The 72,089-nt window shown below is 37.9% G+C and overlaps 1 protein-coding gene across 2 annotated transcripts; it reads left to right on the top strand.

Moving 5' to 3' along the window:
- The first annotated feature begins 10,111 nt into the window (after positions 1–10,111).
- Trpa1 (transient receptor potential cation channel subfamily A member 1) lies at positions 10,112–53,800 on the top strand. 2 transcript variants are annotated; one of them, XM_027398821.2, is made up of 27 exons: positions 10,112–10,222; positions 15,292–15,451; positions 17,171–17,346; positions 20,563–20,670; positions 22,119–22,227; positions 22,376–22,521; positions 23,362–23,498; positions 26,245–26,293; positions 28,110–28,209; positions 28,789–28,889; positions 29,836–30,005; positions 30,089–30,253; positions 31,927–32,041; positions 35,547–35,713; positions 37,514–37,607; positions 38,504–38,563; positions 39,502–39,600; positions 40,562–40,632; positions 41,168–41,330; positions 42,602–42,691; positions 44,387–44,556; positions 46,325–46,454; positions 46,848–47,030; positions 48,488–48,556; positions 51,242–51,352; positions 52,870–52,967; positions 53,602–53,800. In XM_027398821.2, exons 1-27 carry the CDS (start codon positions 10,112–10,114, stop codon positions 53,798–53,800), a joined length of 3,351 nt encoding a protein of 1,116 aa, XP_027254622.1. The 2 variants fall into 2 exon arrangements, with proteins under 2 accessions (XP_027254622.1, XP_035294898.1); XM_035439007.1 differs by lacking the exon at positions 42,602–42,691.
- The last annotated feature ends 18,289 nt before the right edge of the window (positions 53,801–72,089 follow it).

The following is a 72,089-nucleotide window of genomic DNA, read 5'->3' on the forward strand; positions in this document are numbered from 1 at the left end:
ATACAAAGGCAGCCATATAAAATATTTCTCCAGACCCTACTATTCATCAGAAACAGGATACAGTTTTTAACTATATAGATGCCAAGATAATGCAGCTGGATAAAGATAGTGGACTGAACACAGAGGACCATCATAGTTCTCATCTCAAAACCTGTGACAATCCTGTAAAGCAAATTTTTTTATGAGCCTGCAAATCTAAACCAGAGTAGGAAAAAAGATTAATGTCTAGAGCCATCAACAATCAGGAAATGTTTTAAAATTATAGAAAGATAGATGACATATAAGCTAATATTCATGAAGTTATTAGATTCGGGAAAACCCAAGTTAAACCCAGACCAAAGATAACTGTGTTGAGGAGATAAGGAGGAGGGCACGGCCACAAAGCCAATGGCTTCAAGTGTTTGTTAGAAATTCTTACTGGGGAGATCTAGTTAGAGCTGAAGGGTCAACACTACTCTCTTCCATGATGTGCATGCAGCAATGTGGGAATGCTATTTGCCTGTAGTCAACTGCAACCTGCAACAAGTCAGTGCTCCAGGGTTGATAAAGACAGGATGGAGACTGTGCCTAGATGGGAAGCTTCTGCACACTGAACAGCCTCAGCATTACATAGGTCTTCCTCTTGTACAAGCCAGAAACTGCCCTAGTAATAGATGAGGGAAGAGAATAGCACTAAAAGGCACCTAAATAAGCAGGTGGATTATTCAGCATCTGAAGGAAGCTAGTACATTACAACCAGTACTCTCTCTCTCTCTCTCTCTCTCTCTCTCTCTCTCTCTCTCTCTCTCTCTCTCTGTGTGTGTGTGTGTGTGTGTGTGTGTGTGTGTGTGTGTGTGTGTGTGTGTGAGAGAGAGAGAGAGAGAGAGAGAGAGAGAGAGAGAGAGAATAAAACATTTTCAAATGTGAGAACATACTACATTTTCAGACACTGGATAAAAGTCTTAAAATAAATGTCTTCATGAAATTAAAAGACAGATATTTGTTAGATGAAGATAACTAGAAAACTGTCAGCTAGATGGTCAAATTAAAACATCTTCCTATAATACAATAAAAAGACAAAGATGTTTAAAATATCTGTGATGGTAATCTTTAAATGCAAAGAAAATTCGCTAAGAAATTTTAGAAATCCAGGATAAAACTTCAAATTGAAAACTCTCTGAGAAGCATCAGCAGGGAAAAGGTCTTTAAGGAATAGCTGAATTCCAGAAAAGTCAAATCACAGCTAAATGGACTGCAATGTAAACCTGCTGCACCAGGTAGTCTAAAATGCCCAGTTTAATTCAGAAAATTTGAGATAAAAATGCAACAAAATGCAAATTAAACTCACCAAGAGAAAACCGTGAATAAAGAAACAGTTTATAAGAGTGTAGACGTTAGGTTTGGCAGTCAACATTTCAAATTAACAAATATGAAATTTTTAGAGGATTGAAGGAAATGTATCTATAAAGTAAATGAAAATACGGTACAGTGTCAAAACATGTGGTTTCAATAGAGAAAAGGAGAGTAGAACAAAATTGAAAAATAATATTTTTGGAGTTGAAAAAATGTTCTAAGTTATATTTTTGCTAGTAGACTCAATGGACAGCAAGATGGAAGGAGAATCCATGAACCAGGAGACAGCTCAATGACAATCATTTAAACAAGACAGAGCTGTTAAAAGTTGATTGACAGAGACTCGTGGGACAACATAAGTTTGCTAACACATGTCACAGATATGCTAGAAAGGAAAGAAAAGAGAGAAGGGGAAGAAGGAACCATGGTTGAAAAATTCAAATTTGATCTAGCAATATTATTCTGCAAACTCTTAAGACATCATTAACATGGCTCAGGAAAACACAGATATCATAACTTTAGCATGTTATTGATAGCCAACTTATTGAAAAGGAAAGACATGTTTTAAATACAAAATAAAAAATACAAATTCAAAAAACCCCATTAATTGTAAGACAGAACAATAGAATATTTTAGCATTTCTTTAGAAACACCATTGCCCAGAAGGCAGCAAAGAAAAGAAAAGAAAAAGTCACCTAACCTGTCAAATAAAACCTTGATATCAAACAAACAAATAATGCACATAAGAAATCCAAAGAGGATGAGACATTTTCACAACCATAGTGAGAATTCCAGTAACTGAGCACAGTAGTAGAAAATGACTAGTGTAGAAAACCTCAACACTATTAGTCATCTGCACCTGAATAATGTGTTCAGAGCCCTATAAAAACAACAGCAGAACATACATTCAATTCAAATACATACTGACTAATCTCCAGGATAGACCACAAGCTCACCATAAAACAAAAATTTTAAAGTGACTTTTAAGTTTATGTCAATTTAAATTACATTAAGTATATTCTCTGAACAAAATGATATTAGATTGGAAATTAACAACAGAAAGAAGAAAGATTGGGGAAAGCTTACATAGTTGGAAATCAAACAACATGCTTCAAACAGTAATTTATGAGTCAATGAAGAAACCACAAACAAAAGCAGACGAAGCAAGATTTATGACTGCAGTTATGTAATGCTTAGCCACTCACTAGTTTGTAAGTGGTTTTTCTTCTTCCAGAACCTCATGTATGTCAGCAGTGCCCTAATGATGAGCTATACTCACAGACCATATTGTATGACTATATTCTTTTTGTTGTTGTTGTTGTTTCTCTTTTTTGCAGATTTTTTTAAAAAATTTGAATTAGAAACAAAATTGTTTTACATGTCAATCCCAGTTCTCTCTCCCTCCCCTCCTCCCCTACCACCCCCTCCCAACTAAAACCCTACCTATCACATATCCTTTCTGCTCCCCAGGGAGGGTAAGGCCTTCCATAGGGGGTCATCAGAGTCTATCATATTCTTTGGATAGGGCCTAGGCCCACCCCAGTGTGTCTTGGCTCAGGGAATATCCCTCTATGTGAAAAGGGCTTCCAAAGTACACACCTATGCTAGGGATAAGTACTGATCTACTACAGGAGGTCCCGTAGATTTCCAAGGCCTCCTATTCTTATATTGGAAGAAAATCAGAGAGGAAGAACACTAAAAGCAATAAACACAAAATAGGAAAACTGTATAGAGAAAAAGAAATTCAGTAGTCTGTTCTTTGAAAAGATGAATAAAAACCATAGTTAGCTAGAAAAGATAGGATACAAATTATTTTTTAAAGGAATGCAACAAAGGCCATTATTACAGAACTTAGATTCTGAATAATTTTGTGGACAGGTTTATGCCCACAAACAGACAAATTTCTCAAACAATATATATTACCAAAATTTACACAAACATAAGTCAAACAAATTCTATAAAAGTTAAGAACATTGAATTTGTGATTTCATAAATTACTTTTGTTTTTGCTGTGGCCAAATACCAGACAAGCGACAAAGGAAGACAAGTTTATTTTGAGTTGACATAGTATCCTAGTGTGGAAAGTGTATTAGCAGAAGCTTGATATGGGGCTGGTCACGTTGCATCTGAAGTCAGGAAGCTGGAGCAGATAGGAAATGGGGGTGGGCTATGAAACCTCAGGGGGTTACCCTCTTGGTACAGCATGTGAGTCTCATAAAACCTCAAGGCCCATGCCCTGTGACTCACTTCCTTCATCAGGGCTCTGCCTCCCACTACTAATAGACTACTGAAGGGGCTGCTGCCTTCCAAAACATCACCAGGACCAAGTGTTCAAACTCTGGACCCCATTGGAGACATTTTAAGTCGCAATAGTGATAAAATACCTCCTCAGATAGAAAAAAGAGCTGTCCTGGTGAGTTCTGCCACATATTTTAGAAAGCAGTAGAGTAGGTACCTAATACCTACTCTGCATTAGGTATTCTGAGATCCTAAATGGATGCCTCAACAGAGAGTTAGCCCTTTCATCTTAACTAAGCACTTGAATATGTGACAAGTTTTGGCGTTTATGTTGTTATTTCAAAGACTAGCATGAATTTACTTTCCACTCTTTACAATTCATAGATAGGCAAATATTCATAACATAGTTCTTGGCATAGTTCTTGATTTTTTTCTTTCACTAAGTCAAAAACTTCCTTCTTCTTCCCTCCCCTTCCCTCCCTCCCTCCCTCCCTCCTTCCTTCCCTCCCTCTCTTTCTTCTCTTGTTTGCTTAAAGGAAACATTTTTCATATCTCATTTTGGATATCTGAACTGCCAGAATGAGCACTCTCATACCTTACTGTATAATACCCAGGTTTCTTGGACACAAGAGCCAGTTTGTGGTAGATGACCTGGCAACACAGTAGCTACACAGCAGAACAACTTCACAGCAGGGATATACTGGGAAGAGCTCATTCATACCCAGAGTGGGAGGGAACAGGCAGATGTGATATTTGGTTATACTGTACGGAAGAGTACCTGGTTCAGAAATTATGAATTGTTTCTGAAAATTTCTATCATCAGGTGAACATGTATAGATATCCTACCATTAATATATTTAATGGTGAACACTTTCCCTTTAAGATGGGAGGACAAACTACCATATCCATTCTTCATACTTTTTTTTTAAATTTTTAAAATTTAAATTTAAAACAGTCTTATTTTACATACAGATGGAAGTTCCCTTTCCCTCCCGTCCTCCCATCCCCCTCCACCAGCCCCTCCACCGCACCCCCCTTCCACTCCCCAGGGAGGGTGAGGCCTCCCAGGGGATCATTAAAGTCTGTCACATCATTTGTGGCAGAGCCTAGGTGCTTCCCTATGTATCTAGGCTGAGAGAGTCGCCCATGGTAGGGAATGGGCTCCCAAAGTCCATGCACTAGGGATAAATACTGACCCCAACCAACTAAGAATCAAAGAAATAGTAGAGAGGCTACCTTAAATGCCTTTCCTCTATAATGAGAATGATGACTACCTTATATACCATACTATAGCCTTCACACAGTATCGATGGAAACAGAAGCAGAGATCCACAGCTAAACCCTGAACCAAATTCCTGGGATCCAGTTGTAGAAAGGGAGGAGTGATGAGCAAAGGGGTCAAGACTAGGATGGAGAAACCCACAGAAACAGCTGACCTGAACAAGTGGGAGCTCATGAACCTTAGACTGATAGCTGGGAAACCAGCATAGAACTGTTCCAGATCCCCTGAACATGGGTGTCAGTTTAGGAGACCAGGACATTCTTCATACTTCTATTCAAGTGTACCAGAGTGTGTACAGATTAGTCAGAGGTGTAGAAGGATAAAATCATCATAAGACATAATAGTTTGTTTCTGTTTGGTTTTTCTTTTTTATAGACAGGGTCTCACTGTATAATCCAGTCTGGCCTTGAACTCCATGTTCATCCAAGACTGGCCTCAAACTACCAAACCTGCTGTCCCTGCCTCCTGTTCACCTACTAGAACCAAAAGTGTGTGGCACCACTCCTTATGTATGTGCACAACTGTGTGTGCATGTGTAGAAGCTTCTATTATTGGATCTGGAAATGTCTAATTTAGATCATTCAGTGTCTAAGGCAAGTACCCTTACCCTTGCTGGCTCTCAGTTGTCATTTATATTTATAAATTTCCTTGAGCTCTTAAAAGATACTACTAGGATTAATGAACAAGACTTGTATTGTGTAATCAAGACCTATATGAAAATTTCATTTCATTTCTCTGTAATGACTTCAGACCATCTCAAAACAAAAGTGACAAAAATTCCATTCCAAATCATTCAAACTAATAAGTTATTAGGAACACATTAAACAGACATGTTCATGACCAACACATACAACACTAAAACCTGTTGCTGAGAGACTTGAGATGTATTTGTACATTTGGGGAAAATACCAGTCATAGGTCAGAATATTCAATTTTCAAATGTGGCATTTTCATTAATAAGATATGTAAATTCAAACATAATATCTTTAAAAATTCTAGCATGCTTTCTTACAGCAGTTGAGAAGCTGATTGTAGAATTTGTATAGAAACACAAAGGATTTAGAATATTGAAAACTATATGGAAAATGAAGAACAAATCTGGGTGATTCATATCATCCAATTTCAAATTTTACTATTACGAAGCTACAAAATCAAGGCCATGTGATATTGTCTTCAATATAGACTTATTGTATTGGTATAGACAATATAATTGAATAGAAATAAACCCTAAAATTTATGATAAATTAATACTTTAATAATATTTTCCTGGAAATTCTAAGTAAATATAGTTATTTTAACAAATGGTAACAATTGTGCATCCAACTTAAAAGAAAAAACATGGTTGTGTGACATATACTACACTAAAAATTAACTCAAAATGGACCTATGACAGGGCTAAAACTATATACACTTCCAGAAAGAAATATTGCAGACACTTGGAATCAGCATAGGCAAATATTCCTATATATGGCATCCAAAGCACAATCCATTAAAGACTCACTAATTAGAATTTTATCACAATTTTAAAATTTTGGCATTCAGAAGATGTCACTGGGAAAAATAAAAGACATATATTCTGAAAACAAATGACATTTATCTAACAAAAGTCACATCTAGAATAAAGGCTTCTACAACTCAGTAGTAAGAAGGCAATTTAATTTTAAAACAGGGGTAAATTTAATAAGTGTTTATCAAGAAGACAAATGAATGGCTAATAAATGATAGCATAGGAAGCATTATAAACCATTGGGAAAGTGCTAATTAAAGCCAGTGTGATGTCACCATATGCCATGCTACTAACATGACCATAATATAAGTTGATAATGCTAAGTTTTGAGAACATGGAGTAATTGGAATAATTCTATAGTGCTAGGAGCTATGTAAAGTGGTTTAGCCACTTAAGCAACAATCTGTCAACTTCATATGAGACTAAACATATACCATGCAAACAGGTAATATCATTACTATGTGCCTGACCAAGTAAAAGAAAATGTACATCTACAAAAAGATCTGCACATTGATATTCAGAAATAATCAATGACCAATAACTGCCAAACAGATCAAGAAAAATGAGATAGAGCCACACAATAGTATACAACTAAAAATAAGAATGAAGAGCCTGCCCATACTTGGCTCTGTTTGTGAATCCCAAGTCCATTACCCTAAGCAGAATCCTTAGGAAAAAGTCTCCATAGCACATGACTCCATGTGTCTGATGTTTCTAGAAGAGGCACAGCTTTAAAGACAGAAACTAGGGTACAGACAGGTCAAAAGTTGGTTTTACTACCAGTGGGAAGGGGTGCTGACTGCCTTTGGATTTAGGGAATTTTTGTATTGATGGATGTATTCTAAAACTGGAGTCCCAATTGTTAGGTAATTGTATGCATTTATTAAAATACATCAAATAGTACATAAAATACATCAAATAGTAAGTCTACATGAGTAGACTTAACTTTTTTAAAGATGCAATAAAATTTTTCTATTCCTCAGTAGCTTTATTATGCTTAAGGTGGCCAGTTTTACCTTTAATTGTGGGTACTAACAAAATATATTTGAAGTAATGATTAAAAATATAAATATTTTTGTAATTAATTGGCCAAGTCAAGCAACTTTGTTGTAACAAAATAAAGACAACTTTGGGCAATTTTGATTTTTGTTTTAATTTTGTTCATTTTTAACCTGGAATAGACAGAGTTTTCCTGAGACTTTAAGTAAAATCATTTCTTTTCTTAAACATAATTTCATAATAAAGCACACCTTCTAAAAACATCTACAAAGATTTTTTCCCCTTGAATAACTACATTTGTTTTTAAATTATCACTGGTAAAATGATTATATTTATTTACACTCATCAATAATTAAATCAGTTGTAAGTGGCCAGCTAATTGTCTTGTTCTGGCTGCATTATGCATCTTGAAGGTTCAGTATTTTGCAGGAACGGAAGCACCATTTATGAAAAGAGGGTTTTTGTTTTATGTTTTATGGGAGTTTTTTTGTTTTTTGTTTTTGTTATTGTTTTTGGCTATGTAGGAAATAATGTACCAATTAGTAAGAAATGGCCACAGAAATTTCTGATTGAAAAAGGCATGGAGTAGACAAGTCCAGCAGAAGATAAAAAGAGAAATTAATGAACATTTTGATTTCCTAGCAGAAAGAAGGAAAAGATTAATCCTGTCATGCTAAACTTCTGTCTTGCAACATTAAACCAGGGATGGACAAGCTGGGAAGACCCATTCTTTGGAGTACCAAGTCTTCTTTGGGTGTGGGTGTATGTAAATGGGGAGTCCCAGCAGAAGGTGTCATTCTGTAGGAATTTTGTCACCAAGGGATAAAAAGAAAGAGTGACATGGCTTCTGGTGCCCATTCTCCCAGCACCTTTCCATGACCGGAGGGAGCTCTCTGGCTTCACATTTTTCTCTCAAGCTAACAGCCCTCTGATGCTTCCTACAACCCTCCCTCTGCCTCAACAACAACAGCCACACCCACTATGATATATACCCTCTTTTGACTTCTGTCCCACTTTAAGTATTTGGGCAGAGGCAGTTAACCGCAGTCATTCAAAATAACAGAAATTCTTGTTTGTCCAGTGATCCCACCTAGTATGCATAAGCTTTCCTTGGTTAGATTTTCCATATGAACTACCTTAATCACCTACTTCAGATAGAATCCTCCTGGGCTTCCTGATAGTGGCCACTGGTGTGAAGCTGTCAGTGGTGAGGCTCAACACTTTCATCCTCCACCTATTGTCCAGCAATCTCCTCTTGCAGACTGGTAGATACTGTCGTCCCTACACCAGGGGTGAAACTTGTCACATCCTGCTGTAAGAATGAGAAAACTTACAGGGCAGGATTTTCCATGTCTCCTCAATGTCATTAAGCCCATTAGGCTCACCCCTAAATTCAGGAACTCCTGGATCAAACAGACCACAACCCTCTCCTGGGTATAGCCTTGTGTTGTGGCTGGCTCTGCTTCCTGTGGGTTTGGGGATAGGCAGTTGTGATCTGTGTTGGGTGTGAATCAGATGTGCCAGAATCTTAAATAAGCTGTTTGTTAAAGCAAATCCAGTTAGAGCAAAATTCTGTCCTGTGCAAATTCAACTCACTTTGACAAGGTGTTTTCTTGCCTTCTCCCCTTGGCAAACAGCAATTGCAGGACTCCCTGGGTTGTGTCTAATGCAGAGCTAGCCTCTCTGAGGGAGCAGAACACCATTCTTTGTCCACAGTTTACACCTATGCTGTTGATGAGTGAATTCAGGGCAGACCCAGGAAGATAAAGCCCTCAAACAATGCTGCTGGCAAACACGCTCCACTGATCAATAGCAGCTTATAATTAACCTGTCATCTTTATTTACCATTCTTAAACGTCAAAACATCAAATCATAAGGTGGCTATAGTGCTGTTATCTATAGGAAATGAGATCTAAGACGCAAAAGGACTCTGTCTAGTCCCAATTCTAAAATGTAATCACCATATCCCGCCATCTGGGAAGAGAATTTTTGCTGGAAGTCTTACTTCCCAACAAATTCAGGAGCCCTTCCCTCCAGTAGGAGGTGGGTGAGGGTGAGCGAGCCCCAGGAGTTTTGTTATATTGAGTCAATCTCATGTAGTCTAGGCTGACTTGATACTTGCTCTGCATTCCAGGGTGACCTTGGACTTCAGATCTTCCTGCCTCTATCTCCCCAGTACAGAGATTTCAGGATGTGGGATTGTTAGCAGTGCTGCACCATTATGTCTGTTTTTATGTAATACTCGGATAACACCCAGGGCTTCCTTAAGGTTAGGCAAGCACTTCACCCATTGGGCTACATCCCCAGTCGAACTTTGGGGGAATTTTTTTTTTTTCTAAAAGTTCCGGATTATATTTCTCTCTCTCCCCCCACACTTTCTGTACCAGTCCTTCTCTACTCCTCCCTTCCCCTCCACTTCTTTGAGATGTTGTTTTTATTTTTAACAAATTCACTGGATCCGCACCAATTTGGAATCTCACTGTGGTCCTCTAAAGAGGCAAGTCCTGGGCCCACGTGGTTCATTTCTGGATCCCGAGCCCCGCCTGCTGCTTGCTCTACAAGTAGCCCAGCAGCGGGGACAAGGCTTTACAGAAGTTCCCTTCTACCCTGTGGCAGAGCTGGGCTTTGGAGCAGGGATCTCCCCAGCAGATCCCGGGTGCAGGTCCCAAAACTCTGCTCTAGCTCACTGGGCTCTGTCACCAGGTGCCGCCTTGTGGGGAGCAGCTGCACAAGCTGACGTCCAGGTGGAGTCAATGAAGTGCAGCTTGAAGAGAATGCTACGTCCTGAGGAGAGAAAGGAGCTCCAGGGCGTTGTCTATCGTGGCGTAGAGGAAGACATGGACTATTCCAAGGACTCCTTTAAGGTAATGGGGAATCCACTGGTAGTCTGGAGCTTGCTAGAGCAGTGTGGGAATTGGAGGCTGAGGCTTTATTTGCCTGCAGTATTCTGATACATTTGCTACACAAGTTTAGGAAGCAGCGAGCGCTGACAAGACAGGGGATGAGAGTATCAGGTACTGAACACTTTAAGCTTAAGCCTGGGGCGACACTGCCCGATGGTCCTTTGTTTTGCTTACTTGTTTCCTTAATCCTATCTTACCAGGAGATGGATTGATGCCAGAGGAGATATTTCCCTAAAGTATTTATAATATGTAACAATTACAATCTCGGGACTGCATAAATCCAGGATAAACTTGGAGTGTGTGCCGTTCCACTTGGACGTTTAAGCAGATTTTTCCTTGGAACTGAAGTGGAACTGCCACAGCGGAGGATCTGTTAGTCAGATAGCGATGTAACAAGTGTCTGGGGTTAGAGAAGCAGTTTTGTCTAAAAGTGAAACAGAACTCAGCGCTGGCGAATGGTGCCTGGTGAGGACAAACTGAGGCAAGACCAGCAGTGGGTGTGTCTGGATTCTCCGCGGGGGCGGGGTAGGGAGACCTAGTGAGGAAGGAGGACAGTAGTGATGGGGGGCTTTTGAGTTCTCAGTTCTCTGGATATTCTGATCTACAATAAAGCAGCACTCACTGACAAACTGACGCTAATGCTGCCACTCTGCTCTGAAGGGTAGATGTTGGCTGTTGGCTGCCCAGAAAAACCCATTAGAGTTCCTTAGCTTGATAGCAAGAAGGGAGGGACTCTCTTGTCAAGATATTAACTGTGGCTTTTCAATACCCACTGTGAATTCCCCTCCACCACCGTGGAACCATGTTAATAGTGCCTTATGCATTTTTCAGGGGAAAACGAAATGCTTGTGCAAACAAACGTTCACAGAGTTTTCTTAAAATTACAAAAGTATGAGCTCACAGAGATTGCACTTTAATTCACGCATTAAGTAAATTTTACAATACTTCCCAATACAGTACTTGGAAATTTACCTTTTTAATATTAACCGTGTCATAGCATTCCACTGTGGGGAACACATCATAATTTATTTAACTACTTATATACTGATTCGTACTTAGATTGTTTTTGTTTGTTTTGCTGTTTTGTTTAGCTTTGATTTTTTTTTTAAATCTATGCCGTAGATGTGGTTTCTCAGTCTGTCTATTGGTAGCTTTGTCCTAACAGAGGCAAGAGTGTAAGAACAGATTTACTTTAAGTAGACAGTGTCCAACTGCAGTCTCGGTAGACAAAACTGCCAATGTGACTCAGAGGCATCCTACTGCACAGAAACACATACATGAGGACTTCAGATTCAACACTGCTCCCCATCCCACATCCCACTTAACCACTTAACCATATTAACTAAGGCCTCTTGTTTCAGTAGGAAGAACCATATCATGGGTGTTTTTCAGGACTAGGATGCTATCATTGCAATTAATGTGGGGCAGAAAAAAATTTTTAAGATTTCAAAAAAATCCTTCATGTAAGTCAGTTTTCTAGAGATTTGTCTAAGAATTTCTGCTATCCAGCCCTAATAGTTTCTTTATTTTTATCTAGTACCTTTAGTTTCATTAACGCAATCAATTTAACTCAAGTTAACAAAAAATACTTGGGCATTTAAGCATGTTCTAGTTACATATAGTTTCTCACCTTAGGTTTCTTCCCCTTTTGATCTTATTCTGACTAGATATATTGCATTCACGAAGACTAAAACAGATGGGTCTGAAGTCTCTAATTTGAAGGGCTTAATTTAGAAATAACTTTTATAAAAATAATCTATGCTTAGTGTCTTGAATATAGTCATAGAAATTGGAATTGAAGAGCTTAAGAGCTTACTCAAAACAGAAAACTATACTGGATTAATTATTATATGTAACCCACCAGAGGCTTCAATTTATAACCTGGGGAGAAATAGTGAAACCACATTGCAGTTCTGGGATAACACTGAGATTAAAGCGACTCCTTAGTTTGCTTTCCAGATTTGAAAATATGCAACCAAGTAAGGCATTTGCCTAAATTGTTTTCAAAGATATTTCTTAATAAATATCCCGTTACAAAAAAAATGTACTACATGTCAGTAGTACCAACTGGTTTTTTGGGGGGGCGGGGCTGGGGGTGTTGAGACAGGGTTTCTCTGTGTAGCTTTGGAGCCTATCCTGGCACTCGATCTGGAGACCAGGCTGGCCTTGAACTCACAGAGATCCACCTGCCTCTGCCTCCTGAGTGTTGGGATTAAAGGTATGTGCCACCAATGCCCAGCTGGCTTTGTATTATATAGTAATTTATCTATGAGCATCTCAGGTCTGTCGTAAGAACTTTCTTGACAGAGAGAGTTGTAACACAACTTCATGAGTTCCTGTGACATGTTTATAGGCTGTTTTGTCACTGTGAACTCAAAAGCATCTTGTGAACCTCTAAACCCTGAACTTGGTCCTTCCTCTAAAGAGTATGGTATCCCATATTATCATTCAAAGGACTTCAAATTCAAGTGCTAAAATGCATTCAAATGGATCCAGGTGAACAATTTCTTTGGGAAGGCAAGGCATTAAAAGGAGGAAAGCCCCATTTCTTCAAGAACCTCAGTTTAATTATTGGTTATGTGTATATCTGAGAATGGCTGGATGGCTTTGTACTATCCTAATAAGAGCACATGGCATTGTTTTTTTGTTTTTTAGTTGGAAAGTGACACATTTTTGTTCAAGATACTGCCAACATAAAGATGTTTTTGTTGTTGTTTGTTTATTTTAGGTTCTATTATGTGGCAAAAGAAGTAAGACTCAAAGTGGGAAATTTAGATATTTTAGTTTCTCCTGTCTTCACATTTAGCGAATTAATTTTAATATGCTAAATTCATCACTGTTCTGTTTGATAATTTTCTTTGCAATAGTGAAGTGTTGAAGTATTCTTTAAAATAACAAATTATGTTTTGACAGCTAACTTGTGTGACACAGGTGACTAGCCATAGCCACAAAGAGAATTCAAAGCAACTTTCTTGATCTTTTGTTTGGGAACTATTTCTGTTGTTTGAGAAAAATTTATCATGCTATCCATGCAAAGCTACTGCCTTGCATGTAGCACATTTTGGGTTGGGTCTTTGTAATGAAGTAGTTATCAAGAAATAGCTTTGAAAACAACATTTTTTTCCTTCTCTCATATATTATATCCATACCTCAGTTTCCTCTCTCTCCACTCTTCCTTCCTCCAGCTCCACTCTCCCCCAGATCCACTCTTCTTCCTTTGCCCTTCAGAAAATAGCAGTCCTCCCAGGATATCGACAGAACATGGAAAAACAAGTTATAATATGACTAGGCACAAACCCTCATATTAAGACTAGATGAGGCAACCCAGCAGCAGGAAAAGGGTCCCAAGAGCAGGCAAAAGAAGGCGAATGTTTTTACTAGGCAGTATGTTTGAAAATCTTGAAGGTACAATGATAAATAATTTGAATCTTGGTGTTACCCAGAACTGCAATGGACTTCTGTGAATTCTTCCTACTTTGTACATTTAAGCCTCTAGAGAACTAAAACTCAACAAGTAGCCTAGTGTATACAAAAGTCTACAGGGAGCTGAGGTCTACCTCAGCTGGTAGAGTACTCTCCTTGTATGGATGTAGACCTGGGTTTGAATCTGAGCATAAAATAAATTTGAGTGGTTGTACAAGCCTGCAATCCTAGCACTCAAGAAGTAGAAACACAACAATCAGACATTCAAGATAAACCTCAGTAATAGAGAAAATTTGCTGCCAAACCCAGGGACACATGAGACCCTGTCTTAAAAAGCAAGCAAAAATCTTTACGGTCCTCTATGTTCTTCATGAAAGCTCCTTTTTAATATTCCTCTCTGAAAAAAAATTATGCGTATGAACATATCAGGAAAAATGAAGCATACAAATGTGTAACAACATTGAACAAAGTGAACAAAATGAAAGAGGAGGAAAGAACTAGAGTGTTATTCAAACTTTTGTCTTAGAATTCATTTGGATTGGAACCCTGTCCTGGAGAGGGCCTGGTTATGTGAGCCACAGCTACTATGTATTGGAAAGTGGCTAACAGCTAAAAACATACCTGGTGTGGTGGCTCACACTTACAATCTGAATACTGAGTAGGTAGAAGCAAAAGGATCAGGGATGTTAGGTCATACTCAGCCTCACAGCAGGTTCAAGGCCAGCCTCCAGGAAGAAGAGCCTAACTATTTACTTGCAAATGCATCAGTAATTTTAGATGGAAATCTTGTAAAAAGCAATTGGGAAATAGTTAAATATTTCTGTAATCATTGATTTTTTAAAAGTTCTCCATTTTCAATGTAAGGCAGATGTTTAGGACTTTCAAACAGCCAAATAAGAAAATTGCTTGTTGTCATTATGGATATTAAATGGAAATTCTTGAATTTGAGCAGGAATTGCTCATGCTCAGGATCAGGGCAGCCGTTTTAGATCCCTGAATGAGTCCCTTAGGGGACATTGCTTCAGGATGATCCTAGCTTCAGTGTGTAAGGTAGGTATGGGAGAAGACTGACTACAGGCAGGAAGGGCCAAAAAAAAGACACAAAACTTTACACTGCTCGACATAATAATCCTCACATTCATAGACTCCACTTCTTCTTACTACATTTGTCTTGGTCAATTAACTACAAAATAAGGACTTTCAGATCAACATTTTCACACATGTGTTAACTATGCTGTCATCATTTTCAGCCCCATTATTTCTTGATTACTCTTGCTGTAACTGAAATACATTTTACCCAGCAAAGCAAAGCCCTTCTGTATTTTTTAATACATAATTTCTGAGAGCACATTTTGTAAATTTCCTTCAAAACTTTTCTTGAGGCCTTTATTTTTATGACATATGTAAAATTATGGTCAGAAAAATGAAACATGTGTTTAATGTATTTATCAATGCAAAGGCATTTGCCTACTTTATGTCTCCATGTACAGAATGGTATTGCTGTAAGCATCACAGTAGTAAGGCATTAAGACTATTATGTGGCACATTTTATATTTTAAAGTTTTGCATGTGCTTGTTTTAAGCAATGAATTTTTATACTCCTCTAGGTGGACATTGAAGGAGATAGGTATAGATTAGAACACTTCATGAAGCACCGAAGAAAACTAAGCAAATATGAGGATGAAAATATTTCCCCTTTGCATCATGCAGCAGCGGAAGGTCAAGTGGAACTCATGAAGATGATCATCCATGGTTCTTCCTGTGAAGGTAACCAAGTCTTTCAATGCAGGTTCATAAGGTCATCATTCTTTTAGATTTGTGGATAACCAGGAAATTGGTACCTATGACATTGACAGTGCTTATGGGTAGACTGAATATGAAGAGCTCGTGCTGGGAAGCTGGAGTGGACTGTATGAGTTCTACTTTAGGAGTTTAGGTGAACAGCTTGACTCACTTGACCAAACAGGAACAACATCAGTGTGGGAGTGTGAGATTTAGTTACTCTGAGTTTGCATATCCTGGGCATATCCTCTTGGATATATCATACACAATCAGAACTGCTAAAGATGGACCCACCACTCTAGGGCCTTGTCTAAGAAGTAGATGAGATTGAGAACCTTCACGGACATAGTTTAGGAGACCAGGGATTGTTAGTAAGAGGTAGCTAGGGGAACTGACAAAAAGAGATTGATGGCAGAGGTAGAGTAGACAAGAGAGTGGTGGGACACAGGCAGAAGGGAAGTCATTGGAATGATAGGTAGATCAGTTGCTACAAAGACATCAACTAGAAAGGAGGTCACAAGAAAGTCCCGCTTTTGAAAGCCCCTGTGAGTATAGAAAAATGAATCATGAAAAGTGGATAAACTAAGTTGCATGTGGGAGAATGAAGCTGTTTAATTGTTTGATGCTGAATAGAATATTTTGTCTTGCTTAAGCAGAATGGGGGGGTAATGTATGTGGGGGGTGGTGGGTTGAGAATTAAAAACTTAGATGAATGAAAGTAGAGAAAGGAAATTTTCAAAGAGAGAGAAACAGGAAACGGCTGCCTCATGGTTCCCACTACAGTTGATGGTTACCAAGTCCCATTAATGAGCAAGTACTTTTCCTTTTCTTCAGACTTGGTGATATACCATCATGACTACCTTATCATAGCTACAGGGCAATGCATAATGAAAAACAGTCTATTCATACACAGCATTCACAAATCAAATAGCACCACCTGTATACTGTACACATACATGGAAAGCATGTCCAACACCAGGGGCTCAAAATCTAGCCTGGGAGTTTATTAGTGACCTGCCACTTTCTCATGAACGTTTTTTAAATCCTTGTAGTAGGTCACATACTCCACTAAGATCTTTACAGATGTGACCCAATATTATTCTCCACATAGCTTTGTAAGGAGTGTGTTTTTTAAACATGCAGAATAAAATATGCATATAAATAACTACATATTTGCCTATATGTCTATGTATATATTTGTTTACCAAGTCTGACTGAGACAGTAGAGTGATTCACACAACTCCTTAGTAGCAGTACTGGAAGCAGGAGGACTTTCAGCCTCTCTAAGTTTCAGCATCTTCATCTTTCTGCCCATCTGTCATGGAGACATTCTTTTGGGCAACTGCAAGCTTGAATAAAATCACAGTCATATAGGACCTAGTTAGGATCTGCTCTGATGTAGTCTCAGCATTAAAATTATGAAATTAATATACATGTAAAAGTTTATTAACAAGAGGATCTATTTTTATAGATACTACATAAAGAAAATTAACACAATTTGTAAGATCTGTACATACTATCATATATTCTCAAATAGTATCCATTGGATAATTTTGAGAGCTAAAACAATATCCTATTTCTATATCCAAGACAATGTAGCTGGTTTTATAAATACTTGACACTGAGTTTTGAAGTGGGTAGTTACTCTGGATGTATTAAATAAATCCCACACAAAATTTAATGCACAGTTTGTTGTTTCTTTAGTGCTGAATATAATGGATAGCAGTGGAAATACCCCACTACACTGGGCTGCTGAAAAAAACCAAGTTGAAAGTGTGAAGTTTCTTCTTAGCCAAGGAGCAAATCCAAACCTGCGAAACAACAACATGATGGCACCTCTTCACATAGCCGTGCAGGCCTCATATAATGAAATGACTAAGGTGAGGTTGCTGGCCAATTGGCTGTGGGGCTGACAATTGGAGAATGGGCCAGAATCCATATCTGACATGTTTCCTATTTCAGAATGGCCAACTTCCAATGTCATGCAATGGCAAATGAAACATAACTCTGATGTTTATTTCTCACCAAATGATGGTGATGATGACAATGAGGAGGAGTGATGGTAATGAGACAGAGAATAATAATAGATGATGGTGGCTGTGGGGCTGGTGATGATTGATAATATCATTGCAATGGGCCATGTATAAATTAAGAATATTAGTATTTTCATTCCATAGCTGAGTAAGAGGCACAGAGAGAATTAAATAACTTGCCTAAAATTGTACAACTCCAGCTCTAGGCTTTGCCATTTAGATCTCTTTTATTCTATGCTAAAATGCAAAGAATTAGAACCTTAGTGATGGCAGAACTCATAGTTATGATATGTCAATTTTGTTAAATACAACAGATACAGAGGTCATATATGGTATTATTTTTCCAGGCTTGAATTTCTTCAACTAGAGGAATCCCTGGTAAATATTTAAATTGTAGGATTTAGTCCGTGGGTATTTAGACTGCACCTCATAGATTCACAGGTACATCAGAAGGTAGAACTGCTTCCTCAAAGAGGATTGCCATAGATGGATTATGTTTTGGAGCAGTTGTTCCCCTTTGTGGGGTCTCATATCAGGTAAATGCATATCAGATATTTATATTATGATGCACAGCAGTAGCAAAATCACAATTATGAAGTAGAAACAAAATAATTTTGTGGTCAGGGGTCATCACAACATGAACTTTATTAAGGGGTCACAGCATTGGGAAGGTTGACAACCACTGTTCTAGAATGTCACTTTGAAGCTTAGGCTATTTGGAATTTAACAATAGATTATTTTCCTGTGGAAATAATACTGGAAGTGATTATTTCTAGTGGATATGCTAACGCACACCCAAGCCAATTGTCTGTTAACCACACAGGAGAGTTCCAAGGCTCCTTTGCCACAAAAGCTTTCTTTCCAGCTCCTGGAAAGGTCTGAATTCTAGCTTATGGGCAGAGAACAGAGCCCCTTTCATTGTGCTCACTGTGCTTTGGTTTGGAAGTCTACCTTAACTTTTGTGACATGACAGTGTCCTTAAATGTTGATGTGTCTCCTTTCCCATCTGTCTAGTTATCTCTGAAGGAATGATAATGTCTTATTTGTCTGAACAAAATCATAGTTCATGATACTGTCCTGATAAACAATTATCTGAAGGAAATGGTGGCTGAAGAATTTGTAACTGTAAAGACTGGGCAGGACCCCTCTGAGAAAGTACTAGAAAATGTCCATGGAACCAGGCTCTTTGCCTTCTTCCTAATGCCTACATCATCCACCAGCCAGGTGCTGCTTCCTTCATTAGTGGCTGCAGTGACCACCCAGTGGTGCCATCTGTTTATTCACCAGCCAGGTGCTGCTTCCCCACAGGTTGGGTCATTAGTGGCTGCAGGGACTGCCCAGCAGAGCTCTGATGATTTCTCTGAAGGCTCTTTTCATAAATAAATGGTCATTAGCTTAATTTATCTTGTCTTTGAAAGCATGATTTGGGAGTTCAAAGGCAGGTAATTGTTGATAAACTACTGTTAATTAGAAAACTCTTCAGACCAGCCATAGAAATAAAAGTTCAGAAATAAAGCCCATAGCTAATTTGTGAAATCAGTGTATAGATAAAAATGAAACAATAACAATAAAAACTAGTTGTCCTGAATAACACAAAATCAAGAAAGAAAACTAGGGCTGTTGGAGAGTTAGATTATTTCTGCCTTAGATTTTTTTGTTTTGTTTTGTTTTTTTATCAGTCATAACCATGTCTAATAGTGTTCTTAACTGTGTAGTGGATGACAATAGGAGGAAGAGAAGGAGATTGAGTATGGACAGCAATTCTGTCCCCAGTATACTTCTCTAGCCATGACCATGGTCTAGCCTGTACCTACTCAACCTTTCCAAGTCCAAAAAGATTTTTCACTGTTTGATCTGCCGGCTTTCCCCTAGAATATCCACCATTATGTATAAGGTTATGAAGTTTTAAAAAAACAAAACAGTCATCTATGAATCACCTCAAGTTCTTACAAAGGTAGTGTTCTCTGGGGACCATTTGCCAAGGGGCTTTGGCATGGCCTTATTTCTTAATTTTTTTTCCTTGGGACTTAATCTTGCTCATTAGCTTAAGCCTTTCCTCAGATTTCCTGGATACTTATCAAAGGACCTCAGAGAGTCCTGAAGAGTGTCTGGGCATGTCTGGTCATGAGCGAATTGAAGTAGGTACATAGTTCAGTTGGTCTCTCTGTGACCGCTGCCACCTAGAATTTAACTCAGCCTTTGAAAGATTATATTTATGATAGCACAATAATTACACATGCAGGTCTATAGTCTGCAATTCTTATGAGGGCAAGGATGGGAAGAATGCTTCTAGTAGACCATGGGTTCTACTTTTGGGTTCCTTTGCATGTGAATCTGGATTTGAAGAATGGACCCTGAAGATGCCAGAAGTCTGGGAAAAGATCCCTCGCTTCTAATTTCTCTTCACCTATAAAGAGTTCCCCTGATTTGTTCTTATGCACTAAATTGAAGCACAAGTTTTCTCTTATGAACAGAATTCATTAGTTAGCCTAATTAATCTGCTGAGCATCACACTGGAAGGCACTCTGTTGGGAAGGAGTTCTGCTGGGAAGTTGTTTATTTCAAAGAACTAGAGGATTTTAGGAAACATCTGGTTTGATAAGCTTTAACACATAAACAAGCAACAATGGCAAACCCAATTTAATTGCTAGACCAATTGGTGCAGGATTGTGATCCAGCTGCACAGAGGTAATGAAGAAGGATAGTAAATTCAAGTCTTTGCAAAAAGTACATTATGAAGTAAAGGCAATCCTGGCCAATGTTGAGACCCTGTCTCAACATTGAAAAGAAATCTACAAATAAGGCAGGGGAAATGACTCATTAGTTGAACACTATCCAGCAAGCATGAGATACTAGGTTATGTTAACAATACTGTTAAAAAAAAGATTATAAGGCAATGCTGAGTTTTATCATAGTATTTTATATACTATATATTTTATGGAAGAGGAATTGGAAAAGATGAGTCAGACATAGTGTTTGGCAATCAAGTCTACTGGGGGACATGACCTTATTTTTAAATCAGCAGCTTAGCTTATTAAGAATTATTTCTTCATTTTTGTACAGGTCTTGGTTGAGCACACCACCACTAACATCAACTTAGAAGGAGAGAATGGAAACACAGCTTTGATGTCTACTTGTGCCAAAGACAATAGTGAAGCATTGCAGATATTGGTTTGTAAATCTATCACATTCTGTGGCTTTCTTTCTGTGAATCTGTCACAAACTGTTATATAAGAAGCATTTCATGGCATATCCTTAGAAGAACAGGAAATACAGAAAACAGGTCTAAAGAACTTAGTTCTCAGTGCTTTTTATGTGGCTACATTCTAGAGTCCAATGTAGATCCTAGATTGTGTACAGAAGACTAAAAATGAAGAATGGAAGAAAAACCAAGAAAAATCAAGGAAAAGGAAAATTTAGGTAGGGATTAAGATGAATCTTGCGATAGGGCTAGAATATAAAACCAAAATATAACAACCAGTATGACACTAGAACCATTTGATCCTGGGACTGAAGAGATGGTGGTAAAAGCACTGGCTGTTCTTCCAGAGGACAAAAGTTTGACTGCTGTACCCACAAGGGGGATTACAGTCATCTGTAACCCTAGGAACTCTAACACTCTCTTCCAGTCTGTGTGCATAAGAGATGCATGGTTCACAGATATGTATACAGGTAAAATACCCATATACATAAAATTTCAAAAAAAATAAACCATTTGATTCTGAGCTTTCAAGTAATCAAAGAGAAAAAATGAACATGGTCAGTTACAGAGTTACTTGACTCCTAAGATGAAAGCAGAAAAGAAACACTTTATTTCCATTCCCAAGACTGGCACTGTTGCTATGGTTTCTCCAGAGCCAGCCATTTCTCTGCAAAGTGTCCCAGGTGTGACACAGAAAGACATTGGATGTACCTGTCTCGGGGATGCTTCTATTCTGGACAGTTGCCCCTGATAAAGGGCATTAGAGGAATTTCATCAAATTAGCTCCTTTTCAAATGTTTCTGGCTTACTTACCTGCTATTCAGACCTAAAAGAATATGCAAAAATTTCCTGGTAGCTAGATATGTAAACATGTGTTACTATTTTGCTTTTATTTGAATATTGAATACTAACAATTTAGAACAACAAAGCACTGTAGGAAGTGAAAGAATATCAGAGTATTCTGGTCTTTGAAGTTTTAACATGGTGGGTCATACTGCTTCAGACTTTCCCTTAAGTGATACCATTTAAATTGTTCTTATTTGTCACATTTGGTACTTCTGCTGGCCACAAGCATCGATCTTAAAATTGAAAATATTTATATGACTCAAATAACCTATGTTTTAAAAATTAAATATTTCATATGAAATTTTAAAAAATATGTTGAGCTTGTGGGGAGATTAAGATTGATATTCTTGTGTCATGGTGTATCTTCATCTTTATAAGATGTAAAGTGTCTCTATTGTAGTCTTACCCGGTTCTGTAGTTGCATTCTTGCCTAGACTGCATATCCACAGAGCTTTCTGTATGTTCTTCCATGGGCTCTGCAAGATGAAATGGCTGATAGAATTACAGAACTTCTTGCCTACCTTTGTCACCTAATTTGTATCACTGATTTTTTTTTCTCTTTTACCTCCAGTTAGAAAAAGGAGCTAAGCTGTGTAAATCAAATAAATGGGGAGATTACCCTGTTCACCAGGCTGCATTTTCAGGTGCCAAAAAATGCATGGAATTAATACTAAAGTATGGTGAGTTGATAATTTCTACATAGTAAAGAAACCTTTAGATACCCTTCATTTGGCTTTATACATGGACCTTCATGTAATTCTAAATGCCCTTTCTTTCAGAAACCTGTTTGTTTCCTCTATTCATCGTAAATGGTGTTTTCTTTTAAAGGTGAAGAACACGGCTACAAACGGGAGTTTCATATTAACTTTGTGAATCATAAGAAAGCCAGCCCACTCCACCTCGCAGTTCAAAGTGGTGACTTGGACATGATTAAAATGTGCCTAGACAATGGTGCACACATCGACATGATAGAGGCAAGTGTTCAGTCCATGTGGCTCTCTGATTTGAGAATTTCCATACATTATTTCCCTAATGCTTTGTGGCTCCTCTATACTCAAGTAAGACTGGAATGCACACAGGAATGTTGTTCCTCTGTTCATGCTGAAGAAACTATTCTCTAATTTTACAAATTTCAATAATCCAAATCAAGTGACAAAGCACATACAGTAAAGAGCATTTCCCACTTAACTGCCATGAGTTATACTAAGGCCTAATCTCAATGATAATAGCATTAATATTCCCAGCCAGGAACACTGAAGCCCATTCATGAATGTCTTGGGCTCTAGTCTAAAGACTTGTGCCTTTTAACTAAAGATCACCTAATTCACTTCTAAGGATACGCATGTAAGATATTTGACTGAGCCTGGGTCCTGACCTGATAAATAACATAGACTACAGGGACTTTTCCCCATAGTGTTCTGAATTAGTTACCATAACAGCCTGTCCACTGTGGAGGAAGCAGACATTGGTTATTAATCACGTGAAGCTTCTTCCCATCACTTCCAAATTCTTTGAAGCAGAAATATCCCTATTCATATGAAGTCATTTCATTTAGCTGCCTCAGTAATGAAAGGGACTCATATTCCTTGAGCTGAGAATGGCATTCAAGTGATGGTGACAGAAGTGTATGCTAAGAGCACTTGGCTTGCTAGGAAGTACCTTTGAAGTGAGGCCTCATGGTTTGTATCAAATGGTGTGGTTCCTCACCTTTTGGCATCCCTAGATCTTGGAAGACTGAACATATTGCTGAATTTACATGTGATAGATCCTTAAGATGGGCTCTAAGTTGATGCTGACATCCACACTGTTCACAGAATGGAAAGTGCATGGCCCTCCATTTTGCTGCAACCCAGGGAGCCACGGACATCGTTAAACTCATGATCTCCTCCTATACTGGAAGCAATGACATTGTGAATGCAGTTGATGGCAACCATGAGACCCTGCTTCACAGGCAAGTAGCCTACCCACCATTCCCATGTTAAGTATATGTTGCTGGGAAAAATTAGCCAGTGTAGCACTAAAGGCTCTAAGGTTGAATCATCTCAAATGATCAGAAATTGAAAGAATTCTTCAACACATCTATAATACCTTTGCATTATTAAAGAAAAGGATAACTTTTATCATGAAAACATACCCATAAACAAAATCTATATGTGAAAGATAATGAATTACACACAACAGAAATCCAGAAGACCCCAATAATGAATAAATTAATAGTGGCAAAAATGAATGACTAGTGGCAAGTTTCTAAAAACATACAAATCAATGGAAAATTACCAAAATGTCAGGTGGGAAATCATGCCTAAGAGTAAAAACTTGAGTAATAGATTAAATTCTCCAGTCAAATGATGTCAACAGGATGAGTCATAAAACAAGATTCAACAACACCAGCAATTCTCTTCATTAGTAAAGATACATAGAAACAAAAGTGGAAGTTTCAAAAAAGATACATGACGCAATTAAAATCAAAGCAAGCTGCAGTAGCTAAATGCTTTTCAGATAAGTCATGCTTGAAGTCAAACACAAAAGGGACAAAGGTCAGAAGGGAATTAATCACAATGACGATGTGCTTCAACTAAAACCTCTAATATCCCTCAGGAATCAAAGTAAGATAGTAAATGGAACTTTACAAAAGTGCCAATGACATATTCTGGATCAGTCATTGATCCTCAAGGAAGGGCTAAGGAAGCCAACAATAAGACTTTCTAAGCCATTTCTAAATTCAGTTCCTCAGGTGTGTATTTCTGACATCTATTGACCAGTATGGAGCAGATCCATGGAGCTTCTCCATTGTTTACCCTCTGATCTCTTCTGCCTTCACCCATGAGTAGACATGAATGTTTTGAAAGAGCTATAGGAAATTCTCTAACCAAGGTTCCAAAGAACTATTTCGGTAGTGGAGGTTATCTGGATGCTGAGTAGGGAAGCAGGAATTGTAGACTGGGACTCAAGTCCATTGGGAAGACAAGTATTAAATATTCTCCTGTGGAAGTGATAGCATCATTTCTCTGTACCTGTATCTCTCCCTTTTCTCCCCCATAACTGTGATTAAGTAGAAGCCTGGAATGACAGAAGAGAGTTGGTAAATTTTCAGTTGGTAACAGAAGCAGGATAGCTGTATATCTCTCTGGAAAAGGAATCTCAAGCTAGCAGTATAAGATGTACTTCTGACCTGGGAATAGGGATGGATATATATATATATATATATATATATATATATATATATATATGCAAAACCACTAGCTCTGAACAGATATGCATTTACAGACAAGGTCTCACATAGGATGAATCTGCAAACTAAAATTTTATAATATAAAAAGAAAATATTTAAAAAGCAAAACAACAAATCCCCAAACTAACAAAGATTTATTTATTTTCAATGACATATAAAATACAGAGCAAGATTAAAAGAATGACAATCAAAATATATAAGTTCTTCAAAGATATGAAGAAATGATTGCTAAATTATATACACATAAAGCATATGGTGACAAAATAAGATTATGAAAAATGAATCAGCATGAATTCAGGAGTGCTGATCCAAAAGAATCCCACTAGAAACCCTAAGAACAAAAACTTATGGTCAGATACTTATGGTATCTCAGTAGAAGAAGGTGTTTGCCTCCAAGACCTGAGTTCAATGGTAGGAAGTATGTGGTAGGAGAGAAACAACTTCTGCAAACGGTCTTTGACCTCTACATGTGCACTGTAAGACACACACGCGTACACACACACACACACACACACACACACACACACACACACACACACACATACACACACAAATAAAAATAAATAAATGAAATGAAAAGTGCTTCACATAAGAAACCTGTAAGAACTTGCCAACTCCCAGGGCAGATTCTAACAGTCCTGATTCTATCAGAACCCCTGTAGTGAGTTAGGGCATTATTAGAATTCCTTGATTCTAGTATTCAGTTAATTTGGACATCCAATGACTTTTGATAATATAGTTTTAGAACATGAATATGCCTCAGAAACAATTATGTTGGGAAAATAGGGCCTCTATGCTTTATCTTGTGTTCTGAAATTTATGTATGTACAAAAGTTTAAGAGTAGCTGAAGGCCTTGAATGGGAACAGTGTGTCATGTGATTCAGATTCAATAGAAAACACAAAGTTTTAAGTCATCACCATTCACATGTGTACAGTAACTTTTTAATGAATATTGGAGGCTTTCAGTTGTTATTAATTAGCACTGACTTGTAACTGCTGTGAGATAGCCTTAAAAAGACAAGTTCTCTCTATAGTAAGCTCAGGCTTCAGAAGAGTTCAGGAAAGTAGATACTTCCTCACTGGCTTTGCTGTAGAGGAGCCCCGCCCAGTCACCCTCCCAGCAGACCTTGTGGATGCTACAGATACATCGTAGACACATCTTGCTTGATCCGTACAGTCACAATGATGCCACCAGTTCTTTCATCTCTATTAAAAGGCAGATGTGGCTACTCACTTCAGCATGATGGTTTTCTAGGAAGGGCAGCTCATTAGAAAATGAGAGAATAATTTTTATGCTGTATTTTATTTTTCTTGATTTTTTTATTACTTCAAAAATGTTTCTCAGAATATGAGTTCTAAAATATAACATTGTGTTATTCATTGTCCAGTTAAATTTATTTCTAAATGCAGCATCTTAGTTTTCCCATTTATTTCAATAGAAACTTAACTCTTTTTTTTTTCCAGAGCCTCATTGTTTGATCACCATGACCTGGCAGACTACTTAATTTCAGTGGTAATTATTCAATTGAAAGGCCTAGTTTTCTTAAACTACTACTTACACTTGAAAACATCATTTAAATATATAGCATGGGGTTTTCTAAATGAAACCAAAGTTCTTGGTTAACATGTTTGTGTATTTCAAATTTAATAGAAATGTTTATGGGAATTAAAATTATTTTAATCTTAGTCTCAAACGCAAATATGATACAATTTTTGAAGTGCTATTTTAAATCATGGCCATAAGAATTTTGCTTATTAATTGTAATTTATATTAAAAATGAATGTGGATGAGAGTTAAAGGCTTGCAAAGAAGGAAGTAAAGAAAAAATTATGAGCAGTTGTTTGGCAGCCAAAATTTCCAGAAGGCTGAATGACACATTGGCAAGATTGCATTTCCTGTGGGTGCACAGCAGTAAGCCTATGAAGTTAAAAGAATTGATATCCTTGTCAATTTTTTTTGTTCTTAGAGTTCATGGGTCTGTTGCAAAGAAAGTTCCTTTGAGGGCCTGTGAATGGGTCTTCTTAGGACTGTTGGGTATAGACAAGTCAGCTGAGCCTTTATAACATGATTATCTTGGGGCAGATATAGGACAGACCATCTAAGTCACCTTCATCTTCCAATATAAGCTTTTGGTCCTACCTCCTCAGTGTTATCTTCTAAACCATGAAGAACAATGAAGCTAAAAATTATGTTGAAGATGTGCTGGAGAAGCAGACTTGGCTAGCTCTTGACTGGCATTTTCACAAGTCTGCACATGGGTGGATGTGTGGTGGGTTTATTATCCCCACAAGATGGACAACCAGTGAAGCTTTAGTCGTAGTAGTTAGCACTTCCTGGGCTATTATCAGTAACTACTGAGCTTGTGATAGTTACACAGAAAAATCTGGAAGAGCTTCACTAGATTCCATGTTTTTGTGCCATGTGTGTTTTCTTGCAAATGTCCTGTCAAGAGAATCATGGCCAACCCTCACCAGTTGCCATTACCCATTACTGCCACCCATGCTCTGCAAGAGCAAAGAGAAATAAATACCTGACTCAAGGTTTGTACTGATTTTGCTACTCTGATCAAAGTACAGAATTTGTTCCATGAAAATTTTAAAGGCACATGGTTTCTTATCATGTGGAATATAGTTCCATAACACAGAAAAATAACAAAAAAAAAATTTTTAGTTGTGAATTTTTCACATGGAGGTTTGTTAAACTCTTATCTTCATAATTTCAAGTCATTTGTCTTAGGTTATCTATTTAAAATAAAGTATTTTTCAGTGGTTGATTTCTTATTAATAATTTAAAAATCATGAAACAATAAATGTGGAAAAATTCAAAATTAGAAACATTTAAAAAATAATTTCTCCTGGTTTTTTGAGACATGGTTTCTTGGTAGCTTTAGAGCCTGTCCTACAGAACTCCCTCTGTAGACCAGGCTGGCCTCAAACTCACAGAGATCCTCCTGTCTCTGCCTCTCGAGTGCTGGGATTAAAGGAATGCACCACCACTGCCCGACTTAAAAATAATTTCTTATAGTGGGGACTAAAATAGTGTTTTAGGTGAGAGACTTTTGTTTTAAGAATTTGAGTAGCAATTGATCTATTGGCAGATGTTAATAAAGAACCTAAAACAGGAAAATAACTTCATTGTTGAAATAATGAGGGACTGTCTTGATTTCTAATATTATTTGAATTTTAGAGAAATGTCCTGTAATCCTATGATTAGTGTTAAGATTTGGTGCTAGAGTAATACAGACACTCTACACTAGCTAGGCATTGCAAAGTCAGCTGCTGCTTTGTCTATTCATAGTCTTCTTGTTGAATGATATGCTTTGTTTTAGGGAGCAGACATCAACAGCACAGATTCAGAAGGACGCTCTCCACTTATTTTAGCTACTGCTTCTGCATCTTGGAATATTGTGAATTTGCTCCTCTCTAAAGGTACCAACTGGAAGGAAGCCAGTCTGCTTAAATAAACATTTGTTAACCGTTTGTCTCATGCCAGGCATGGGGACACATATTGTGCAGACCAAGGTTAATGGAATATATTCCAAGCCTCGAATAGTGTTTCGTAGAGTAAAAAATATTGAAAGGGTAATTCATACCAATAACATATAATATGTAATCAGAGAGCTATAAAATACCATGAGTTTTCTGAACATGAATGCTTTCTGCCACAGCAGACATATGTATGTTGTAACTGTCCCCATTGCAGACAAGCCTGGTGCAGTGGGAACAAAAGGAGATAGTCATAGCTTCTCCTATTGTCATCACTCTGTATTCCCATTTTATACTTAAAATTTAAGGATTCTCATAGAAATGTAAAGTATCATATTTTTTCATCACGTTACTCATGCACACAAGCACATATATCTTAGACTTGTTTTTAATATATGTTCAATTCTCCCACCTAACGATAGTTGCCTGTAAGTTAAAGACTTGGGAAGTTGAGAAACCACCAAAGGCCATATTACAAACACATGAGTAGATTTAACATTTCTTCTACGCTTTTTCTTCCAGGTGCCAAAGTTGACATAAAAGATCATCTGGGGCGCAACTTTTTACACTTGACTGTACAACAGCCTTATGGACTAAAAAATTTGCAGCCAGAGTTTATGCAGGTGTTGTATATCAATGATTTTTTTGTGAACTAAGTTATGTTCAATAAAATCAGTTTGATTAACTGATTTTGTTGCCATTTATAAGAGTTCATTCTAGGATTTCAAAAATTGTTTTCAAATAAAGAAACATTATTTAAATCATAGAAGTGGGGATGGTGATACTTAGTTGATAACAATAATCCAGACTGAGTTTTGAAAGTTACAGAGGGTTTTATACTCTCATCTATACTGGGGCCAACTGATATTCAATCATTTCCCTTCACCATTTCACTTCTGTGAATTGCTTGTGAAAGGAGAAGCCAAGTACAAAGATGAATCAGTAATGTTTCACCAGCAATTGAGAAAACCAGTCAATGCTTTTGATGCACTGATAACAGGACTATGCTTAATAAGTCAGCTAATACTGCTTAATTATTAAGTGCATGTGGTATATCATATTTCTTTGAATAAGTAGATTTTCATGTTGTTATTGTGCTTAGTAAAGAAACAAAATATTCATGGGCTTAAACTTTTTAAGAAAAAGTAAATGCTTATTACATAGCTTGACCTACTAATTTGCCTGTTATATTCTCATTTAATCTATTTTTCAAGATTAAGTAAATCCAATTTCAAGACCTCCTTCTGTTTTGTTTTGCGTAACATAAAATCTTAGGTTCTTAAGCGTTGTTTGTGGAAACAATGAAGGGAGCAGAAGAAGGGGATCATGGCCAAATAGTTCAGAGAATTATTATTTTACCTATTTTCAGGATCTCTCAAAGCTTTGACATGACATGATATAGGGACAAAGAATGAGACCTCATCCATATTTATTTTCCTATAGCTTCCTTTAGGTTTTTTGCAGAATTGTCTTCAAGGAATAGATTGGAAACTTCTATGCTAAAGAATAGTTTGAAACCTACCCTATGAGCACCATGGCAGTTATATTAAAATACTCCTCTTCCCACAGATGCAACATATTAAGGAGCTGGTGATGGATGAAGACAATGATGGGTGTACACCTCTCCATTATGCGTGTAGGCAGGGCGTCCCAGTCTCTGTAAATAACCTCCTTGGCTTCAACGTGTCCATTCATTCCAAAAGCAAAGATAAGAAATCACCCCTGCATTTTGCAGCCAGGTGAGGACCAGACTCTCAACACATGAGCATGTCTGTTTCTGTCTTATATTTTGTCTTATGCATATGAACCTAACCTTTTTAAGCTACGGTCGCATCAATACATGTCAGAGGCTTCTACAAGACATAAGTGACACAAGGCTTTTGAATGAAGGGGATCTTCATGGAATGACCCCTCTACACCTGGCAGCAAAGAATGGACATGATAAAGTTGTTCAGCTTCTTCTAAAGAAAGGGGCATTGTTTCTCAGGTGAGGCATGAATGCATAGAATTGTGTATATTTTAAACTTCGGCATTTTAGACTGTTTTTTGTAATATTTTAAATTATGGTATAAAACCTTAGTTATCAGAAAAGGGTCCTTTGTATCACCATCATATGTGGCCTACTGTATTCATTGTTCAGATTGTAAGCCTGGATCATGCATGTCAAAAACTCCAGGAAAATAGCAAGAGGTATTTCACATATGTTTTTCAAAGACTTAGGCAAGGGCCTTGTAGGTGAAAACTTAGCAGTACTGAATGGATCACTAAAGCAGTGGTTTTCACATTTTAAACCACAATTCTCCATTCAATTAATACCTTAAGCAAAATCAATGCATATAAAATTCAAATAAGCAAAAAACTTAGTTATCAAAAAATAAAAGCTATTTATCTCATTTAATCTTTCAAAGCATGCATAATGTCTGAAACACTAAAATAGAATTCAATATAATTCTCAAATTAAAAATTAAGTGTATGGATATATGACCTTACTGCCAGAATAAGTGGCTTTGGGGGGAATATGTCCAAAAACCTTTGAAATATTTCTTTGTGTTCTGTGTCATTGTTCTTCCATCTTCTTGTACAAATTACAAATATAGATCTATGCTTTTGTGTGTGAGCACATGCATGTATACATATGTACACATACAAACACAAAACAATCCAAAAACAAAATGTTTTCCCTTCAGCCTAATAAATGAGATATACAAAAATGTGGCCACGGGAAACATTCAAACTGAATTGAATTCCCTTATACTTAAAGAAAGTTAACCTTGTTAACAAAACCAAGTTAAATTATTAAACATAATCAATATTTGTAAAAAGGAAAGAAACCCTAGAGATGCTTTCCAGGTACAATGAGATATTGTCAAGCTTCATTGAAGTAGCAGAGAGCAAGCAGATCTTTAGGCTCAGAGTTCTTAGTAGTATATGAATGACAGTTTTGAATTGAGTGCTTTGCCCAGTGTCCTCCTAAGGGGCACAGAACATCAGACCTGCAAAGGGGACACATATAGACACAGCTCCACCTCTGGTGCTTAATTATAGCATTACTGGAATAGCAAGGTGGTTCTCATAACCTGAAAGATTACTTACTAGCACCAAAATTAACTTGTCAACTTCCTATATTGTGATTTATAAAGTATCACCAATATGAAAAGCTTTCATTATATTTGCATCTTTAATTACTGTGAAAGGTATAAGTGCCTTTGACAACATAAGAGAATATAGACATGAATGCTTAGAAACAACACAAACTGTCTTACAACTGTGCAATCACCAGGGACTATAAGGACAACATAACTATCATGGAAATTTTTCTGATACAATATTCAGGGAAACAAGATTGAAAATGGTATTTATAAACATATTTAGGCTTTGAAAAACCATACCCAGAACACATTAACTATAATTCCCCACCCTCAAGAGTTTTATAACATTCTTATATCCTTCATACTTCACTGATATATACATGTGAATCACATGGTAAGTAAATTAGCTACACTACTATGCTTGAAATTACCACATATAGATATACACTAAATATTGAATTGTTGCATCTCATGCTTTGCCATCTGCTCAAACTAAAAAGAGCTTAGTGGCATCACTTTCCATGTTTAACCTATAAGTATGTTTGCATGTCTTTTCTCATCTCTTTGAAAGTGACCACAATGGCTGGACGGCTTTGCACCACGCATCCATGGGTGGGTACACTCAGACCATGAAGGTCATTCTCGATACTAACTTGAAGTGTACTGATCGACTAGATGAAGAAGGGGTAGGTACCAGATCCCTCTGACCAAATTGAAATCTTGACATAGAACAAACTTCCAAGCTTGCAAGAAAGTCTTCTTTACAACCCATTCTCTGCTCTCAGCCCTTTGTTGATTTTTTTTAAAAAGTAGTTCCTTGGAGTGGAGTGTAAGTAAAAGGAGACTAGAAAGTGGAGAACAGTGAGGGATGTGTTAGTTAAAGCTCCCCACTCATAGCTACAGAAGCCTGTGGTTTCACCTTAACATTTTATATCTCCCTGTGAACCCAGAAAAGTAGAGAGGGCAAAGCTGGGTATTCATTCCCAAAGACAGGCATCTGATATAAAGCACAGCAATTTGAGAGGATTAACTTCACCGTGTTTTATTGGGAATTACTCTAGTCTTTTATCTTTTTCTGTTGCCATGATAAAACATCCTGACAAGAAACTTAGGGGAGGAAGGAGTTTGTTGGCCTCACAGTTCCAAGTTACAATCTATCATTCTGGGGGTGGAAGGGCACATAAGGCAGGAACTTAAAGCATGTATACATCACAAGCCAGGAGAAATTAATGTACTCTTGCTGCTTGCTCTCTATTCAGCAAGGTTCTTCCAGCCTATAGGGGGGAAGAGTCAATCAACTCTCAATACAATGCCCACAGGGTGATCAGAGCTAGAGGACTCCTAAATTGAGGCTCTGCTCCTAGATGGACCCTAGTCTGTGGCAAGTTAACAATCAAAACCATCATAATCTTCTTCTTGTCAACTTGACATACAAACACCCACATTACTTATAAGCTGTAGCCTTCCTTTCCTTATTTTCAAGTTTTCACATTAATATTATATATGAAACACAATCCAAATTAAAAGTACCCAGTCCTTAAAAAGCCAACTTCCTAAAAACCCAAAGTCTCTTTAAAAGTCCAAAGTCTCACAAGTGTAGGCTTCTGCAAATAATAATAATAATAATAATAATAATAATAATAACAATAATAATCTAAAAATGCACACTTAAGCACTCTTATTCCAAAGGGAAATACGCTGGCAAGTTTTATGTCAACTTGACACAAGCTAGAGCCATCTGAAATGAGGGAAATTTAATTGAGAAACTGCATGCATAAGATCAAGCTACACGACATTTTCTTACTTAGTGATTGATGAGGGGGGTGTTAGTCCATTGCGGGCAGTGCCACCCCTAGTTTGTGGTCCTGGGTTCTATAAGAAAGCAGACTGAGCAAGCCGTGATAAGCAAGTTAGTAAGCAGCATACCTCGATGGCCTGTGCATCAGTTCTCGATTTCCAGTTCCTACCATTTGAATTACTGTCCTGATGCCCTTTGGCAATGAACAATGTAAGCATAGGTCAAATAAACTTTCTCTTTTCCACGTTGCATTGGTTCTGGTGTTTCATCATAGTAACCATAACTCAGCCACAGAATAAGTGAATCATGGCACATAAGTGAAACCAAGCCCCACCAATGTAAATCAATTTTGTATCCCATTGTCCAACATCTGAGGTTTGTAACCTCTGCTCTCCAAAGGGCATTCTCACCTTTCCAGCAACTCTGCCATCCACAGTACACAGTTTCTGTCCTAGGCCTGGGCCAGCCTTGCATCACTCCTGCAGGTATCATTGGTAGGTAACCCTGGGCCAGCCTTGCATCACTCCTGCAGGTATCATTGGTAGGTAACCCACAGCATTGGCCTATCTCTATTGCAGCAGAGTGTTCACCTTTACCAATGGTTCCCACCCCATTATAAAGGGTCAAGCTTCAACTACTCTCCATGATCCCCTCAATCTTGTATTTTTCCTGTCTTCAAAACCAGCACCCCAATGGACAGTGTTTTCATTGGCAAGTTCTGCCTTCCCCTGCCCCCACTGGCCTGCAGTTTATACTTTCTATGTGTAAACACTGAAGAAAAGTATTCTTATTGTCCCAAAGAAGCACAGATGACTTCATTGGATACTGGTGGCCTATTATTAATCACAGCTAATTCTTCAGCCCCATCGTGATCAACACACACACACACACACACACACACACACACACACACACACACAAAGATTCTTAGCCAAAATTATCACACAAATGGCCCCCCTGAATAATGATCTGGCCTCCACTATCTGGAAGCCACCTAAAAGCATTCTTATCTTCCAGACTCCCACACAGAAGCTCTGAGCAGTCAATAGCTTCTCCAACATAAAGTTCCAAAATCCTCCACCACCCTCCAACAAAATAACTCAATGCCATGAATGCCATGAAAGATCATGAGATGGAGTTCATTATAGCAACAACTCCCAATAAACTCTGAGCATTCCGTGGCTTTTCCAATCTAAAGTTCCAAAATCCTCCAACAAAAGAATTCAAAACCAGAAAGGTTCATGAGATCAGATTCACAGCAACAACTCTATGTCTCTGGTGCCAGTTTGTGTTCTTGTTTCATTTCCGTTGATTTGCTAGAGCTCCCTGACACACACAAAAGAGAGTTTGTCAGGCTTACAATCCCATGTTGCAGCCAATCACTGAAGAGAAGTTCAAGGCAGAAACTCAAAGCAGCTAGTTGTATCACATACACAGTCAAGAACAGAGAGAAATAGATGGATCCCGGCTTTCTTGCTCCCATATGGCTTTCTCCTGTCTTTTCTAGTTCAGGGACCTCTGCAGAAGGAATGATGCCAACTACAAAGGACTGGACTCTTCTACAACAATCAACAATCAAAACACACCCCCATAGACATGTCAACAGACCAACCAGATCTAGACAGTTTGTCAACTGAAATGCTCTTCTAGGTTGTGTCAAGATAACAATTAAAGCTGCATCTCTGTTTGTTTAGAGAGTATTGAAGTACACATTTCCTCAAGAAATGATTGAGACTGGCCATCATGATGTCTGTTTTATTTTGAAAACCATTTTCATATGGAAAATTGACAAATTGGCAACCGTATAATAATAGTCTTTGACTTTTTTTTCAATATTTATTCATTTATTATGTATACAGTGTTTTGCCTGCAGGCCAGAAGAGGGCGCCAGATCTCATTATGGATGGTTGTGAGCCACTGTGTGGTTGGCCAGAAATTGAACTCAGGAACTCTGGAATTCCGATCAGCCACTGCTCTTACTTCCTGAGCCATCTCTCTAGCCTAGTCTCTGACTTTCTTAATGAGCTTGTAGAACCCCAAGTCTAGAATCCACAGTTCTAATAGGTGCTAAGTCCTCAAGGGCATGTGCTTCTGTGCTTACTATCAGAGCCTTACCCTAATAGCTTCTCATTTGTCCTTATGGAGTCATCTTACCATAGAAGCATCACAGAGCACCACAAAGCAATACACAACCCCCCTCTCTCTTTCTCCTCTCTCTCCCAATGAAAACTCTTCATTGTGAACATGGGGTTTAAATTGATACACTTGCTATTAAGTAGCTAGCTTTGTTGATCATTTTTAAAGAAATTCAGCAATTAAACAAGGGTAACAAAACAGGCAAAGGACTTGTACTGCTCTTAACCTACTTTATGTGCTCTGTTTTTACTGGAAAGAACACAGCGCTCCACTTTGCAGCACGGGAAGGCCATGCCAAGGCTGTTGCGATGCTTCTGAGCTACAACGCTGACATCCTCCTGAATAAGCAGCATGCCTCCTTTCTACACATTGCACTGCACAATAAGCGGAAGGAAGTGGTTCTCACAACCATCAGGAGTAAAAGGTATGCATCTTCCCATCTTCCTGGTAACCTGCATCTTCAGATAACCAGATGCACCCCTAGCCTGAGAACAAGTGAGAGGGAAAGAACATCTTCAGCCTTGAATCAACCTATTCCCGTTGTTCAGTTATTGCTGACAAAGGGAGCATTGCTTTATCCTCAGTCTTTATTTCTACAAACCAAACATGATAGCCCAATGCAACCTGCTTAGCCTTCTGTGAGAGCCCTGGGGTCCACGCACAGGGAACTTTTGACAACAAGGTTACTGTCAAGCAAACTCTGGCCTGCCTTCCTGGACTTGTCAGATATGATCTTGCTTGCACAAACTCCCAAACTGGATGCTGATGAAGATAGTTCTAGGACTAGGGAGCTAGACCATCAGGTTATCATGCCTGCCACCAAGCCTGACTACCTGAGTTTAAGCCTTAGAACTCATATGGTAAAAAAAAAGGAAGAACTGACTTTCCACAAGTTGTCCTCAAACATAATAATCAGACTGTGGTGCATGTTCCTCCAGACAACCACAATAAATAAATAAGTAAATAAATGAAGTAAATGATAATAACAATATAGAAAGTATAATTAAGATTATTAGTGGCATTTAATGAAATGTCCCTTTACAACATATGACCTTTTATGGATATACCTATATAAATCATCCACTAAGGAGTTGAGTCTTGTTTCTCAAATATTTATTTATGTTAATGTTTTTTCAGCATGTGTGTATGTGCACCTGGTGCCTGCAGAGGTCAGAAGAGCATGTTGGCCTCTGAAACTGGAGTCATGGATGATTGTGATGCATCATGTGGGTGCTAGAAATTGAACACAAGTCCTCTGGAAGAGCAGCCAGTACTCTTAACCACTGAGCCATTGCCCTAGCCAGTATAAAGAGTTTGAATGATGAAATTAGATCATTTTTCCACTCTTCAAACAAAACTTCTCAACAGCAGTACAAATAAATGTTCAGACAACCCTTGTCACCCATTTGGGGACACAAAGTGGCCAACATTCATATTCAAGGCAGATATAGCCTCCCTTTGGAGCCTATGGAGTCTCAAGAATTCATTCCCTTTGAAACACCAGGGAACCAAAGTGCTTAGCCATCTTTACTGATAATAATCCAGATATTCCACATGAGTTTTACTCATAAACATTCTGTCAGGGTTGGTAGTAATAGCATCAGACTCATCTTGCAGGTATTACCTTAGAGATAAATGAGCTCATCTTTGCTTCTTGTTATAGATTTCTCTTTGGAATACTAAGTACCTTCCAGTCCCATCTCTCTAGATGGTGGTGAAGAAACAGACACACTCTGTAATGTTGTGGCAGGATCTACCCTAATTGCTATATTCTACACATGTTATTTTTCAATTCAACTCAGTATACCACATGTATACATATATATGAGATAAATATGGATATTATACCAAGCTCCTGATTCAAATATGTGAACAAGGCTGTCTTTACCTAACACAATCACCTCAGAAACTACCTCAGAAACCTCAGAAAATGTCAGATTGCAGATGAGAAAGAAAAAAATAGGACTGCCTTCTATAAAAGAGAGTTAAAGAGAGAGAACAGTGATGATAACAGCCAATCCGGACTTTCCTGATCCTTGTTAATGGATTAGTATAATATTGATGGATTGATCTTGGTTCACGTGGTTCCCTGCAGTCAGTATGTGAGCATGATGCCTAAGAATACAATTAAAGCTAGGCTTCCATTACAAGTGTGTAATCTTCAGTTTCTACTACAATGAAAAAAATGATTAACCACTCTGCTTCTCTAATGTGTTACTTACAGATGGGATGAGTGTCTTCAAGTTTTCAGTCATTATTCTCCAAGCAATAGATGTCCAATCACAGAAATGGTAGAATACCTCCCTGAGTGCATGAAAGTAAGCTCCCTTAAGCAAAAGTCTTTATGAGTATGTAGTGTGGAAGAAGGATTTACTCTTATCATCATAATCTCATAGTAGTACTTTCTATCTTTACAGTTTCTAATTTTCAAAGTCTATGAGGGGAAATAGCCAACAAATAATTAACTAGGGCCTGCTGGGACAAAAGAATCATAACAGTTATTACCTGTAATATAATGAAATTTGGTTAATAGATTTTTTTCTTCAAATAATTCAAGTTTAGGGCAGAGACAGTGTATTTGATAGCAGAATAAAAGCTCTTCACATTTGCATTTGTTTCTAACATTTATACTAAAATTCTGTCCTTAATGATATGGGCACTTCCTTTATAAATCAAAAGATCTAGGATGACCCCCCCTCAGAGAGCAGGAACCTAGTGATCACTTGGTTGAACACCAGCTGCTTCTATATGCAGTAGCCTCTCCCATGTGGCATACCCCATGTCTTCCTTTTTCCTACTCAGCTGTAATGTTAAGTGGTGGTGGTCATATATGGTTATTCTTACAGAATTGCTTTCTTTGTATTAGAAAGGTATTTTTTAATATATGTGTCTATTCAACCATGAAAATAACAGTCTATGGCTTGATAAGCACTGCAGAATCTGATTATGAGGCTCCTGCATCCTAGATGAACATCTAACATAGAGGACCATATTAGTGACAGGTAGCAAATTCATGGTATTAACTTAGCATGCCCTTTGTAGGGCAGCAGTGCTACTTGGAGAAAACTCTCAATTCCTTGTTCTTCCTGGAAAAGGATCATGAAGCAAAGGAAAGCACAGGAACAGCCTGTATATTATTTTAGAAATGAAATAAAGTCCTTTTTCATGTACAGTCTTGCTCCCCCAATATTTCAGCTGGATTTTTTTCTCAAAGGTTCTTTTAGATTTCTGCATGATACCTTCCACAGAGGACAAGTCCTGTCAAGACTACCATGTAAGTTTATTTTATTATGATAATATGAACTGTATTTTATAAAAATTCCTTGAAAATATAAAAGTGGTGCTACTGTAGTTCTACAATCTATAGTAGATGATGAGTACTGCTTTCATATTGCATTATTTATGAGAGAATATTCTCATTACATTCCATTTCCCCCAAATATTTAGTTACTTCTAATGCCATCATTTAGCATTATTTTCAGTGTTCACATTTACTTACATATTTTATGGGAAGAGTGAATGTCTAAAAATTTGCATGTCTCATAGGGGTGGTTGACCAGTCATCCAGGCACTTCTCATGCATGTATGAAACTACTTAGGACCTATTTTCCTTCCTTGTTCTGAGAGGACAGCATGGCAAGTGATCATTTTTTTCCCTCAGGATTATGAATCTAGACCACCAGATTTTGGGTGACTCAAATCATTTAGGTAGACAGAGGCCTAAACCATATAATTCTATTTTTCTCATTTCTATAAAGAAATTAAAAATATCTTTCCAATTAATTTATTTTTGCAATTTACATGTCATAACTTAATTTCCTTTTCTCCATTTGAAATTATTAATAGTTATACCAGTTGACTTTCAGCTAAAATTTAAGCTGGCATATTTGGTTTATCAAGAAGTAACAGGGGACTAGACAGATGGCTCAGTTTTTAAAAGCATTGGTTGCTTTTCCAGAAGACCCAGGTTCAATTTTCAGCACCCACATTGTAGCATACAATTGTCTGCAGCTCCAGTTCCAGGGGATTGCAATGCCCTCTTCTGGAATTTGTGGACATCAAACACACATGAAGTATGCAGACATACATTAAGGCAAAACACCTATAACCTCTAAAATAAATAACTAGATCTCAAAAAGAAATTTTAAAAGTATTGGAGGTCTTTACTAGGCTAATTATTAGGCTAATATTTTAAATTTATGTCTTCCACAGATTGAGTATAACTTCAAATATCTTCAGTGCCCACTATCATTGACCAAAAAAGTAACACCTACCCAGGATGTGGTATACGAGCCTCTTACAATACTCAATGTAAGTCTAGTGTTTGTATTTACTGACTTGTTACCACTTGAACTCTGAATTTCTAGGCTACAACATGATTGACAGAAATTGAAGAGTTCTGGGAAGACAGTTTTATAGTTCATTTTATCCCTGCCATGTGGCCCATCTCTGTATTTTTTTCAGTTTTGGCTTTTCTAGAATTCATCTTCTCTGGAGAATAGCCCTTCTAGGTTAACATGTTCATCTGGCAAGCAGGGTCCTCCTAACTGGAGTCTCTGTCTCTCACAAAGGTAGTGTGGTTTGTGTTTTTGTGAAAGATAGAGATCTGGCAGATTCTCTTATCCACGCAAGGTCATTCATTTCTCTTTATTCAGTTCTGTGGAAATTGAAATGTAATTTTGAAATAGACACTAATAGTTACTAATAACACCCTTAAAAGCTTTTAATGCACATACAATTTTTAACTCCTTGTATGTACCCTATTAATGAAATCGCTTCTAGAAAGGTAAGGCTGAATTTCTTCACCCTTGCCAGTTTATTTATAATTTTGATTACTGCTGTAACCCTACTGAAGATTAACAAGATTATACCGTATCATTGGGGCAGAGATTAAAAGAGACAGACTAAATCAAGTGATTGTATCTGTATAAAAATGATGACTCTCTCTTCCTCTCCCATGTATTTGTTTGTTTGTTTGTTTAATTTATTTTGAGGCAGGGTTTCTCTGTGTAGCTCTAGCTGTTCTGGAGCTCTCTTTGTAGATCAGCTGGCTTTGAACTCATAGAAATCCACCTGCGTCTACCTCCCAAGTGCTGGGATTGAAGGTGTGTGCCACCACCACCTGGCAGCATATTTTTATTTTTTATGCAAGTGTTAACTTCTCCAAATTTCTAAAATAACCGAATGTTGTACTCATAATACCATAATAAATCAGAAAACAAGACACTCGGTTTATGCTCAGTTGTTTTTATTGCTTTTTACTTATTTTCAGGTCATGGTACAACATAACCGCATAGAACTTCTCAACCACCCTGTGTGTAAGGAATACTTACTCATGAAATGGTGGGTACTAGTCCTTCTGCTTAAAATGATGTTACCTGTATCTCTACCAAAAGCCTTCTAAGCAATTATATTGTATAGGTTTTAGTTGTTTTAGATATTATTATTGTTTTAGAATTTAAGAAGAATAAGCATGGATGCAATTTTAGTCAATAAAAATCAGTAAGGTTATTTTTGACACTAACACCTTTGAAGTGTGTGCTTTTTTAATGTGAGAAGCAATATAACCTTCTGGTCATGAAGTTTAGTGAGCAGTGAGACAATAGGGGTATAGTACAGAAAGGCTAAGTTTGAAGCTAAGACACATGGATGGAAGATTCTGCTTTTCATGAGTTGGTGAGACTTTGCCATTTGCTCAGCAACTGAGATTCCATCTCCTAAAAATGAGGAAGGTAAATTAGAGGAACTTTTAGTTGTAAAATGCAAAGAATTTATAAAATAGATGTCTGAAATAGGTCATTGTGATTTTTTTCCATAATGTCTGTATATTTGAGACGACTGAGTTGTGATTTGCTCTTTTTCTTTTTTCTTTTTGCAGGTGTGCTTATGGATTCAGAGCCCATATGATGAACCTAGGATCTTATTGTCTTGGTCTTATACCCATGACCTTTCTTGTTGTTAAAATAAAGCCTGGACTGGCCTTCAACTCCACTGGAATAATCAATGAAACTACTGATCATTTGGAAACAGTAGACACTCTGGTATTTCAAAACTTTAACATCTTAAAATTAAGAATTGTAAAAACATATTTTTCTTTAGAATTAACAAGTCCACAATAACACTGATATATCAGGACTTTGGTTATTATAAATACAACTTATGTGTGGTACAGATTTCTTCAAAGAAATTTCTTAGGTTGAGAGCAAATATTAACAAATGGTCAATAGGAGAATTTGCAAAGGAATTGACATCTAGACAAAATACTAAATGTGAGAACTTATAACTTCCCTAAAAGTAGCATGGATATGTCATTGTGGAGAATGCAAGGAAAAGGTAATAGGGGGAATTATCTTGTGAGTATGCATTTTTTATAAAATAATGGGAGCACTTTGGAAGTAGTGGTGATGTTAATATAATGATGTGAAAGTGTTTAATGATAGGAATTATGTTTTCATACTATAAAGGTGTATTTAAGGTGTAGAGTTTTTAAAGTGGCAAATTGGGGAGAGAGGCAGCAAGATGGATCAGTGGGTAAAAGCTCTTGTGGCCAAGCATGATGACCTGACTTCAATATGTAGGACACAAATGATGGGAACAGAGAACCCACTTCTTCAAATTGCCCTCTGTTCTCCACCTTCATGCTGTGACAGGAGTGCATGCATGCATGCACGTGCACACACACACATACACACTAAATAAGTAACAAATACCTGCAATGAAGATTTTGAAGCTGTAAATTTTATGGCATGTGTACTTTACCACAATTGTTTAAAACATATGTAGATCTATAGATCCGTGTCCCTTGACAATGTCTGAACGCTTGACAATGTTTGAACAGGCAATATTAGGAGTGTTAAGAAATGAGTATGTCATCTCTACTAAATGAGATGAGTATTCGCATGGCAATAATTTTAAGTTTAATGCAATTGTAGACAATGTATAGAAATGATGCAAAAGTAAAATAAAATTTATGAGTGAGAAATTATGATGCGAGTAAATTTTTATAGTGGGAAATTACCAATACGGAGCCAACTAGAAATATAAGGGTATTTAATAGGGAAAAGCCTTACTTACACAGCGACCTAGCCAGCCGGTGTGACATCAGCCTGTACACAAGCCAAAAGGGGTGAAAACTGAAAGCGAAACTCAGCCAACTCAAACTTACTCTATGTCACCCTGACCACGCCCTGGTCAGGCGTGGTCAGGCAGACCTGTAGCCAGCCCCTAAGCAGGTGTGGCTACAGGTTCCCCTACAAATTTTGTCTACTCTTAAACCTCTCGTAATTCTTCTGTCTTATGCTTTTTGTTTCAGAATTCATTTCCAATAAAAGTATGTATGATTCTAGTTTTTTTATCAAGTTTATTTGGATATTGCAAAGAAGTGGTCCAAATTTTCCAACAGGTACAAAACTCAGTTTGTATTTCTAAGCTCTATTTTAATATAAATTGTATGAAGTAAACAATTATTTAAATGGTATTTGTCATACTCAATTCACACAGCTTGACTCATGTAGGAATTTCAAAATGTAGAAATTACATAAGTTTTGGTAAGGTCACACTGCCTAGTTGACACATATGAGAAAGAGTTGCTCCAATTACTGCTTCCAGGTGGATCTGTCTAACCACCGAAATCATCATGAATGACTTCACCATGTTTGCTCCTGTACTATTTCAGATATTTTGCTTATAGTCAACTCTAATTGTAATACTATGAATTTGATTTCAAATTTGAAATATAAGTCTTGTTAAATAACTTCTCCAGATCCCATTTCAAACAGGTCTGTCTTTGAATCATTGGATGAGAGCAATGTTTTTTTTTTTCTTTTTATTGAAGAAAAGCCAAATTGTTATAAACTTGGAAACATTTTTTTGAGCTGGGGAGTCTTACTCTGGCTTAATCTGGCCTTGAATTCATGAACTTCTTGCCATTGCTTCTGGAATCCAGGGATTATCTGTATGTGCTACACACCTAGCTTGGCAATTTTTCATGGCATTTTGTTTTCCTTTATTTTTAAAATTTTAAGATAATGAGTTAGGTGCAGATTAGACATAAGAATTACATAAAGTATCCAAAGAGCTTTTCTTTGGCAAATGAGATTCTTTATTTCTAAGTATATAGTTTTAAATTTTTATTTATGGCTTTTGTATATTTTTGAACTTTTTGTAAATCATATCGCTTTTACAGCATTACATTTCTGAGATTTTCTTTGTTATACAATGGAAGTGCATAAATTTCTGTTTTAAAGACTAATGGCATTAATACAAATTTGTATTCATTTACTATTATAACTCATAAATACTACCATGTGTATGTGTATTCCTTTTTTTTTTTCAGTAAATTGTCACAATCCTGATAGCTAAGTTGCATTATTTTATTTTAAATAATTTAGGATCCATTATTTAGACTCTTTTATCTTCATTCAACTTCTAACTTAACAATGCAAATGATAGCATTAAAACTATAACATTATATAGGTCTTCAGTTAAAGTTGATCTCCCTTTTTCTGGTTTATACTTAAATAGTCTACAGCATTGGGCTTTGGCTTTTTTCTCTGGTTAACTTTCAGCACACATCTCAAACTTCTTTATAGTCACATTTGCTCACAATGTCTTATCAGAATTGTATGTCCTTAGAGGCAGAAAGACATCAGGAATTATAAGACTAATCAGCAGTTCTTCAGAAGTTCCCTTAAATTGGGAGGTAGTGATGCATGCCTTTAATCCCAGCACTTAGGAGGCAGAGGCAGGAGGATCTCTGATTTGGAGGCTAGCCTGGTCTACAGAGTGAGTTCCAGTACAACCAGTACTACACAGAGAAACCTACACAGAGAAATTCTTTCTCAAAAGAAAAAAAACATAAAAGCAAATAAGTGTTCTTAACAGGGAATATGCAATTTATATGGAAAACAAACAAACAAACATGTAGCATTTTCTTAGTTATCAGATACCTATTGCACTAGGACAGGCATCAACCATCTCTGGCACTGATTGTTAAGTCATCCCAGAATGACAGATGTGACACTTTGTCTTAAGAGCATAAATAACCATTCATAGATGCCAAGTTTCTTCATGTGGTAATTCACCATCCTCTATCCAGAAAAGGAATTATTTCCTGGACTACAACAATGCACTGGAATGGGTCATCTACACAACCAGTATCGTCTTTGTATTGCCCTTGTTTCTCAACATCCCAGCATATATGCAGTGGCAATGTGGAGCAATAGCAATATTCTTCTATTGGATGAATTTTCTATTATATCTTCAAAGGTAAGACCAGTCTGGATGATTTTTACATTCTATAAATTTTTAAATATCAAAGAAAGAACTAATGTAAGTGCTGTGAATTTTTAACTTGCTACTCACCATTTACAGGTGTTTTAAATGTGAGGATTTTAATATGTTATTCCTGAAAGGTATGGGGCTCAGTGTGTAGACTGAGGCTTTAACTCCTCGATTTGGGACCCATTAATTATTTTTGGTATATATCAGTGTGTAGAGGGAGCAGTTCCACATCTACAACAACCATGTTGTGTAGTTAACAACATCCCAGATTTCTACCCACTAGACACCAGCTTCAGATCATCATCCTTACCATAACAACTAAAAAGTATCTAGACATGAGCACAGTACCCTCAATGCCAAATCTGCCTTCATCAAAAACCCTAGATCAAATGTGAGCAAAAATGGAAATAAATGTTTTAGCTACTCTTGTTTCATCTGACATTATTCAGTAAAAAATATACATTGGGTTAAAACATTTAAATTAACTGTATTTTAAAAGGAATACTAAAACAGGGAATAAATAATCTATTTTTAAAAGGAGTAAGTGATTCAAGAGAGAGAAAGTGGGCTGAGTTCTCATGCTAGCAGTTGCTGATGTTGATTATCATTTTTACACATGCTTATGATAACAAGAAGCAAATGGCACTCTGTGCATTGCATCAAAGAAGAAATGTAAGCACTGAGTAGCAGTAATTTACTGAAGGTTTCAGCTAGTAAGATGAGAAATAGGTTGAACCAGAGTCTTGGGTATCTAGGGATATGCTTACTCTGCTTTAATATGCATCTCTATAAATAATATTACCATACTGACTGAGGTGTGGCCTCCAGAAGGAGAGGACATGGCTTTGGGAATGAGCAGTGATCCAGAGGGAATATAGATTCAAGTCAGGCACTATCAGTGATCTTGCCACATTTCTGGTCCTTTTTGGGAACTCAGCTAAATTTCCTTCAAGATTTTTAAACAATGTATTTTTTGATTGACATATAATATGTATGCATGTTTATAAAGTACAAAGGGATTTTTGACTCAGGTATATATTAAGTAGTGGGATTTTGTTACATATTATGATTCCTTCTTTTAAGAATCTTTGACAAAGGAAAAGTATAAGCCAGTGGCCAGATATTGTGCATGTTGTGTATCCAAGCATTTCACAGTGTAATATGCTAGGGGTGGATGAGTGTAAATGTGTACTTTGTGTCCTGTCTTGGGGGTTTCTGAGAACGTGAATTCCTTTACTCAATTTCTACTTGATCCATCACAGATTTTCTGTCCCCAACTCCTTTACTAAACAATTGGCATCATTTTCTTTTATTTGGTTAGTGATGGTGTCTATTTATCACCAAGAGTAAAGGTCCATCCCATTGGTAAAGTGGTAATGCAAAGAAACATGGCAAAGATGGCATTAATAAGACAGAAATATTCTGCCCAGGGCTACACAGAGAAACCCTGTCTAAAAAGTAAATAATGAAAGAGAGATAAAGGAAGAAAGAAAGAAAGAACAGAAAGAAAGAAAGAACAGAAAAGGAGGAGAAGGAGGAAGGAGCCCAATAGTTTGAAAAGATTTGTTTACTTGCAGTTTAGCACTTATTTATTTATTTGTTTGTTTGTTTGTTTGTTTGTTTATTCCAAAATGCCTGACATCAGTGATCTCATCTATTAAACCTCCTATCTGACTTACTCCATGACAAATACTGAATGAAGCACCCTTTGACACCAAAATGAACAACTGCTTTAATACTTTTGCTTTTCTAGGTTTGAGAACTGTGGAATTTTCATTGTTATGTTGGAGGTGATTTTTAAAACATTGTTGAGATCGACGGGAGTGTTTATCTTCCTCCTATTGGCTTTTAGCCTCAGCTTTTACGTCCTCCTGAATTTCCAAGTGAGATATTTGCATCTCTAGCTTATTTCATCACTAGTAATATTATAAGTATATATTTATACTTAAATCCTAATGGCCAAGTAAATTAATAACTATATTTAAAAAGTTTGTATCTTATATATCTTTTAAATGTTTTTATTGAAGAAAAAGTGTAATGTTATTAGATTTTATTCCTCTGGCCAAAAAGTTTATATTTAAGCACCAAAATGTATTTTATATTTACTTTTGATGATTGTCATTTGTTAATAATACTTCCCATGACTGTATCTTAAGAGCTACATGTGTGAATTTTAAAAAGCATTCTTAGTAAAATTATCATCATTTAGTTATCAGGAAACTTTTGTCATGATATGAGATTTTCATTTTCTGTTTTCTTTTCTTCTTTTTTTTCAGGATGCCTTCAGCTCTCCATTGCTTTCCTTAATCCAGACTTTCACTATGATGCTAGGAGACATCAACTATCGAGATGCTTTCCTAGAACCACTCTTAAAAAAGGAATTGGCGTATCCAATCCTGACCTTTGGGCAACTTATTCTCTTCACAATGTTTGTCCCGATTGTTCTCATGAATTTACTAGTAAGTGATATCTCATTGCTCATTCCATTAACTACTTGGAACATTAAATTATACTGTCTTAGTTGGGCTTTTCTATTGCTGTGAAGAGACACCATGACCATGGCAACTCTTATAATTTAATTGAGGCTGCCTTGCTTCCAGTTACAGAGGTTCAGTCCATTATGATCATGAAAGGGAACATGGCAGCATGCAGTCAGACAGCTGGAGCTGAGAGTTACATCTTCCAGGCAACAGGAAGTCAGCTAACTGTCACACTGAGGGAAGCTTGAGGAAAAAAGACCTCAAGCCCCACCCCAATAGTAATATACTTCCTCCAACATGGCAATACCTCCTAATAGTGCCAGTCTCTTTGGAGGACATTTTCTTTCAAATCAGCACAAAAACTAAGGATTCTTAACCCCATTTAACATCTATTTGATGTATTGGCTTTATGTTACTGTAAGAAACTGCAGAAGGCAGCAAACTTAGAAAGATAAGGTTTAATACCTCCTGGTTTCTATGGTCCAAAGGTGTAGTGTCCAGATGATGGAAAGTTTCTTAGTTCCTGCCTCCATGCCTTTGTTCCTTCTTCACTCTCACATCTTCCCCTAGTTATCCTATGTCCTCATGGCACTTGATCTGTATCACAGCCATCATTGGAGGAGACTACTGTCTCTTTTCTCTGCCAAATTCTTCTTACGCATTTTCACTACAGAGATAGCTAATTAAAAGCTGATCATTTTGATTTAAAATTGGGCCTGTTAAATTCATTTTCCTGACTCTTTAGAAACCTTAATCAAGTCTAGACCCGTCTGTACTCTATGTTTGGCTCACCATCATCTTGATCTTACCCAATTCCCATCTTTGCCAGGAGTGTTTCACATTTCCTTCATGCCTTTGGAATGAAGTGCAGGATTTTCCTTTTCTCTCAACTACAGGCTCTTTCTAGTCTTTCAAAGTTCAGTTCAAGTGTCAGGTCTTTTGGGCAGACTTCCTTTACCACTGGATCCATCGCCATCACTTTAGTCTGAATTGGACGCTGCCTCCTTATCTTGTGTCACTCTTCTACTTTGGCTGTGATCTTGCCACAGTTTGAGTGTTTAATCAAGATAATAGTATTAAAAACCAGGGCCTCTGAGTCACTCTTCCATAAGGACAGAGGACTCATGTGCATGATTCACACCTGTGTGGAAAGGTATGTGGGAGCTTGTTACAACTTTTTTGTCTGATAATCCTTGAGAATATATAAAAGACACCATGTACAACACTGAATGGCCTAACACCATCATTTTAGACTTCCAGGCTCCAGAAATATAAAGAATGAACTCACATTCCTTATATTATATATCATGGTGTTGGGTTGCTTATATACCATTTAGTTGATGGTGTTTAGTTATTGACACTTGAGTGGATAAGACCGATTTTAATTGAGTCTTTTTTTTTTGTTGTACTATGATTGATCTTTTGTCATACTACAGATTGGTTTAGCAGTTGGGGACATTGCTGAGGTCCAGAAGCATGCATCATTGAAGAGGATTGCTATGCAGGTAAGTATTATAATTATTAAACACATATTGAAAGCAACACTCTTATGGTTACTTGCATATAAGAAGAGCTGATTTTCTAAGAGCTATCTCTGTGGATATTTCTCCATATTAAGAATTGCCAGCTGTGCCTGTTTGTGTGTTCTCTGGTTATAATAAAAAGATCAGCAACTGTGAGAAAACACCCTCGAGTAATCTACTCAGAAAAATTGAGAAATTGTTTGACAACTTGTATCAGGTGAAGTTATGGCCAACTGGAGAAACCAGCTTATTTGCATACCAAACCAAAAGCAACATTGGTGTGAAGGTGTACATGTAGATATGTGTTTGTATGTGTGTATATGTGAATGTATCTATATGTATGTGTACATATGTTGGGGTTTCTATATGTATGTATGTAGGTGTGTGTATGGTGTTTGTATGTGTATGTATATGCATGTGTGTATGAGTGTGTGCATGGGTGGATATATGTTAGTATGTGTGTATGTAGGTGTGTAGTGTGTTTGTAGGTATGTGTGTGTGTGTGTGTGTGTGTGTGTGTAAGTGTTTGTGTGTATTTGATTGTGTGTGCTTGTGTGAAGGTGTATAAGTATAAGTGTGAGTATTCTACCAGATTAATCTTGAATTCACTTTTTCACTCACTTTGGCCTTGAACTCATAATCCTACTGGCCCAGCCTCCTGAGTACTGGGATTATAGGCCTGTACCACCATTATCCAATTGATATGAGGATTTTTTTTTCTTATTACAGCCTAAATGTTCAGTTCAGAAGCTCTCCTGATAGTTTGGCATGTGACCACAGGGTCCCTACAAGTGTTTTATATTGAAGCTCTAACTAAATTTATGAAGCTTTGTTCTCATGTGCTCTCTGTCCTATTTTGTTAGGCACTTTAATATAAAGTTCCTCAAAGTCAAAGATTTCTGGATTGGTCTTTGGCTACTGAATCTTGAAGTAGCTTGGGTTTTTTGTTTATTTGGTTTTTTTTTGTTGTTGTTGTTGTTGTTTAATGGTTTTAGTCTTTAAATTTCAACTGTGAATGGAACCATAGTGCTTAATGGATACCTGATGATGAATTGAATATATGCAGTTAGAATTTGCATGTGCCATGTATTAGAAAACTGTTCTGTGAACACAGACAACAGCAAAGAATGGGGTGTAACAAAGAAGAGAAGACAAGAATAAAAAGAAAATTATAACTAGCCAAAAAAGCACATATAATTAAGTACTCATGGTCAAGGTGTGAACCCATTCATCACTGACTTAACCTTTGTCTTGTCTCCACACCGTCCTGCAAACTGGTTTTACAGGTTGTTAAAACCAACTGAAATGTCTTCCTAGCATACATGCTGCTCTCCTGGCTGACATCAGGTCTCCAACCTTTTCCTTTCCTGAGAATGGAAGTTGACTGTAATGTTTGAACAGTCTTATAGCCAAAGAAGCCTAGGGACAGACAGTGTCTCTCTTTAAAATAGCTTTTTTTTCTTGCCAGAGTGTTTGCACTGCCTAGAGAAATGGGTAAGTGAAAGCTGAAAGATATCAGGCAGTGGATAATGAGAGCCTGGAGATGTAGCTCTATAGTAAAGGCTTTGGCTAGCATTTAAAGACAATGGGTTTTATCCTCAGCAAATTATCACAAAAATCAAAACAAGCATTTAATCAGAATTGTAAGCAAACTACAAGAAAATACAGGTTTTTGAATCAGAAACTAATTTACAGTATGTAAAGGGTGGTATTCATCATAAAAATAAATGGTAAGCTAGGTAGTGAGTGTGTTTTACTTGGGGAACACTTCATTTGAGGCACCATGCTCAGGAATGTCTTTATGGTTGACTATTTATGAAAATCATTGAAATTCTAAGTATTGACAAGCAGTGTCAACAAAGTGAGTGCTGTTGTACAGTTGTCACAACTACCATATCCAGAGAGACACCAAGGGCTAGAAACACAGAACAAAAGGAAAGATTGAGGGCTCCATGGAAGACTACATGAGCCCTTTGCTGAGCATATGTAAGGGCCCAGGTCAGATCCCCAGTACTGCCAAAAAAATTAGTAAACAATATGAGAATTAAACTAAATACAAGCCCAAAACAGAAACATTAAAGAGATGAAATACTGTCTCTAAAAGGAAGTTATATTCAATATATGTCATGGGTAAAACTTTCTGCACACCCTAATATAACAAGGAAAACCCACAGAAGGAGTGTAGGCATGGCAGTTACATTTTTGTTTTCCTTTTGTTTTGTGAATTTAACCACATTTGTGTATTCACTTTGTATCTCCCCAGCTAAGCATTCCTTCCTCTCCTACCCTGGGCACATGATACCATTCAAACTTCCCAGCAGTACTGAACTCTTGGCATTGTAACACCCCAACAGTACAGGCTATCACATTCTTTGTATCTCCAATGTGGATTACAGCCCCTGAACACTAAACAATTGCTTGCTGACTTTAAATTCTCCAACCATTTCTTCCACCTCATTTGTGGATTGCTTTCTGGCCTCATGTGTGATAAGGCAAGGGAGGGACAACTAGGTCACTGAGCTCTGGAAGGTGGCAGGTGATGGAAGCCTGGCCAGCTCAATCACTGTGTATAAATCAGGACACGGAAATTCACTTTTATTTTGCTCTTGAGGTGATTTTTTGAGATACTAATTATGGTTCTATCAATAAACCCTATGTGCATTTTAGGTGGAACTTCATACCAACTTGGAGAAAAAGCTTCCACTGTGGTACCTACGCAAAGTAGATCAGAAGTCCACCATTGTGTATCCGAACAGACCCAGACATGGCAGGATGTTAGTAAGTATTCTTGAGGAAGATCATAACAAGTGATGTTGTATGACATCCATTCATTGTGCAGGCCTCAGCAGTATCTCCAAGAAGGCTTTGGACCTCCTCTGCCTGTGGGAAAGAAGTAGTTGTATTTTTGCAAGTGCACAAGACTTATATGAAAGTATCAGGATGTCAGGAGGGAGACATTTACTCATGCACAGCATCACATCCCTATATGTTCAGGCAGAGAGAAGGGCCAGCTATACCCTCTTAGTAGCTGTCTAGCAGGGCAGGTGTTCTTCATTTGCTTTTCCTAATCACTTGCCACATACATTTATGTGTAGACTTATGTTCAGATGTCTGTTTAGAATGCAAAATAAAGAACATATGTAAAGACCAAGGCAGACAGTGCACTATAGGAGAGAAGAACTATACTAAAATCAGAAGTTCCATATCCTAACTCTGCTGTGCCCAGGCTACTTATATCTTATGACTCCTCTTCCTGAGTTCTTTGTAGGTTAAGTTTATCTTGTGTGGTCACAAAAATCACAATCTCTGCACATCAGTTTAGGTTATATTTTAACTCTATGCTATCCCCTAGCCTTGTACATGGTTGCAATTACCACCTAAACCCAGAATATTCAGTAACTTTTTTCTCTAGCTGAGAGCTTACTTTTAGGTCCAGGCCCCTATATTCAATTGACTATGTCTTTACTCATTTGTCTCAAAGCTTCTTTAAATTTAGCACACCCAAAGCCGAACTTCACTTCATGTTTCATCTTCTCCCACTGTGAAAAGGTCCCAGTGTTTCCCTAAGGTTCATGGTGCAGTTCATGTACCATTCATCAGCCTAGGTGGGACAGCCATCCTGGTTATATATGATATCCCCTTACCTCTTCTTCTCCCCTCTGGTCCACTCTATTTTTATACATAGTTCACTTGAAATCCTTTGTGTCCTGGAATTATCTCATTCTTGGTCATTTCACATCTACCCTTGACATTCTCTAGTCAACTATGATTAAAAGGACACTCAGTTAAGCTGGAATACAGCTAGTGTGTGTGCAAGGTTCTGTGTTCTGTCCCTGGTACCAGTAAAAAAAAATAGCAATAACTTAAAATTTATTAAAACTAAAATGCCTATATGTGAAATATTGTTAAGTTGTTGAATTGTGATGAATAGTGAGGCAGAGCAGTTTCAAAGAATAACTACCTTGTACATGGATCAGCACTGCGCACAATGCAGAGCAGGCATTTTTTACGATAACTTGTAAAATGGTCCAATAAAGTCCTTTCTTGGCAGCTTCCTCCCTCTTTTATGCCTTCTATGTCATTCGCATTTTTAAATCTTTCTCTTTTGTGTGACTTCACTGTAGCTTTTGACCTGATGGTTTCTAAGGTAGACCAGGAGCTTTGTGATGCTGTAATGGTAGTCTAGAAAACAATTTATCATTCTGAGCCTGACTTGGTGACTGGACTTTCATGCATGATCATGAAACAGTCCTGAATTTCATTCACCTTTAGTAACCACCATGTTTTACCCACAGCGATTTTTTCATTACTTTCTTTGGACACAAGAAACACGGCAAGAAGTACCAAACACTGACATGTGCTTGGAAATGGAAATATTGAAACAGAAATACAGGTTTGTATTTCTTCATCTATCTTCATATGAGAAATTGGGTACAGTTACATTATGATACTGGCATTTATTTTGTGTATGAAATTAGGTTCTATTGAGGGACATTGCTCATGCAGTGAAAATCAAGAGACATTTTTTAGGACTCAGTTTATTTGTGACCATTCACATCCAATTTGCTCTCCAAAGAATAAGTGGATGCTGATTTTCTTACTACTTGGTTCATTACCATAAACTGTATTCTTCATGAGCCATCTTGGTTCATATAACAGAAACATAAAAAGATTTGTAGGATCCCTTGAATAGCTACCTAGTGGACAGGAGATATGCAAGAGGGCTCTACAGTTTAGCAGAGTTTAGAGTCACAGAAATTATTAGTAACTATGTCCATGAGAAGGTGGCTTAACCTTTCTATGCATGTTTCAAAACAGTAACTGGAAACAACAGTAGTCACAAAGTAGTACAATAACTTAGGGAAAATCACTCCAACTTCAGGAATGTGGAGGTTACAATGGAGCTACAAGCTGAGCACAGGTGCTTGGTGTAGAACACTTCTAGTCCCTAGTCCTTGCTGCAGTCAAGGGATAAAAAGCGAGGAGGAGGTTGAAAATATGTTCATGACACATGTGTGCTCTTACAGACTGAAGGACCTCACTTCTCTCTTGGAAAAGCAGCATGAACTCATCAAACTCATCATCCAGAAGATGGAAATCATCTCAGAAACAGAAGATGAAGATAACCATTGTTCTTTCCAGGACAAGTTCAAAAAGGAGCGGCTAGAACAAATGCAGAGCAAATGGAACTTTGTGTTGAATGCAGTTAAGACTAAAACACACTAAATATTATTATATATTAAACATTAACAATATATTAGTCCTAAATATTAGTCATCCAGACCTTTATTGGGGTACCTTATGGGAGTGGGGGACTACTTGACTTACTTCAGTGAATTTCAGTTTGAAAAGAGCAAAGAAACAAGAGTTCGATAGATTTCAATGCATGACAAACTGTAGTTTCTACAAATCATATATATGCATATATATATATATAATATGCTCATATTTTCTGTCAATCACTATGTTTTGAGAGTATCCCTTCTGACATGTTCAAGTTGCACTGTAATGAAGGGTGATCTCATTTGCCTGAATAGAAAGCAAAGTTGTTAGAATATACATTATAAAGGACAAGAATCAATGTAACTGTTAAGCCAGGACACAAATGTCCATATTTGATTCCTATTCAATATATATTGATATAATATAATCATATAACTACAGTGATATATATATATATATATATATAATGATATAATATAACTGTATAACATCAGGTGCATATAGTCCCAAGTAATAGATGCAAATTTCTACCATATAAAACCTTCCTGTGTTAGAACCTGGGGTGGGATACTGTGATCTCAGTTTCTGTAGTCCCACCCTTCTTCCTCTTCCCATTAGCATCATTTTGAGACACTTTACTGAACCCCTAATTAGTAGATTGTGATAAGTATGGTATTATAGTAGCTATGTGTTCCCCCTCTATTTAGTTTGCCAGTGTAGTGGTTTAAAGGAGAAATGTTGTCCATGGGTTCATGCATTTGAACACTTGGACCCCAGCAGGTGATGCTGCTGTTTAGGGATGTTTTGCAACCTTGCTTGCACTCTGCTTTCTGGGTGTGGCCAGAAATGTGTTCAGTCAGATTGCTTCTCCTGCTACCATGCCTTCTTCATTATGGACTCTTCTTCTGGAACTGTAAGCAAAAATAAACTGTTTTCCCTAAAATTGTTTTTGGTCATGATATTGTACCATAGCAACAGAAAGTAACTTACAAACCAATGGTCTTAATGAAGGATAAAGCCTGTACAATCATTACTTGGGGACAGCCATATACGTTTTTATTACATTTAGCTTTTTGAAAATTGCAAATGTGTCTTCATCAGATCCACACCATTATTCTTTCAATGTGTAATATAAAAATGTGAATTCACATACTCTAGCACTGAACTTCATAGTATGATTCTCATATTTATTCCCTCACCAACTCTAGAAGACATCTACTCCCTGAACATAACTTTGGCTATGCATGCCCTTATGTTATATATGGGTAGTGTTAAGTGTTTTTATATACATAGATGTTATTGGCTTTTTGCCTCTTTTTCTATTTCTTATTCTTCTCTACTGGATATTATGTTTAGTTTTCAAGATAAATTGCACCTCATGTTCATATAGTAGAGGGTGTCTGACAGTCTGTCTTATTTTTGTGCACCAACCAAGATTGACTTACATGGTCTATGAGTTGAATATCTTGATGGTCTCCGCCTTCTTGCTACCAAATTCATTCAGTGCAATTCAACACTATATGTTGCATAACAACTTGTCATATTATAAACTGAGACAATTTTACATTTGTAGTCCAACAGAACACATTACATAGAGGCAAAGAGGAACTTTTCCATGTGTCTTCATCTTTGATGCAACATTCTCTGCTTTCCATTAAAGTACAAAAGCTAGAAGCTCCCAGGAACCTACTAATTATAATATTAAGTCTTTCACTGTCCTCAAACCCTGCACAGGACAAATCTTCAAGGCTCCTGAACACCAAGTGAAGCACTGTGCCTCATGATGTAAGGAACACTGAAGTATGCAGGGTGATGTACACCTCAGAAGTCTGTAACTCCTAAAGCTTACAACTACGTGAATCATCATTTGTCTTCTGACATTCTCTTCTGCTGTTGCAATCAACACTGTTTCTTCTGCTCACTTCTCTCTCCCTGCCTGCTTCCTCCTTCCTGCCTGCTACTGAGCTGTTTCCATCCCTGAGATCTACTCTTGGCTCTGATCTCTTACACACTTTTCTCCTTACAATGTCAGCATGATAATTACTCTGCATACCCAAAGCCCACTCTTGCATCTCCATAGTTTTTCAAATTAAACACATACAATGTTGAATTTAGACCAGACCTTGACTGGTCTAAATTTGACTTTCCAGCAAAGATTCTAACATTCTCTTGGGCTCTTATATCTGAAATTGAAATGCATCAAGGTAAGTGGAGGCATTCTTCCTAAAGAAGAGCTCTATGACTTTATATCCACAGTGGAGTACCATCTCCATAGTAAAATGATTTCATGGTATCTATATAGCACTGAGTCTGCCCCCAGTATTACTAACTAAAGAACAGAGATCATAAAGATTTCTTTCCTCCACAGAAGTAACACAACCTTGTTAACCTAATTTAACCTCTTCTGGTAGGAAATCTCTCTTGGTCCAAAAAGTTCATGATTCCTCATCTCCCTCTTCCTACTACTGTCTTCTGTGCAGCCTATTCTCCCTCTAGTTCTTTGAAAGTTTACTTTATGTGGTACCTCCACATAGAAATCCACCTGAATTATGCTGCTGGTCTCTTGTGGACTGATGATACACATGTCTCTCCTACTTCTGCCTGTAATGATAACCACAACTTGTCTCCAACCAAATATGTTTAAGCCCCAGGCTTATTTTAAATGACCTTTTCAGGCACAGTGCTATTTTTAAAAGCAGTTTAGACATTGCTGCATCCTCCTAAAACAATTAGCCATTGATTGTTATAAGAAAATACTTTTTTAAACCATCAAAGTACTAAGAAATATTTATAACCCACTTAGCACATGCTGTGAGAATTGGGGCATAGCTCCAGACTCAGGTCCAGATGCCCAAACTTTTACCAAAATCTACTTCAGGATCTGCAGTGTCATCCAGTAGTAAACTGAGAGAATCAGGAATCAAAGAACTTCCTGATCACATACAGAAACAATGCTTCCTACCCAGCAAAGTCAAAAGACAGAGGATTTGTTTCCAACTGCATAATTCCTCCCATTCAGTTCACTGTGTAGTTTCATTTTGTTGTATGACCACTACAGCCCAAACATCTTAATTGTATGTGTGTGTTCACATGTGTCTGGGTACACATTTGTGTGAGTGCCTGTCAGGTTAGAAAAGCAGTTATAGTTAAATGTGGTATACGCATAAGATCCAAGGGCCAGTCACAGAAAATGATTCACACATTCACAAATCATAGCCTCTGAAGCTCAAGTTCGTCAGCAATACCCTTCCTACCTGCAGATTGTATTGTCAGTGCTGATCACTGACAATCATTCACACAGTCAAGCTGTTTACATTTCACACAAGTGGTGAACAGTCAGTGGTAAGCACATTAAGCTACCTGTTTTTCTTAGAAGAAAAAAATCAATTCTACTAGAAGCAAAGTTAAGAACATTAAAAATTGAAATGCCTTAAAATTATTAGATAAATCAAGAATATAATTTACAGCCGGGTGTTGGAGGCGCATGCCTTTAATCCCAGCACTCAGGAGGCAGAGGCAGGTGGATCTCTGTGAGTTCAAGGCCAGACTGGTCTCCAGAGCGAGTGCCAGGATAGGCTCCAAAGCTACACAGAGAAGCCCTGTCTCGAAAAAACCATATATATATATATATATATATATATATATATATATATATATATATATATATATCACAGAAAAAGCTCCTACTGGTACATACATAAACACACACTATAAAATAACTAGAATCACTAAATAAACTAGGGCTCACAAAAGTTCAAAATCATAATCAATACTACATAAACTAGAATAACATCATTTCTGACAAAAATAGAATACAAAATAGGAGAAGACAAAACACTCTCCATTTGTGTTAGAAGTAGTCTCCAGAGTCTGACTTAAACTTTTAAAGGTGTGTAAACAAGGAAATGGACCTAGCAGAAGCAGCAGAAGGAATCTAATGCAAAAAGGGAAAGTGCAAATTCAGATAAAAACATTACTTACAGTAAGGAGAATTTTGCTGACAAAGGATTCATGGTATCAGCCTTTTGTTCTAAATAAACTATCACAATATGGTGCTGGTAGAGATGAATCATGTGTAAGAAAAACATGGGAAGTCTTTTCACACCTGTATTAGTCTAACCCCAGCTCTATGCTTATGCTCCATTCCACCAGCAAAGGTTATTAAAACACAGTTGCCGAGTAACCAGGAGAGTCTGCTAAGATGAGGCAGTCAGCAAAGGACACCAGATGCTAGACTGATTCAGGTTTTCACATGAAGTTCCCAAACTAGACCAGGGCCTGGCCAGGAAGATGGTATCTATGAGATAGGAGGGCTTATGGCATGGGTCAGTAGATGATTGTATTTCCTAGGTAAATGTTACCTCCTCCCCTGGTCTAACTTTATCTATTTTTATCTCTGTTCCCATTTTGCTCTTCCAATTTTTATCACTTTTCCCCTTAAGAATGACTAAAGAGGTTTTATTTTTTAGTCATAACCCATGGAATTCATGCTTGTACATAGAGAAAAATAGTCTGAACCAATATTTTACCTGGTCTTCCTCTCCTGTTCCTCTCCTGTTTCACTTTGGGTTTGAGTCCTCAAAGTGAAACTACCTTGGGCAAATGGCAATGAAGGGCTGTAACTCCATCCTTGAATCCTTTGTGATCTAAGTGATCACCTAGACCAGTGGTTCTCAACCTTTGGGTTGTGATCCCTTTGTGATTGAATGACCCTTTACATAGTCATATATCAGATATCCTCAAATCAGATATTTACACCATGATTCATAACAGTAGCAAAATTACAATCATGAAGTTAACAACGAAAATAATTTTGTAGTTGGGAGTCACCACAGCATGAGGAACTGTATTAAAGGGTCACATTAGGAAGGGTAAGAACTACTGTTCCAGAAGACCAGCTTCATGAGGTTTCCCCTTCTTAGCTATTTAAATGTAATCTTGTCACTATTTCACTGTAAACCACTCTTCAAATGCTTTCCTCCTTGTTCTCTCACCTCCAGCTCAAGGGCATGCCTGTTTAAACTATTGACCCTGAGGATGAAGAGGAGACGTCCATGGGATCATAATGCTTCCCTGATATCAGATATCTCTTCCTGTCTCCATTATGTTCTTCTACTTTGCAGTTCCATCTGTGTGGAAGACTAGCAAAGGCAGCGTGCCCTTTGAACTTGGTAGACATCCAGAACTTCAGACCTCACTTTGAGCTGCAGAAGAAGACTCTGAAATTTATCAGTATCTTCTGGTCATCCACATGCAGAAATATGTACAGACTTAAGTGTAAGAAATGCTCTTATAAGGAGGTTTCACAGTCACACAGCTGGATCCTGAATCTTAAGAAAGATAGCAAGACCCAAAATATGGCTATTCTCAGACATGAGAGACAGTATACATTTAACCCCCCCCCACACACACACACACTTCTGGTTCTCTTCCTTGCAACCTCAGGGTTCCCTGTGCACACTGACTTAACAAGGGACTCATTAAACCTGAAAAGGGATGGCAAAGGTTGTATCTCAGAGGCAGAGCACTTGCTTGGCATGTCCTGAATTCCAATTACATCACAAACAAAACTCTATAGAGGTATTTTCAGAGCAGCTCTGCATTTAAATGAGCTGACTAGTAAAGACCACCATTTCATGGTGAATAGGCAACTATTATCTAGTCTATTGATGGCCTGGCTAGTACAGAAGGAGGGTAGGAGGTGAGTCAGCTCTGCTTGAGCCGGAACATCCATTTTTCCTGCTCTCAAACATTGGCTCAGAGTACATGGAGCTTCAGACTCAAACAACAGGGTACATCACCAGTGCCCTTATTCCCAGACCTTTGAGTCTTGAATGGAACCACTACCCTAGTTCTGTCAGGCCTCCTGTGGGCAGAAAATCTGAGAAGTTTTTATTCTCCATAGTCACGTGAGCTATATACCTCATGCTATGCTATGACATGTTGTATGAACCTATGCATGTCTGCTTGGGCATGTTTCTCTGGAGAATCCTAATATAGGGAAAAAATGGACAACACCCTCATTCATTCTGTGCTACTGGAAATGATACCAGGGATAGATTACTTCCTAATAAACAGAATTATGTTTCTGGACCCCTAACTGGAAGTCCAATGCCAAGGTGTCAACATTTGATAATGTTCTGCTTACTACATCATGACATGAGTAGAGAGGAGAGCAGGTGAGAAAGAGGGCAAGCAGGGGCCAAACACATCCTTTTACAACAGCAATTATTCCACTTTAAAGAGTTGAGCCCCCATAGCCTATTCTCCTCTTTAAGGTTCCATCTCTTTGTGTTGTTACAAAAAAAATGAAATTTTAACATGAGTTGTAGAGGGAGGGAGCTCATATAAGAGTGGGAGGAAATGCTATTTTTAGGAAGCATGAGACTGGTTTCTAAGAAGCTAAAATGTGGAGGAAGTGTGAGCAGGTCAATTGAACAAATCAAGAGCTTTTCCTTATCCAACAACCCTGTTAACAATAGAAAATGTCTTTCTACCAGTGATGGATTTGTTTTCTCCTTCTGTATCCTGAAAGTGGAAATGGACTCAATCTTCAACACTCTAAAAATCCATAAGAATTGCAATAATTACTTTTTATCTTTTCTATGATGTGATACTGAGTGCAGTGTGTCCTAGTTGCACATAGTGAAGTTATTATACAATTTCTCAAAATGAAGTCAGATAGAGCTCAGAATACTATTCTACAAGAGCAGATTACTTATATTAATTATTATTAGTAAATTCTTTTTTTGTCTATTTCTGGGTACTTTTGAAAGAGTACTGTGCTGATATTTTTGTACAATGAGCTCACTAAGATAACCTACTAAGTTAGTAGGTTATCTACTAAGTTAGTAGTAAGATAATTCTACTAAGTGTAGTAGAATGTGAGCAGCTCAGTAACTAGAAAAGTTTGAAACAAAGTTCATTTCTTATTGATTTAAGGTGAACAGCTCATTACAGTTAAGGACACAAGGGGCAATTGGGTAAGCTTTCTCTAAGCTCCTTTGGAGCTCAAATAGCTTTTTAAATTCTTTCTGTCTCTCTGTATATGCCTCTCTCCCTGCAGAGAGAGGGGGTACATGTGGATATCAGAGAACAACCTTGGGTATCAGTCCTGTTTGAGACAGGGTCCCTTCTTGTTCATGTGGTTCTGGAGAGCTGAACTCAGGTTCTCACACTTCCACAGCAATTATATTTTCCTCACTGTTTAATCTCCCTTACAAAAATTAGAGAAACACCTTTCTTAATCATTTCTTTAATTTTAATTATAAACTTTCTGTGTGGCAGCTCATGCATTTGGTCCTATGAGAATGTGGTGTCTGAAGACAAAGGTCATAAACCAGTCCGGCACTAGTAACAACAGCCCATGGAAGACAAATAGAGAATAACTGGGCACCTGAGCTGCAAATTGTGCCTGGTTTGGCATAAAACATGTATTTTCAAGGTACAGACATCACAACACAGCATTCAACATGCCAGGGAGCTGGTTCATATATTCATTTTAATCCAGATGTGCGGGTCTGAAAAATGGATTGACAAAACTGAAATAATATAGAAAACCCATTCATCTGGTTAACACTAGATGGCAGTGACTGATAATAATTTGGAAATGAATGTTGGGTGTCATTGATAGCATCACAGGTGCAAATGGAACATCCTTACTCTGGACACAGGAAAAAAAAATGTTACCCTATCCATTCTTGCTGGGTTTGCATTGTTTTGCCTATTGTCTTAGTCTGTGTCTTCAAGGCTATTCCAGACCAGACCCACTGTCTCCCAGAACTTCAAATATAACTATGATAATGACATTTGTATTTTTTCATTTACCCAACTTAAAATCCTTTCTAGCATTATTCTAGTAGACATCTATTGCTGGAGTTTGAATTCTGAAGTCAGTGAAAGGCCAAGTGATGGAAGTTTTGTTCTATCCTTCGGTTCTACCAGAAGATGATGGAACCTACAAAATGTGATTCTAGTGGGGAGAAATTGGGTGATTCTAGATAGGCTCTTAAATGGGATACCAGGCCCCAGACTCCCTTCTGTCCCTTCCCTTTGTGTCCTGACCACCAAGCATTCCTCAGATGTTCTTCCTGCTACAGCCCTGAAGCAACAGGGCAAGCTGGTCATGGGCTGGAGTTTCTGAAGCTAAGAACTAAAATAACCCTTTCCTCATGCAACAGAAAACCAACTAACAAAGATATGTTAGTTAACAAAGACAGTTAATCACCTTCATATACAAAGTCTGAAGAAGATAGCTCCAGGTGGCCAAAATTTTCTTAATTAAAAAATATAATATTTTATTAATTCTTGGAGAATTCTGTGTGCCACACCCAGCTTCCTCCCATATAGAGTTCCTCTATATAGAACTCTCCAAACTTGGGCTATCTTCATGGAATTTATAATTCCACCTATAAATGAGACCTTTGAAAGAGTTGAAAGCAGCAATATAATAACTATGGCTTCACAACATCCAGAGAAAAGAGTGGGCAGTAATTCATTTCATTGTGATGGCATATGGCACAAAGGAATCAAAAGAAACAAACTTACAAGGGCCAGGAATGTAGCTTAATTGATAGAGTACTTGTCTAAAATGCATGAGATTCTTGGTTTGGCCACCATCACTGTAATCCTACTACTTACTCAGTGGAGGCAGAAGGATCAGAAGTTCAATTAGAGAGTTATACAGCCAGCCTGGCCTAGAGACCTATCATAAAAGAAAAAGGAGGAAGAGTTCCATAGTTAGTATGCAACATCTCTATTGATGATCAATTTTTTAAATCCAATATTCTATGTCCATGCTTGTTTTGTGTGTGTGTTGTTTCATTACTAGACAGAAGTCTTCTTGGGAGGCAACTTCAAGATGGAAGTGTCTGAGTCCCTTCTGTAATATCCATGTGTGACACAAAGAAGTATATGCCCTTGGTCCCACATGTGGTTATGATGTTTGCTCCATACTTTGCCATTTATGATTTCAGAAATAGATTTGAAAGCAGTGGAGAACAATGAAGGCCATCTGAATTCAACAAAGGGATGAGGGAATGCTAATTGAATCTAGAAAGTCTGATGCTAAATATCCAATAGTATATGAGGCAGCCTTCTGCAATAGAGAATATTCAGTAATGATGCCAGTAGCTCCAAGGTTGATGCAACTGAGCAGAGAGAGGGACAGCATTCAGGACTCAATGCAAGTATGTAATGCCCTACAAGGGTTAAAACAGGATCACAAAAATAGAAACTGTGATGGGTCATCAGCTAATTGTTCTCTAGACTTTCCACCCAATCTGATCTATTTATCTCCTGCTACTGTGCACTGGTTTACTCATACACCTAGTCAGAAGATTGCAAGAAATTCTCAGAATGTGTGGTAGCTGCCCACATCAACATATCTCCCAGGCCAGGGCAAATTCTCCTCTCTTTCTTCTTAAACTACCTCCTTACTTTGCATTTCTGAAGACCTGACCACTCTGACACCTGAATATAGAAAGATTTACTCAACATCATGTCAAAAATAGCAAGATTAGTCAGAAATGAAACTGAGCATTTCTTGAGTAGTTGCTTTGAAGACAAAAGTCTTCATTACTCATAGGTACATTCTGAAAGACTTTATAATACAAACACAAGCCACTCTTTAGCTCCAGCAGGAGAAAGGGGTGCTGTGCCGATATGAGGTGGTGGTGGGGGGGGATTAAGTTACTGCAAGGCTCAGCCCCTCTAGTTAAATTGCTAAAATGCTAGGACAAATGACATTTCATTTCAGTTTGACTAAACTTAAATTCAGGGGCATGAGTCATATGTGATGACTTAAGGATACATAGAGTTGTCTTATTTATTTTATAAATTCAGACCTTGTCGATTGTGAGCTTATTTCAGCTACCAGGAGACAGTGCATGGCAGGAAATGGGAGCAAATGAACCATGTGTCAGGATTGGAGAGGGTGCAGCAGTGTGGTGAGGAGAGACAATGCAAGCAGCTCTAATCATGGGATCTGTGTTGGAAGAAATATGTAAATAGAGCAAGAGAGCACAAACTTAATGAAGGAAACTGGCAAGATTAACTCCGAGGAAGTTAGAATAAACAGCACTTGTTTAAAACAGAGCGGGTCCCTGGAGCATCAGCTCTTGTGGATGCAAACAGCTTAAGTCCGATTTCAGTCTGTGGCAGCAACACTCTTACCTTGAATAAACAGGAAATTACAGTCATGAAATGCACTGGAAGACATTTCATGCTGCTTCCACCCTGCACACTACAGGTGAACACCTCATTGCTTTAAACAGTCCGCTGGTAGGTCTGGTTATCTCAACCTCATCATGTACTTGGGAATTTAGTTAAATGGAGAAAATAACTTACATTCATACTCAAGACCTCAAGTGTAAATTTGCAATATCAAATTCCTTTCCTTGGGAACTGTGGGAATCTTTGTTATGTGAACTTCACATAAAACACTGAACTCCTGGTTTTGCAGATTACAAAACGTAAGAGCATCCTGTACTTCATCACACCTGTGGTTCTATACGATAGTATCTTGTCAAGGAAGCCAGTTTGAACAAAAGGCTTCTTCTCAAGGGCTTTTAATGCCTAGGTTGCTTCAAAGATTTGATTTTTCATCCTGAATGAAGAATTTGCTTTCTTCAGGAGAGGGGCTAGCAAATACTGGCCCTGTGTGTTCTGTTCTGGGTCTTGCACAGGGGAACCTGTCACTGGGGGGTGCTTGGGGGAATAAAGGCTCAAGGTGATCCCCAAAAGGTGCTTGGGACTCCTTCAGACCTGAGTGACCGGGATGTTGGCACTCTGGCTTGCTGATTCTAGGTTCAGGGTGTGTCTGTTTTTAAGTCTTAACCAGCCAATGGTCCTTGATATCTGCCACATTAGTAGGTCTCCATTGGGACCAAGTGTTCATTTCTGTAAGTCTGAGACAATAAACCACTAGCATGTGAAAACAAAAATGAAAGATATTCAATCTAAAGAAATATCCATGTGTATATGTCTTTTGAAAGCCTGAAAAACTGGACTAATCTCTCTAAATGAACTCTTCAATACAGCTTGCCACCACTTTGGCTTTTAATATTTGACTACCACACACAAACCAAACAACACTCAACAAAATCATGTGATCCGAGCAAAAGTATATAATTCAAGAAGCACTAGTAACATAAGACAACCAACTGAAACGGTTTTAAAAAGCATTTCCTGTCCCCAGACCATAGACACAGTCTTAGGCTGTCACCATTGATCACCTCGGGGCCCCTTTCATGGAAGGAATGAAGCAGCACCTTCTTCGTTGGCCATGGAGACTCTGTAGGCATCAGTGACACTGTTTACCAGATACAAAATGATGAGGCAATTGTAAGCAATGTACTGCGGCACAAATGCAAGAGCACTTTGTGAGCTTCTCGATTATTTTACCCTTTTCTTCTCCCCAAAATCGCCCTTTTGTAGTAGACTGGACACATTGCTCATATATCACAGACGTTTGCCCATTGACCCTTCCTCCAAACTAGAAAAAAAGAAAGAAAGCATGAATCTGAGAGCACCGCCTAATTTAGACAGCACCTCTGCTATTGATGAATCTTTATGGAAGCCTTATCTTCTTTTTTTAACAGCAAAGCTCAGAATCTGTTTCACTGAAGCTGTTTATGTATCTAATCAGAGTAGATCAGGAAATGTGGCTGATAGCACAGGGCTGCCTGAGACACATAATATTTGTAGGCCAGCATTAAGGGGACACTTCAGTGCGGCGGTATGATCGATGAAGTGTGTGTGAGGCTCTGTTTAGACTGAGAGAAACAGCACACTGGTGGCCACATTCATCCGAGCAAACCAGCTTCCCTCACGTGGGCAGCTGTGAGAAGCTTTAGGACAAAAATCGATGAGAGGGTTAAACAACTCAGCTCTCCAAATTCCCCTCACATGTCTGTTGGCCACAGGCTGGGAGGGCTCCAGCTTGATAAAGGGATGGGGATGCAGACGGCAAGGGTAGCCCATGCTCTGCCTACATCAGTGAGCTGAACGCCAATGCACAGTACGTCACATCCGAGAACCTTTGTGTTATTCCTTATAAAACCGGGGTGTACTAGGGTTCTCCAGAAAAAGAGGAGCTATAGGAGGAGATACCAATGGGGGACAGCATAGAGAGCAAAATTATGCTCGGGAATCAGTGCTTGAAGTTGAGGGATCTGATAAAACTGAAATTTACAGAGTGGGCCCGCAGGCTGCAGTGTCAGAGAAGAGCTGGTGTGACAGTTCAAATCCACAGGCAGCACAAAGACAGAGATTTTTCCTTTTGAGGTATCTCAGTCTTGCCCACAAGACCTTCCAAGTGATTGGAAGATGCTCAGTCCAATAAAAAAGGGTCACCTTTGTTATTTGGCCTTGACTGATTCCAACACTTGTCTTAAAAAGTTTTGTTTGTTGGTCTTGTTTTTTCGGTGGGAATTAAGCCCAGGTGTTCACATGCTTTGTCCCAAATTTACACTCTTGGCCCCTGTTGACTAAAGTTTAATGTCTACAGCATTCTTTTGTAGCAAAATCTGGACTGACGTTTATTAGATAGTGGATGAAGTATTCATCATGATCAGGCAAGTTTACTCAGAGAAGTTTTTTGGAAAATTAAGTAATAATATCTATTAAATACAAACACAACACATGACACTTGATGACCATATGCCCTAAGATTTTGGATGGATATGATTTACAATTTGAGATTTAAGTTTTAAAGTGCTGGAAGCCATGAGATATCTTTGGACATCATTCAGTGTTGGTATCTGTCTCAGATTCTTTCTCAGCCACATTGCGGGAACCCTCTCGAGAAAGCCTTGGGTGTCCCTGAAAGTTGAAGCAATGCACACTTGTAGAGAACATATGTTTATTAGTGGCCTAGATTTTATTTGAACCTTACCTTCTGCTCTTGAGAAACAATAAGGAACTTTGTGGGTACAGTTTCTAAACTTTTCATGCATGTTTTCATGCCCTGTGGCCCCAGCAACTGGGAATGTGCAGTAGGTTGAGGGTTCGTTTAATGCTGTCTTGCAAAGTGCTTACACCAGGGTTCGAAAAGGCAATTTAAGAACGTGGCTTCCATGCACGTCTTTTTTCTTCCTGGCATAAAATCTGCCTTAAAGAGGACTTCATTGTTTCCATTTCAAGGCCCTTTTGTGAGGGGAGAAAACTGGCAGGCAGGGGTGGAATGCTACCTTTCTGAGATTTATTGGGCGTCGTGGAGGGCTTGGTAAACTAGGAAGGTAGCTGCGTTATCCTACAGCACTCAAGACTGATTTAGTTTCATGTCAATTCTGGAACTGCAACCACAATATGAGCTGTAATGTTATGAATTGCTCCTTGGAGCAGCTGACCTTGCAGGTGGGGGAGTCAGAGGGTGGAAGAGCAGAGGAAGCCGAAGCCTGATGATTACTACACCCCACATATACATTTCACCAAAGCACTTGAGTACTCATTTGTCCCTAATTTCACCCAGAAAGTCCCATTTCTTTCCCTATGTTTCTTTTCTAAAATATCCTTTCTCCCTCAAGTTAGCAACTGGGCTATGCTACTATAATGCTTGAGGCTTTTGATTAAGATGCTTACAAAAAGTTTGCCCATGTGAAATTCAAAATAAACTAAGGAACCCAGTTGCATCTGCTCTCACAGTGGAATTCATGGTGGATATGTTAAAGCAAAGAGGAAGCACTGACCTCTTTTTTGTTTGTTTATTTGTTTGTTTCCGTTTTTGCAAGACAGGGTTTCTCTGTGTTGCTTTGGAGCCTGTCCTGGCACTCACTCTGTAGACCAGGCTGGCCTCGAACTCATAGAGATCCACCTGCCTCTACCTCCCTGTTGGGATTAAAGGTGTGTGCCACCAACACCCAGCACACTGGCCTCTTTTAAGAGGGACAGAATGTGACTCAGTTTCACAGCATTGATTAGGCCACACTTTAAAAAGAACAAGCGCCATTTAATGTTATTGAAGAGAAACTACACACTCAGTATCAAAATCCACCTCCCCACAGCCTATTTATTCCATGATAACAGAGTTTTGTCCATGAAGGTAAGGAAAGCCAATTACTCTCTTTTGTCATTTGCAATCATATGGGACCAAGCATGTGTGGACAATCTGAGGGCAGCCATACCTTGGTGATATAGGATGGTCACAGTGATATGAGAGGCCCAAGCTCAAGATACAAAACTATGGTGCGTTCTCGACAAAGCAAAAGATTTAAGGGCTGGAAAGGTTGCTCAGTGGATAGAGTGACTTGCCACACAATCCTGATGACCTCAGTTTGATCCTCAGAACAAATAGGGCAGATGCACAAATACACATGCAACGACAACAAAGTCTGGATAAAATTCTTATGTAAAAAATAGAATTAAAAATAAAGTTTAAAAGCAAAATAATGTTGTAATATATGTAGTCAGCCAAGTATAATTCTATATGTGATGTATATCTTCTATTATTTGTTGCAATCATTACAATGCATCAATTAACACTGACCGCCATTCAGATGGTCTTAATATCTTAGAAAAATACATTCTTTGATTGTACTAATTGCATTTCCCATATTTATGCAGAGAGCTCTACTGTCATGTTGCATGAATATATTTTCCCCAGAAACTGAAGTCTCTACCTGTTACCATGTTAGGCATTTCAACATGGGGAAAACAAAAGAAAGAAATCTACCATCTATAGATGTATCAACAGCTACATCTTTATAGAAAGAGCACAAAATCTTCATCAATATCTATGAAAATGTTTGGTAGTTCATAACATATCAACCCTTCCTTGCAAAAGTAATGACTTTAATCACTGAGACTGTGCATCACTTACAGAATGCTGGGACTCTGATAGCTGACACCTATCCTAGAGTCACCCTAAGGAAAAAGCAAAACTGACACATCAGATTCTTTGCATCAGTTGGGAGTGGGCCTAACAACTGCATTTTGATCAGTTGTTTTTGTAATTGTCTCTGTCTGTTCCAAACAGAAGTTACATTGACAACAGGTATTGTTATAAGGACAAATATTTAGAATACAGTTATGGATTATACTGGTTCAATAAAGTGGTGGTTGTAGATTCTCCTCTAAGATACATGACTTTATTATCCCTGGGTAGATGGCTATTTCCAGTACCAGGTATGATCTCCCCTTTGTGTTGGTCTTAAGTCCTTCTGACTGGCTGTTAGTTAACACCAAGTTATACATGCCATTACTGTACTGTTAGGATTATCATGCCATGCTTGTTGTTGTGGTGGTTAATAGATGTCTTAACTGGACAGAGACATTGGTCACCTCCCACTTTTAGAATGGGAGGCATGGCACCTTCTGGTGTGAAATTGAGTTATTAGGGAGAAGACTTTTGTGTCAGAACTAGCCCAGATCCTCTAGGTTCTATGTCCGAAGCACATAGTTTCTCAGAAATAAGGATTTACTTTCTACCTCTGGGAAGCACCTGAGGGCAATTGTACTAACTTGTTATGTTTCAGAGACTCTTGGACAGCTCTGACTAACAACTCAAAAGGGAACATTTCATGCCTTGTTTTCAGGGGTTTGTTAGATGGTCTATGGTTTTGGGAGGCATTGTCAGTCCAGATGAAAAATGTCATTTAAACTATATATGTATATACTAACATATGTGTATTACAGATATTTTTAGGTAGCTAATACTATGATTTAACATTTTTAGACATCCTTACTGTTACTTTTCCATCCTTCTTCTGTATTTATCCCTCCACTCCACTAATTTCCCCATTTCCTCCTTCAGATCTCTTGTACCCTACCATTCCTGTCTCTATTGCTCCAGCTTTCCCCTATGCAATGGACTGTTTTTACTTTCCTGATCTCTGCAGTTGCTCAAGGATATGTACTTGCATTTGAGTACTAGAATCCTTAGATAAGAAGAACTTACCATGTTTTCCTTTCTGAGTTTGAGTTCCATCATGCAATATGGTCTTTTCTAGTTCATGACTGACTGCATTTTTCTTTATAGCAGAACAGTATTACATAGTGCATATGAAACACATTTTCATTATCCATTTGTCAGGTGAAGGACACTTAGCAGTTTCCACTTCATAGAAGTGACTAGTGCTCTTGTGAGCAGAACAATGGTGAACATGGCTGAGGAAGAATTGGTGGAGTCAAATGTCAGGTCCTTTACACAATTTCCAAGGAGTGTTGTATGGTAGATTTATTTTTAGATTTTTGAGGATTCTCCACAATAATTCCCAAAATGGCTGGACTGGTTTGAAATCCCACCAGTACAAAATGAGGGCCCCCTTTCCCATTGTTTTGTTGACCTTTGCCTTTCTGACCAGGGTAAGAAAAGAAAACACCAATCTTCTCTCAAAAGGAATGCCCAACCATTAGGAAATATTGTTCCTAATGAGCTTTAGAAAAATGCTTTTATTAAAAATGTTTAAAATCAGACTTTTAATGGCTTCCTATCCTTGCAATAGATGAAACAATAGCTATTCATAATATGAGCTTTTTCAATGCACACATGATCCATGCTCAATCTGTTTCCCATTTGATAATAAACAGGAACATTCCAAAAGACAAAGACATTATTGTTGCAATACCACGTTTTCAGAAAAGTATACATTTTAATATCTTTACCTTTAATTAACTTGGAGAAACATTGAATGGTTTGATTGGAAGAACATATAAAAGATTTGTATGTCCCAGAACATCCCCATTTCATAGGAATCATTGTGACTTTGTCATTGTTCTCTATGTTACAAGTTTTCTTCTACTGTTTGCTATTCTGTTGTAAAAAATCAGTTGAATCAGTCTACCACAATATCCAGCAATTCCACTACTAGGCATATACCCAAAAGATGCACATTTATACAATAAGGACATCTGTTCAACTATGTTCATAGCAGCACTATTTATAACAGCCAGAACCTGGAAGCAACCTAGATGCCCTTCAACTGAAGAGTGAATAGAGAAAATGTGGTACATTTATGCAATGGAGTACTACTCAGTGAAAAAAAAACACAATGGAATCTTGAAATTTGCAAGCAAATGGATGTCACTAGAAGTAACTAACCATCCTAAGTAAAGTAACCCAGTCACAAAAAGACAAACATGGTATATGCTCACTCATATATGGATTTTAGACATGGAGCAGGGGATTTCTAGCTTACAACCCCACCTCCAGAGTATCTGGGAAACAGGGAGGACCTTAGGAGGGAAATGCATGGTACTCAGAAAAGAAGAATGTTACAGGATCTCCTGAGCAAGTTGGGAGCATGGGGGGAGGGGGGAGGAAGATGGGAGAAGGAGGGGGGAGGAGATATCTTATTGACATGTGAAGAAAGCTTGTTACTAATTTAATAATAATAATAATAATAATAATAATAATAATAATAATAATAGTAATAATAATAATAAACTTCATTCAAAAAGAAAGTTGAGGACATGGGGGAACAAGAAGGTTGAGTCAGGGGAAGAATGGAGGAGAGCAAGATGGGAGTTATCATAATGGAGGGAGCTATTGTAGGTTTAAAGAGAAATCTGGCACTAGGGAAATTTCCAGGGATCTACAAGGATAGCACCAACTGGCAATCTAAGCAATAGTGGAAAGGCTACCTTAAATACCCTTCCTCAATAATGAGATTGATGACTACCTTATATGCCATCCTAGAGCCTTCATTCAGTGGTTGATGGAAGCAGAGGCAGACACCCACAGCTAAACACTGAACTGAACTCCTGGAACCCAGTTGCAGAGAGGGAGGACTGATGAGCAATGGGGTCAAGACCTGACTGGTGAAACCCACAAAAACAGATGACCTGAACAAGGGGGAGCTCAGGGACCCCAGGCATCAGCTGGATAAGAGGCCAGCATGGGACTGATCCAGACCCCTGAGTGTGGGTGTCAGCCTCAGCAATCTATGGTGCCTGGGTGGTAGACCAGTATTTATCCCTGGCACACAAATGGACTTTGGGAGCCCATTCCACATGGAGGGATGCTCTCTCAGTCTGGACACATAGGGGAGGGCCTAGGCCCTGCCTGGGATGATATGGCAGATTTTGGAGAGCCCCATGGAGGGTCTCACCCTCCCTAGGGAGCAGACAGGGGATAGGTTAGGGGTTTGGGAGGGTTGGGTGGGGGAGGACAGGAGGGAGAGGGAGCTGGGATTGACATGTGAAGAAAGCTTGTTACTAATTTAATAATAATAATAATAATAATAATAATAATAATAATAATAATAAACTTCATTCAAAAAGAAAGTTGAGTAATTCTAACTGTAAGTATCCAAAATGTTGCCAAATTTGAAACTAGAAATACTAATGTAACAAT

Source organism: Cricetulus griseus, chromosome 2 (assembly GCF_003668045.3).
Source record: "Cricetulus griseus strain 17A/GY chromosome 2, alternate assembly CriGri-PICRH-1.0, whole genome shotgun sequence".
Classification (NCBI taxonomy): domain Eukaryota; kingdom Metazoa; phylum Chordata; class Mammalia; order Rodentia; family Cricetidae; genus Cricetulus; species Cricetulus griseus.

Coding starts and splice junctions, on each gene's coding strand:
- Trpa1 (XM_027398821.2), top strand. CDS start 10,112: ATGAAGTGCAGCTTGAAGAGAATGCTACGTCCTGAGGAGAGAAAGGAG. Junction 22,228..22,375: donor GGAATTAATACTAAAGTATG/GTGAGTTGATAA, acceptor TTTCTTTTAAAG/GTGAAGAACACGGCTACAAA. Junction 30,254..31,926: donor AAAGGGGCATTGTTTCTCAG/GTGAGGCATGAA, acceptor TCTCTTTGAAAG/TGACCACAATGGCTGGACGG.